This window comes from Arachis hypogaea, chromosome 13 (assembly GCF_003086295.3).
Source record: "Arachis hypogaea cultivar Tifrunner chromosome 13, arahy.Tifrunner.gnm2.J5K5, whole genome shotgun sequence".
Taxonomy (NCBI): domain Eukaryota; kingdom Viridiplantae; phylum Streptophyta; class Magnoliopsida; order Fabales; family Fabaceae; genus Arachis; species Arachis hypogaea.
In genome coordinates this window covers 31455823-31527911 of record NC_092048.1, presented here as the reverse complement: position 1 = coordinate 31527911, position 72089 = coordinate 31455823, and the positions used below count along the sequence as shown (strand labels likewise).

At 37.9% G+C, this 72089-nt stretch overlaps 2 protein-coding genes across 13 annotated transcripts; both read right to left on the bottom strand.

Moving 5' to 3' along the window:
• Nucleotides 1-43219: 43219 nt before the first annotated feature.
• Nucleotides 43220-44534, bottom strand: LOC140177536 (uncharacterized). Its single transcript, XM_072210657.1, has 2 exons — nucleotides 43567-44534; nucleotides 43220-43328 (listed from the first exon to the last, which is right to left on the bottom strand). The coding sequence occupies exons 1-2, from the start codon at nucleotides 44532-44534 to the stop codon at nucleotides 43220-43222; spliced, it is 1077 nt and encodes a 358-aa protein (XP_072066758.1).
• An 8889-nt stretch (nucleotides 44535-53423) lies between these two features.
• LOC112737944 (phosphatase IMPL1, chloroplastic) lies at nucleotides 53424-68602 on the bottom strand. Of its 12 annotated transcripts, XM_025788112.3 has the most exons (11): nucleotides 68186-68543; nucleotides 67895-67962; nucleotides 67501-67634; nucleotides 65505-65593; nucleotides 63533-63590; nucleotides 63377-63429; nucleotides 62089-62187; nucleotides 61894-62007; nucleotides 61123-61224; nucleotides 55748-55813; nucleotides 55496-55635 (listed from the first exon to the last, which is right to left on the bottom strand). In XM_025788112.3, the coding sequence occupies exons 1-11, from the start codon at nucleotides 68204-68206 to the stop codon at nucleotides 55612-55614; spliced, it is 828 nt and encodes a 275-aa protein (XP_025643897.1). In that variant the 5' UTR covers nucleotides 68207-68543; the 3' UTR covers nucleotides 55496-55611. The 12 variants fall into 12 exon arrangements, with proteins under 12 accessions (XP_072067677.1, XP_072067680.1, XP_072067679.1 ...); XM_072211576.1 differs by lacking the exons at nucleotides 55496-55635; nucleotides 55748-55813 and adding an exon at nucleotides 53424-53754 and having other exon boundaries at nucleotides 68349-68602; XM_072211579.1 differs by lacking the exons at nucleotides 55496-55635; nucleotides 55748-55813 and adding an exon at nucleotides 53424-53754 and having other exon boundaries at nucleotides 67890-67962; nucleotides 68349-68592.
• Between the last annotated feature and the right edge of the window lie 3487 nt (nucleotides 68603-72089).

Here is a 72089-nt window from a genome sequence, read left to right as displayed (position 1 = left end):
AAATGGAAGGAAAGCACAAAAATGGAGTTTTGAAGAAAAAGGCAGCGACGCGTTTTCGTGGACGACGCGGACGCGTGTCTAGCGCGAAATGGCAGTGACGCGTACGCATGAACGACGCGGACCCGTGCCTAGAGCAGAACACAACTGACGCGTACGCGTGACTGACGCGCACGCGTGACAAGGAAAAACTCCAAATGACGCGAACGTGTGACGGACGCCACGTGCAGAAAATTGCAGAAGTCGCCCCCAGCAATTTCTGAACCCTTTTTTGGCCCAAATCCAAGCCCAGAAACACAGAATAGAAGCCAGAGAATGGGAGAATCAATGAGGAGAACACATACAACATTCATAATACACAATTTTAGGTTTTTAGATGTAGTTTTAGAGAGAGAGAGAGAGGGGTTCTCTCCTCTCTCTTAGGTTTTAGAAGTAGGATTTCTCTTAGTTTATGGTTATTTCTTCAATTCCAGGTTCAATATTCCTTTAATCTATGTTTCTCTTTTACTTTTAGTTACTCTAATACTTTTACTTGTTAATTACTTATGTTGCCAAATTGGCTTATGAATCTTTCCATGTTAGATTTGAATATTCTATTTAATATAATTTGAGGTATTTCAGATTTATAATTGTTTTATTCAGTTTATGATGCTTTCAATTTAATTTAGATTTTTATCCTTTTGGTTTTGGTTAAGTAATTGGTAACACTTGAGTTATCAGACTCAGCAGTTGATTGAAAATTGAAATTCTCGCTGATTGATTTGGATCGCTCTAAAGTTAGTCTTTCCACAGGAGTTGACTAGGACTTGAGGATCAAATTGATTGGTCCACTTGACTTTCCTTTATTTAGTAAGGGTTAACTAAGTGGGAGCGATAAACAATTCTCATCACACCTGATAAGGATAACTAAGATGGGATTTCCAGTTCTTATACCTCGCCAAGAGTTTTCTTTTTAATTATTAATTTATTTTTCTTGTCATTTAAATTACTTGTTCTCTATTTCAAAAATCCAAAAACACACCTTTTTCCATAACCAATAATAAATCATACTTCCCTGCAATTCCTTGAGAAGACGAGCCGAGATTTAAATACTTCGGTTATAAATTTTATTGGGTTTTGTTACTTGTGACAACCAAACTTTTGTACAAAAGGATTATTGCTTGGTTTAGAAACTATACTTACAACGTTATTATTCTTATAAAATTCTTTACTAGCAAGAATCAGTTCGTCAGCCTCTGTCAGAGAGGAAGATCTCAGTTGCAAAAGCTCATTTCTGTTTTTGTTCATCAAAGAAAGAAGATAGTTTCTGGAGTTACGCATAGGAAGAAGCAAAAATGGAAAGCATGGAGCTATCCTGGGTTAGAGATTCATCAAGGGTTAGAATTCCTTCTTGGAGCCAAAGTCAAGATCAAGGGCTCAGAGTGAAGGAACTTGATGAGAAGGGTTGAGAGAGGTACATGCATGTTGGTTTGATTTTGGTTTTCCCTCTCTCTTTTCTCTGTCCGAACCACTGCTATTTATGGTTGGAGAAGAAGTTACGGTTTCAACCTTGGAAGCTTCCCCTTCTATATTAAGGGTGAACAACCAAGGGTTGAGATCAAAAAGAGAAAGTGAAAGCACCGAGTTCTCATAGCTACCAAGCTTATTGAGTTCTTCTCCTTCAAAGATGTTCATTTAGTTTTCTTTTTCTTAGTATTGTCTGTCTGAGTCTCATGGTAAAAGGCAAACATGGTGAGGTTTATAAGAAAAAGCCAGTAAGAGGAAAAAGATAGTGAGAAATATTAGAGAAAAAGACATAGATGTCTCAGAGTTTCTTTGTACATCTATATGTTGTGTTTCATGATCCTGTGGAGATTTTCTTCCAAGTTTGGTTAGCACTTTGCGGTTGAAAGCTTGGTAGGAGTCCAAGTCAGGTTCAGATAGGATTGGGTAGATCCTAGGGAAGACTTGATGTTTGTAATCTGATGATTATAGTGAAATTCCATCACTGTTGTAATGGAGACTAGATGTAGGCTGCATTGCACTTAGCAGCTGAATCAGGATACATCTGGGTGTGATTCTCTCTTTCTCTTCTACTCCTGTTCTGTTTCTATTGTGTTGGAGACAAAAACGAAAAATATCTCCTAACCCGTTACGAGACAAAAAGAAAATGTATCTTGACTTGTTATGAGACAAAAGCAGAAATATCTCCTGAAACTTCTTTGAAAAAACAGAAATTAACATTCAGCAAAAAAGGGGCTAAGATTCAACCTCCCCTTCTCTTAGCCACTGATTACCATCAATATATATATATATATATATATATATATATATATAATTAATTAATTAATTAAAAGGAATCATTAAACCAGAAGCCTGAAAAGGAGTAAAATAAAATTGCGATCGAAAACACACACGTGTCGATGAAAAAAAAATAATGCGCGTTCGGAAAGCGAAATTGAATAAAACATTAAGGAAGAATAGCATAAAGATAGGATATATATATATATATATATATATATATATATATATATATATATATATATATATATATATATATATAATAGCCACTAGTCGCGACCTGCGAAGTTTAGGCTGGCTAGGGTTACAGTAATGAAAGTAAGTTCACAGTAGTATTTCCTGACTCTCCCAAAATATATATATCAAGACCTCTATAGGTGAGTTTTCAAAATGAAATTACATACATATAAGTTTTTCAAAATAGAAAATGAGAGATCCTAAACAAAATATAAAACAGGAATCCAGTAAACTTCGCCATCTCCCAGATGAATCACAGCTATGCTAAGCACCAGGACTTGCATCTAAAAAATAAGAGATATATACGGAATGAGAACCCCCGACCCATGAGTTCTCAGTACGGTAAAAATACCAAATAGATACTGCATAAGACAATAGGACTTTACTAAGCAATCCTATACTCCGTAAATCATCACATCCATCCTAAGTTCTCTCTAATTCAACATTTTCCATCTTTTGACAACTCTCTAAATAGAATAAAACCGGAACCAGCCCTCAGTGTCAACCGAAACCAGCATGAGGGACCTCTCAGGTGAGAAAACATAAGTAATGCAATCAAGTAATACACAAGTAGATTCAAATAAAGTAATTAGCATATAATCATGTAACATATACAATTAGGCAAACCAGTTACAGTTAAGCAAACCCAAATAAATCAAACATATGCATACATATGGCTGATGAGTCTCATCTGTCGGTTATCAAGCCAAACCCGACATGTTTGGTAGCGAATCCAGGACTGTCCCTAAGTTCACATCCCAAGAGTCTATGCATATATATTCATAATCATTCATCAATCTATTTTCATCTCATTAGGAGAATCTGAAAAGTTAAAGTGTTCGGTCATAACTTGTGACGAAAGGTTGACAGAATCTCAAATCTCAACTTGGAGCAAGTGGAGCCGACCCACTGTATCTACCCATGAAAATTCGTGACTCAGATAAAGTTTTAAATCATATATCATTCTCAACCAGGAGCAAGTAGGGGCAAACTATTGCATCCATCCTGGGAGACTCAAACCATAACCTGGAGTAAGTAGAACAACGCCACTACATCTATCCAAGTAGATATATCTCAATCAAAATCAGTTTCAATATCAATCCCATTATCAATTTCCTTATCAATCTCATTAACAAGCTTTCCTTCAATCTTATTTCAATTTATATTCAATAGTAATTAAACTCATTCACCATCATCCTTCATCATCATAATTAATTATCACTCATCATCACATTCATTCTCATCATGCATCGCTTCACATCTTGTTTATTTTCCCTCAATCCGCTAACTCAACTCTTTATGTCTCGTCTCTAACTCCTCTATCCTTAATTACACTGGTTCTAGACTCTTATCAGGGTTTATAGAAGTTTAGAAGGCTAAAAGAATGGTTAAAAACTCAAAAATTCAAGTTTTGCAAAACTGGGTGGTCATGCGACGCTTGAGTGCAAAAAGGGGGCATAGTCGCATATGCAGACCACCCTCGCGTACGCAAGAAATTTGGGCAGTGGGGCACGCTCGCGTACGCATGACATGCATCGCATATGCATGAGCGTCAGCGTGACAAAGTCACGTACGCAGCCCATGTTCGCGTACGCATGGCATATCAGAACTTGAAAAATACTGATATGCTGCAGAAACCAGTTTTTCAGCCCAAATTTCAAACCTTCATATCTTTTTCCACAAAATTTATTTTCAACCATTCTTGAACCATTGGAAAGATCGATAAATAAATTTTTATGAAAATTTAGTTTCATAAAATTTTCAACTTCGAATACCGAGTTACAGCCCGGCGAAGTTGGTCAAAAATTAATTTTAACCAAAAATAGAATTTACTAATATTTTCAAAAGTTCACAAGGCAAAACAGTTTTAACTCAACAAAATGACTCCAAACCACTTCAATCCACACCTTCACAATCAACCAAACTCAAACCTACTCCATTCACACATTTTAACTCAAAATTTATCTAGTTTACATCTCAATTTCTTAATTCCACTACTCTAACAATCATTATCAATTCTCACACACTCAATACCAAATTTTTCATTCAAACTCATGCATCATCATAGAATACATTCACCAACTTACCATTCTTACCTTTTCCAGCCTCCGGCCCAAATTCACGGCCTCTGACCCAACATTTGTCAATTTAATACAATAACTCATAAATACACAATTCACCATACAAATCAATAACTTTAACATGTCAACTACACACATCAATCCCAACCAAACACATAATTCAAACTTATTCATAGGAGCATCTAGCCTAGGCTTTCATATTATATTACACGGTATTTAAATAAAACTTAACTGTACTTCTCGGAAGTAAAAATTAAGCCTTGTACTTTTGAATCTCCACCAAGCCTCAACTCCAAGCCTCACCAATGGTCAATCTAATACCTCTAACACCACTCTACACTATTTTCGCATAATACACACAATAATTAATATACTAGGGTTTCATAAAACATTATAAACACAAGTAAAGTGATTCTTACCTTTAACCCACTAAAATATATGATGAAACTCAGCTAGAACTCATTCTAGAGTACTCCTAAAGGATGAAAATCACAAGATTTTTCAATACCCAAAGCTCAAATTCGAATTTAGAAAGTACTACGAAAATGGGGTAAGAAAATTTGAAATTCTTACCAATTTATTTCGATAGAATCTTAGAGGATGAAATGGGTGACGCGTAGCGGCAAATGGTGCGGAAATTGGAGTTCCGGAGAGAAAGTTATGGTGGTTTGAATGCTTAGGGAGTTAGGGTTTCACTCTCATCTTCCCTATCCTCTCAATTCAGCATGAAACATAAGTGAATGGGACTTTAGTTGTTGAATAGCCTTAGTTAAGGACTTATATATGTTGGGTTTGGGCCCAACTTGGGCCAGGTTCACTTATATGGCCTGTTTGGTCCAATCTTACGCCAAAACCTTTAAAATTAGCGTTTTAATTTACGTTTTAAACATTTTTACTTTTCCAAATCATGAATTCTTATTTCTTAATCTTTTTAACTCATAATTAATTTTTTCAGTCGCAGTACCAGATAAATCTAAGCCAGTACTGCTGGTCAAATTTTCAATATGCGTTTTATGCAGAAAAATATGTTTTCCCACTCAAAAAAACTCTCTGAGTCCAAATATCATCGTTAAATTTTTAAATTATGATTGCTTAATTTTTCAACCCTTCTTGCTCATTTTTAATTATTTATTTATTTAATTATAGTTTGATCAGATTTTACCAACAAAATAGCTATGTGTATAAGTAGATTAGCCATCAAGGAAGCCTGCATGCACTGGGCAGAGGCGAACCAAGTAGAACTAATAGAAAATGATGAAGAAAATTCATTGGTAATGAATACTACCTATTAAACCCTAAGGAAGATGACAAGGATGATGAGTAGAACGTGTATGACCGTGATTCAAACAAATTTGCCTCTACTAGCTATGACTCCGTACCATATTCTACTATCTTCCAACCATGAATACTATCTATGGTGTTACTATTAATGCTTGGTTTATGCTATGAATACTACTCTTGGTTTTACTATTAATGCTTAATTTATGCTATTTTATCTGATGCTTAAGTTATCTGTATGTGGTACTCCATCATACTTGATTTATGTGCCACTAATGCTTAGTTTATCTGTATGTCTGAAGCAATAGTGTAAGTGTACCTGATACTTACGTGTATGGACCTTGATGCCTATGTTTCCTTTGTTTATCCATTGTAGCAATATTATTTAAGTAACGAATTCATATGCTCGAACCTCACGTGAACGATGATTACCAATCAACAAAAACCATTATGGATTGTCACATGGGTCATGGAGAGATCAACTGGATTAGATCAATCATGATCGTCACCCATGGTCTGCACTATTTGACCGGCCGTGCTTGTGGACATGCATAGGGCCAGGAGTATCCAGCCTGCCACGATAATGACACAGACGATCATAGGCAGTTATTATGTGGGTAACGGGATGTGGCTACTGAATTCTAAAAAGGGCATAAAACGTTTAAACCTATTACACAAAGTGAATGAAAATGTTACAAGAATGGTCAGCATATGGTTCTAGTTCTGCTTAAAATATTCATCATGCTGTCATGATATGTTTAAAATCCAGTGACTTTATTCTTCAGTTGGACACATATGGAATAGGATATATAATTATTCCAAGTTGATATCATTAACAAATTCAAAAACATGAGCACAGAATCATTTAGGTATAGCAATATGATTTTTTGAAGTAAGCTATAGGAATACTGCCAAAAGCACATGTCATTCTAAACTGATACTAAGCATAACAACTGCTAACACAACATGCGTGCTTAAGTTAAATGAAATGATCAAAAATCTCCAAATACACAAAACAATCGGCTATGCAAAAGACCAAGAACCCCAACACCACTATCACGAGCATAAATCAAGTCCACGACATGGGTTTAACAGGATGTGACTGTGTTGTGTCAACCATACAAAAAAAAAGGAACCATACAGACAGCACAACCTCCACTAACCCAGCGATTCACGACTTAAAATGAAACAAATCCAATGAGTCTAAAATTGAAACCGTTGATGCCCTTTGGATAGTCTCAACGGTTGAACTATGCAGACAAAAATCAATTGGATAAGAACTTGAAATGTCAGTTGACTAAAGCAATGGCACATAATTAGTTCTTGTAAAATTTGAGCCTGGCCACGCGTCTGCTACAGTTTGTCAGGTCCCCCTTGACTAAAGTTGCAAAACATACATGCATAATAAGAAAATAAGAAGAAGAGTAAATAAGTAGTCTAGCACAACAAGAATGAAAGATCATCGGAAATAAAAAGTTGCCACAACAATACCGGCGGCACGGGCAGCGCCTTATGTAAAGTTGAACGATGTTTATCGTCAACAAGTATTACACGCTTTTATCAAAACAATCTATTAAAGAGGTCTAACAATTAAAATACGTTACAGTGCCACAAATACCAACGAGTCACCGTAAGCGTATACATCTGCTTAGTAGCCCATCGAAATGTTCAGTTCTAAAAAACTCATCATACAATAATTGAGATTGATGCATTGAAGCGCACTATGATGGCTATGTTTCCCACTTCTTGGTCGGCTATAACCTCCGCAGACGACTCGAAACGACGCTGTTGTAGGGAGCACCGAATTCGCCTTGGTCAGGACCACACTGGAAAACAATTAAGTTATCGTTTAGTTACTATACTAGCCAAAACATGAAAACAATTGAGTCAGAAACCTCATTGATAACTTACCAGCTCAATGTCCATCACCGATATATTTTTTCGTCGCTTACTGACATTGTTACGCCTCTGATTGTCAGAATTAGAGTCCACACGCATCTTTAGTAAATGCTTCTTGCATTTTGCATATTCACATTTAAATGTCAAAATCTTTCTATTCTTCAAGGGGCGGCCTTTCCATTTAACCATCACGGGATTACGGATGCTGAGATTGATGTCGATTTCAACTCTTTCACACTCGTTTACTCCTTTTTCACCATGATTAAAGGATGCACCGCAGTTGCTACAAGAAATGTTTTGAGAAAGACTGGCACGGAACTCAATAAGCAAGTTGTGCAGGAGGTCGTTGTACTGCTCAAAGTGTACAACTGCTTCTGCAACCTTGCTGAAATGGTCCCGAAGGCGATCATAACGCTTCACGTGTAGCTGTCTATGGTCCACCATGTAATAACTCGTGATAGTGGAATGCCTACTGAAAATCTTCTTGCTCCACCACGAAAGCAAATATTGATTAGGGACAGCCAAAACTCTCTCCCATTGAAGCATAACCAGTGAATGACAAAACATAAATCCCTTGAACTCAAATAGCAGGCAAACCGTACATACCCCCGTCGGCCCGTCCCTCTCGAACTTAACTCAGGCCCTCACTTCTAGTCATCGGCTTACTATCTTCACATCATGGACCACTTCATGGACTTGGATATCATATTAATCCCGGATCAACGACACAATGCAGTTCATTTTCTCTCGAAAGTCACGATACACCTTCTGAAAGATGTCATTGGTGTATTCAAATTGAAATTGCACTTCAGTTTCATTGTTAGAGTAACATGGCACAACCTTGTTTAGAGAGTCAAAATCCTTGGCGGGCTTTTTTTTTCACCCTAGACATTAGAGCATTATTGTACCTGGTTAGGAATTCGGCCAAGATTGTCTACGGGTTCAGATACTTGTCGAACCAAAAATGGACATTCTCGCTTCTTTGAGTGGATGATATTTCAGTACAGAAGTCACCCTTCAGATACACTAGAACCCAGCATCTGCAATCATTCCATAGCCCTTGCAACCATTCGTTATCCTAGAGATAGTAGGCATTTATAAAACAAGTCTAATTATCTTCAAACTCTTCTATAATCAAACTTTAGAAGATGACTTCACTCATTGTAACCTGAATATCTTCGTATCAACCATATTCTTTTAACTTCTCATGAACCTTCTTCATTTTGTGTCACAAGCACCACCTATGCCTACTATGTGGCAGGGGCTTCCTAATAGCATCTCTCCTAAAGGGATATTAGTTAGTAACAATAGCTGCTTGCAGCCGTTTGGACATACAATTCACTCAGGAATTAAATAACCACACAAATGAAGCCTCCTCTTCGGAGTTAGGTAACCCACATACAAAAAGTACAAATTGCCCGTGAGGGTTAACTCTGACAAAGGTAGCAAACGACATGTTGTACTTGTCTATTAGGTATGTCGTATCAAATCTGACAACATCCCTAAAGTACTCGTACGAGGCAATGCTCCGAGGATCAGCAAAAAATATCCGAATAATTTGACATTCTTCATCGTAATCAACATTATAGTGAAAATGGTTATCTCGCTCCTTCATCAGTTTGAAATAGTCCATCACTGTTTTACCATCGCCTCCTTTCCCAATTGACCTTCTATCCAAATCAATAAAATTCCTCACATCTTTTTTTCCGAAAACTAAGGCTATCAGGCCCGCCGGCATGATTAACCAGCTTCTGAAATGTTTTACATACTCGAATGCCGGGTTGAGAATCAATTTGGCAAGTCCTTTTAACTGCATAGAAATAACCTTATTTTGTCTCAATAACCTCGAATTAGTGCAGTTTAGATCGTGACAGTGTTAGAGTTCAACTACCTAATAATCCAACTACCGCTAGACATCGGAAGAGGCAATCATCCTGGCTTTACACCCTGTAGGTCCTTTTGGATATGCCTTTCTCGTTTCATCAACCTTTGATTCGGCTCTGCCCTCCCGATTGCAGACAAGCATAACATAGTATACAACCCCTCGGCATTCTTTTTCAAACTCCTATTCCTCAAGTCAAAGCCAACTCTTCTTACGTAGGTGTTGTAAAATTAGATTACTGCATCTATAGACTCAAATTTCATGCCAACAACGGGAACATCATCACCAATTTCTTATTCCATGATGGCACCTCAGTTGAAAACACACTTCCAAAAGTTCTCTGGAAGAAAAATACCAAGGGGTCGACAAAGTTAACATCTATCCACAAATGCCTAAACCAACAACACAAACACAATCAAAGAAAATGCATGGAATCAAATAAATACACTTAAATGCAACCAGAAAAATTTACGTTGAAAACTGACTACTTTGCAAAACAACCATGTTCTGGTCTAGGTAATAATAAAAAAACTCTGCCTCCAAACTAACCAATGATTAATAACTACAAAAACATTTCAAAGCCACTATATTGGTTGCAACTACCCTAAGCAATTTTCACAAGCGGTTTCTTAATTTTGTTAATTGAATACTGAAACTAAAAAAACAACTCTAATCTCTCAACACGGGCCATGTGACATCAGTCTGATTTCTCACATGGGCCATGTCACAGTCCTCTCCCGTCTGATCTCTCGCACGGGGTGTGTAACAGCCCTCTAACCTATCACACGGGTCATGTGACAGGCATCTAATCTCTCACACGGTCTATGTTAAAGCGAGTTGCTTTATCACACAGGTCGTAAGATATCCATTTGATCTCTTGCACGGAACATGGCAAAGCAAGCCGCTTTCTCACACAAGTCGTGTGACAACCATCTTACCTCTCGCACTGGCCATGTCAAAGAGAACCACTTTCTCGCACGGGCAGTCTGAAAGCCCATGAAACCCTCTGGGTGTCCCGTCCAACGGAACTAACATCAAATATGAATTAAATTGATGTAACCTTGAATCAAATGCGAACTAAATAGATGAAAGTCAAAAATTGGCTGTGTAAAACTGCTCCGTGTTTTCCCTACCAAACTCCTTTAACAATTGAACTGAAACTCCAAAATCGTCAAAATCACAGGTATTGATATAATTATCTAATCAAATTTTGAAAATTGATTTCATCCAGGTAAAACAACAAGTAACATAAAATAGCAAAGTGTCAGAGACTACATACCTCAAAGGCAGTAACGTAATCGCCAGGAGAGTCAACTATTACACCTTGATTTTGTTGTGGCGCCACGATTTCGTTGTGGTGTTGAGGAGGATAAACAGTGTACATAGCTTTATATTTCGTAGAGAAAGAAAAAAAATATCTTTTCTGGGGACAGATCAAACAGACGGAATTTAAGTTTTAGGGAAACGAGTCGGGAAAGAGGTGAGAGAGATCATATGTGAATACGTCAAAATGAAAAAAATCCATCAGAATAATTCGATAAAACTGCAATCACGATCAACTATGTATTCGTAGTTCGCAGTTGCCAACTATGTTTTTTCGTTGGTGAAATAGCACAGCTCAAAAAAAATATGTGAAGTTACAATAATAAACTTGTTAGTCTCTAATAATTAATAAAAGGTAAATTATGTCTAGCACTGTAAATTTATAGAAAGGGTTAAGTATTGAAATCGTCCCTAAGGTAAGGAGCGAAAATCAAATTCGTCCCCGACCTTTTTTCGTTATTAAAATCATCCTCAACGTTCAAAAACGCTTTAAAATCATCCTTCCCCGAATTCTTGGACCAAAATATCCTCATCATCATCATTCTTCTCTTCACCTTTCTCACCCCACCACCTCCACTGCCACCAACATTACCACCACAACCACCATCAACACCACCACCACCACCACTACCACCACCACCACCAACACCAATCAACACCAATACCAAGAACATCAAGCAACAGCAACAACATAATACCATCAACACCACCACCACCACTACCACCACCACCACCACCACAAACACCACAAACACCACCAACCAACACCAACACCAAGAACCCCAAACAACAGCAACAACACAAAACAACACCAAACCAAAAAGCAGAAACAGAAAGCAAAAAAACAAGAAAGCAAGAAAGCAGATGCAGATGGCGGAGGCGGAGGCGGAGGCGGAGGCGGCGAGGAACGGCGACGAAGGCGTGGCGGTCTCCCTCCCCTGTGCGCACTCTGTTCCTGATGGCAATGTGGCGTGGTGCGGCGCGATGGACGGTGGCTGTGGCAAGGCGACGATCCTGAGTAACGCGGCGGTGACTGGCGCGATGGCGGCGACAGGACGCGGCTCCTCCAACGGCGGCGATCCCCTCCCCCCTTTCCCCTTCCCACTCCTCCTCCCCCACACCCCTTCCCGCACCCCCACCCCGCATCCTTTCCCCTTTCCCCCCTTCGCCGGCGCCGTCCCCCCTCCCCCCTTCCCATTTCCCTTCCCCTCTTCCTTTTCCCTTCTCCCCTACCCCCTCGCCTTTCCCCTTTTCCCTTCTCCCCTTTCCCCTGCCCCCTCCCCTCACAGAAGAAGAAAACAAATTCGCAGATCTGATGCCATCGAGCAACGACAACTCGTGGACAGCGGCGGAGCTTGAGGCCCTCCCTCCCCTCTCCCCCGGATTCTCTTTTTCCCCACCCCCTCTCTTTCTCGCCCCCCCTTTCCCCCTTCCCCCTTCCCCCGATTCTCTGTCTCCCTCAGCCTTTCTTTTCTTTTTTTTTTAATTTTATTTTATAATTTTTTATTAAAGGGTAATTTGGTAATAAAAAAAATATAATTGGTAAAAATGACGATTTTATAACATTTTATAACGTTGAGGATGATTTTAATAACAAAAAAAGGTCGATGACGATTTTGATTTTCACCTCAGACCTTAGGGACGATTTCAGTACTTAACCCTTATAGAAATTTATAAATCTAGTATTTCAAATTTTTAAAATTTGCTATTTTTTATTCTCAAAGACCTAATTTTTTTAATTTTTTTTTAATTTTACAAATTTTTTTAAAGACATGCTTGAGCAATTACGCTTAAATATTGTTATTAAAATTGGACAAAAAATTTGACCGAAAAATTAGTAAATGAATAATTTAGTCAATTTAATTTTAAAATCGATAAAAAACAATCAAACTTATTGAAATTGTCCGGTTCATAGGAATTACGTAAAAAAACCGAGTGTTCCTCTGTGCACTTGCACACTCATGGGAGGAGAGTTGCTGCGTCAGCACTCCACGCATGTGATGTACGACTTGGGACTTCAAAGAGATTTTTGGAATGGACTTGGAACATAAGAGTTTTTTGAATTAATTCCAAAACTTGGTTAAAAGTTGATTTGGTCCTATTATGTTAGAAAAGATTTAGTTTTTTTTTTTTTTTTGGTGACTAAAAAGATTTAGTTTTTGCCACCAAGCCATAGTATATTTGAGCTCATTTTTTTAGTTATGAAAATTTAAAATGTGTTATGCTTAATTAGAAAAAAGTGGTATATTTTTTATGGATATGAAGATATTTTTTTAATTAGAATTCATAAATTGGAGGCTCAGTTTTGCCTTGAAACAAAATTTAAGGTTGATTTGGAGTCATGCAAAAATTTGAGTCTCAGATTTTTGTGATCTGAAATATTTTTTAAATGATAAGCAAATTGGTGAATCTGTTTTGTGAAAAAAAATTATAAACCAAAAATCTAACTTTCAGATTTACATGTTAAACAAAAAAAAGTTTAAAAACTACAAATATCCACACACAAAAAATACCAAGTATCCACATTATTAAAAAATACTGCTTGGACCATAACACTAAAAATAAAAAACGCATTTATATGTCTTCATATGTTAGTTAATTTATATATTTATAATATTTTTAATTAAAATATTTTAGGTTTATTTTATTTATATTTGTTATTCATTCTCAAATTATTCTTTTTTTAATGGTATATAATTATTAAATAAATATTAAATTTTATTAAAAATTTGCAAAGTAAAAAAATAAAAATATCTTTTATTTATAGTATTTTTTATTGAAATCTTAAAATAATAATTAATTTAATACAAAATAAAATTTAAAATATACATATTATAAAAAATAAAAATATAATTTTTATATAATAAATTATTTAATTACAAAATTACAATCGAATCGAGTCATAGCTTGCGAAGTCTGAGGCAGAAATATCGAGAAACCCGGACCAAGGTTCCATGTGGTCTACAACTAAGTCATGATAACGAACCCCCGGAACACATGCTGGCTCTAACAATATAAACAGCACCTATACTTTATTTATTTAACGCCCTTTTGAAAATTTCATATTATTGTTATATTTTGGTTTTTTTTAATTAAAGAAAAAAAACAAAAAGTGGTCGGCGCAAACACGTTGTGATCACCAAACCGGCCCATTAATAGCAAGTTAAATAACGCATTAAGCGATAACAACCAAGGAAGGAAGCCAGTGCGAAAGGCAATATCTTTTTTTCCTTCCTGGTTTAGGTGCTGTTTGGCATGGCCTCCGGCGCCGCAGCAGATGGTCTTTTCCGCCCCATCTTCGAGGGGAGCATCTCTGGCTATGACCACTGCGTGGAGCGCCGGCCTTACCACCGCAATTGCAGCTGTGCGCTGCATAGCAAGTCCCGTAACGGAGGTGGCGCGTGCACCCACAAGCTGCCCAGGGGTAACAATATCTCGTATCCGATGAGGAGGGCGTGGAGTGAAGGGAGCTTGATCATGGTTGCTTCTTCTGTTCATTCATCTCCTTCTTCCTCTCCTGCTGCCGCTGCTTCCTCCTCCGTTGGACTCAGAAATTATCAACTGGGTTCCGTTTCCGTAGATCTAGAAACTGGGGAACAACATTACTAAGATTATTCTTATAGGTTTAATTTAATCTCAGGTTTCATTTGACAAGATACTATTCTTTTTGTGTCCTTTCTTGCTTTTAATTCTAACATTGTTGAATGCTAATAAAAAAAAAACTGTTATTTGTTTATTTATTTAATTATTTGGCATCTGATCGATCTGGTTGATTATGAAACAACTCAATTATTTGTGATATTACAATAATTTTAATTTATTTTTTTATGCATAATCATGTTCTATCTGGTAACTGGTTTCCATTTTTTAATTATATTCTATTTTTTTAACTTACGAATCGCTTGGGGCTGGATTTAGGGAAGATTGAATTTGAAGGATAACTGGATAGCTAACGATTCCGATTCCGATTCCGATTCCGATTCCTGTGGCAGTCATATTGTTCGATTGAATCTTATCATGGAGTTAAGAGTTTTGGTTTCAATTCTAGTTTAATAGTTAATTGAATTTGATGTTAAAAACTTAAAATAAGAATTTGGGAAAGCGGACATGAAAATTGTTCTCAATTCGATTTGAATTTTATCTACAACCGGGAAGCTGGAACTGTGCCTGAATTCGTAACCCTAATAATTCTAGAAGGCAAGCTATTATATCTTGATCTATTTTGTTCAATTAAGATAGCAAGTCTAGTAGTAGAAAGATATCTTTTTCCGATTGTTATAATTATTTGATTTTGAAAAAAAAAAAAAAAAAAAAAGACTCTTTCGTAACTTACAAAAAGGACGGTCTGTTGTTGGATGGAAGAGCAAAATCAAATCCAACTAAATTGTTATACCATCTTTTATTTTCATGCATCTTTTATATTTATGCGCCAGTTATACGTAAGTAATTTTTAATATAAATAACTTCTCATTTTTAACGTAACTTGCGAATAATTTTTTTTTCTTCTTTATTTTTATGCTCCATCTTTTTCTTTTTTTGTTATCCTTCTATTTCGTATTACCAACATCACCATTGTCTCACCTCCTTCTTTTCTCATTTAATTTTTTTTTTTCATTTTTTATACATATATTATCGTCGAATTTTTATCATATTTATCATATTGTTATGTTACATTACAAAAAAAAACATTGAATACTGTCGAATTCATAAATAATGAAAAATTTTTATTTAAAATAAATAATACAATGTTTAAATAAATTAAAAAATTCAGATAGTCGTCGTCGTCATCGTCGATCCCGTGACCCTGAGTCGACAGCACAGAAGACGATGATGATGTTCGTGTGATCCCATGGCCCTGAGTTGGCAGCACAGAAGGCGATGATGATGTTCGTGTGCCACCAGTAAGACCGCTATCACCAGCTGCAGTGTTCAGCTGCAGTGTTGCCACCAGCGGAGCTGCCGGCGACTCCCTAAATATGGGTGAGAATCTCATGATACCTCTTCTAATAGCAAATTAGACACTTATAGTGCTAATGCAACAACGACATCAATTAAAAAAGTACTTTAAAGATTTGTTAGAAACTAAACATGAAAGCCCTTCATTGGCTGAGCGGTGACTAGGATTGGATACACCACCAATTCAAGAACCTTAGACATCTTAATAAAATTTTTAGACAAGACTCAGATTGAATATTCCACCAATCTAAAAAATTTAAATATTCTTTCTTTATGTCTTTTTAGATTTAGAAGTCACTATTGGATAAATTTACAAAGATATATGTGAATTACAAAGAGTCATAATAATTACATAAGAGTCTTGAGAAGCTTGTAAACTTAACAACTCAATTTAAAAACTTTTTTGATTCTGATTAGTTCAAAGAAGTTATTAAGTGAACACAAACTACTTAAATTTACAAGTATGTAATATGGATTAAGATATTAAATATAAATTGACAAGAGTAAAAAGTAGATCCTCCTTCAGAAACAATATTGCTCTTATCTTCAAGTTTGAGCCTGTCCATATTTCTAAAGCTCTCAAGGAACAAGATTGGGTTAAAACAATGGAAGAAAAACTTGAGCTTTTTAAGAAGAATCAATTTTGGCACCAAGTTCCTAGACTGAAAGGAAAAACCATCATTAGAACGAGGTGGGTGTTCAAGAACAAGTTTGATGAAACTGGAAAAATTGTCCAAAATAAGGCAAGATAGTCCAATGATATATGAATTGGAAGAATTAAGTGATTGATTTTGACCAGTTTCAAGGTCTAAAGCAATCAGAATCTAGCTTGCTTTTGATACTTCTCAGAAGATCATATTGTACCAAATGGATGTAAAGTCGGCTTTCTTAAATGGCTTAATATTTAGAAAGTGTCTTATCACTTGATGATGCAGCAACCAAAATCTTGTGGCTCTATCAACTACTAAAGTAGAGTACTTAGCTGCCACCAACTGTTGTAAAAAGTTCCTTGGATCAGAACCTATATTTTGTGATAATACAAGTTCCACAAGCATTACTAAAAATCATGTTCATCATTATAGAACAAAACATATAGAGGCTAAGCATCACTATATTTAGAGACACTGCTCAAAAAGACAAAATAGAACTCAAATTTACCAAAACAAAACTTCAAATAGCTGATGTATTTACAAAACCTCTTACTGTGGATAGATTTGAGCTTTTTAGGCCTCTTATTAACACGAGGGAAGTTTAGGTCATGCATTTCTTTGCATATGTGCTCCTTGAGCACTTCAAGACTTGACTAGTAGTGCTTCTAAGATATTCGAGTGGGTCTGAGATTGGTGGAGATCTCAGAAAACATGTTTTCTATCTCAAGAGTCAAATAGTGTTAACCTTTCTTTTCTTGAAAAATCATGAAATAAACAAAAAGGACCGTTTTGAAATTGAAGATTTTAATCTAGGCGTATAGCAGGTATAGTTTGTATAATGCAGATGATAAGTGTGTGGATCTTCTATTCCTTTACTATAATTTTGCAAGGAAGGTATGTTGAGAATGGCTTAAGAAGCTACAAACTGATTGAGTGATCTATTATTAAAGACCGTTTCACTAGCTAGACAGGAATAAGAAGAAAAGAGTTGAGCTAAAGTGTTTCTTGCTATTTGAGCTCTAGAGTGTACCGTGAACAATTCAATCTTCTAACACACTAAGGTATTTCAGTGATATAATAATGGCAAAGAGTGAATATAATTTGTGCGATTGGACATAAAGGTAGATGTTCCTGTCTGGAATCGAACTCCGAGGTATAGGTCGGTCGCAGCTGGGGCCTGGGAGAGCACTCAAACTCAAGGGTTCTTCTCCTATCTACTGCGCCTTGACTTCTACCTCCGACGCTCAAGTCAGTTCACATTCAATAATAATATCTATTTTTAATATATAAAAGAAAAAATTTTACTCCCCTCTTATGCGAGATACTAAAATGACACTTTCCTTTCTTCTATTTTATAAATATACATTCTGTTCTCTTTTAACTTTTAAAAAATCCCCTCTTTAATCCATTTTAAATTTTTTGTGTTAATTAATATTAACTTTATCTATTTTTTAAGAAAAAATAAATTATTTTTTGAAAAAAATATATTAGCAAAAATTTTATTTTTTTATCATTAAATTTTACTTACCAAAATATCTTTTTAATAAATTATTTTTTATTAATTAAATTGTATTTTTATTAAAATTCTTTTAAAAAATTAATAATTAAATTATTTTTTTCTAAGCTACCTATCTTTCAATAATTTTTTAATTATTAAATTATAATTTTATCAAAATTTTTGTTAACAATTATTTATATATTTTACTATTAATTTTTTTATATTAATATATATTATTTTAACATTAAATAAAAAAATCTTATCACTGTTAATATATATAACAATTAATATATATTAATATTAAAAAATAATCTTACTAAAATTTTTTATTTAATGTTAAAAAAATATATATAGATATCGAAAAATTAATAGTAAAATATAAAAAATATTGTTAACGAAAATTTTGATAAAATTATAATTTAATAATTAAAAAATTATTGAAGGGTATTTTAAAAAAAATATAATTATTAAATTTTTAAAAAAAAAATATCATTTAATCAATAAAAGAATAATTTATTAAAAAATATTTCGTTAAGCAAAATTTAATGATAAAAAATAAAATTTTTACTAATGGATCTTTTTTAAAAAACTAATTTATTTTTTCTTAAAAATGGATAAAGTTAACATTAGTTAACACAAAAAGTTTAAAATGGATTAAAAAAAAAGGTTTTTTAAAAGTTAGAAGGGAGGGGAAGTACATTTATAAAATAGAGGGGATAGGAGTGTCATTTTAGGATCTCGCAGGGGAGGGGAGCGTAATTTTCTCTATATAAAAGTAGATGGATAAGTTTATCGACATTACTTTTAAAACATAATTCTCTTTCTACTAATGCCATGTTAACAACGTCCTTTAGTTGGCAAAATTTAAGAATCAACCACTCAATTTTTGCCAAATAATTTATTATTTCCAAATCAGCAAAAAAAAAAAACATCGATAATTAGAAATTAATAGTGTCTAATCAAATTTATAACTTACAAAACATTGAATCTATATCTCTATATTTATTATATCTTACCGTTATAAACAATACAATAAGTTTATAACCCCCAATAATTAATTTCTATAAATAACTCACTAAATATAATAAATATCTATATTATAAATATTATAATAATATTATTAATTATAATAAATTTTACATTACAAATATTCAAATTCTATATTATTTGACCTACTTATTATAAGTCTTTTATCACTATTCCTTCAAATAACATCAAATTTAGCATAATAAATTTATTTATTTTCGAATTATACAACATCTCAAACTTACTCGATAGAGCATAATTCTTTGGACAATATTACCAAACAAACAGACAATTGTAGGGGTGTCCATGCCGCAGATCCGCGGTAAATATCCGCATCCGATCCGATCCGCACCCTTTGCGAATCGGATTGCGGATATCTGCTCTACATCCGCGTATCTGATCCGCGGATCCGCAGAGCAGATCCGCACTATAATAATTAATAAATAAATAAATAAATAAATAAATATATATATATATATATATATATATATATGTTTGGTATTATATTTACTTGTTTGTATGTTTTAGTTAGTAATTATTATTCATATATTGTATTATTTTATTTTTGTTATTTAGAGAGAGTTTGATTAAAAATATTTTAGGAATAAATAAGTTTAAAAGTATGAAGGAATATTTTTATCGAATTCTTTTACATAGAAATATGATTAAAAAGAGAAGATTTAATTATGCGGATATATCCGATATCCGATCCGATTCGCAAATATGCGGATCGGATCGGATCCGGCACTAAAAAGTGCAGATACCATATCCAATCCGATCCGATGGAAATTGTGCGAATCGGATCGAATTTTCGGCCATATCCGATCCGATCCGATCCGCGGACACCCCTAGACAATTGGTTTATCAAAGTTTGCGTGGTTCGTCTATGGAAAACATTAACAACCACAAATGAAGAGGAACCTCTTTGCTTATAAATGATTATATTAGATGAAAAGGAGACAACTACATTTGTGGCACATGTAATCAAACACCACAATATCCAACAATAAGGTAACTCTATATATTTTTTATAATCCCATCTATCAAATTATTAGTTACTAACCCAATACTTATTTCAAATCAAAGTGCTTTTTGATGGCGAAGAAAAAAATTATTGGGCACAACTGTTTCAAATCTAATTACACTTCAGAAAAGTAATGACGCTTGAAGCACCACCCCAATTGAAAAATTTGTGTAATTTTACACTTATATTTGAATTCAAAGAAAATGATTTTAATCTCAAAAAAGGTTGTCAACAATATACTGTTATCAAGATATTTGTTCCAACAAAAAATACTGAACCTCAACACTCATTACAACAAATAACACAGGTAATACTAAAAAAAAAATCACTTATTCAAGACATTATTTTTATTTCTAATTTAAATTATTCATTGATTATAGAAACCAACTTCGCCAACACTAATATCATCATATAAAGATCACATACCCATCAAGAGATTAAAGAGAAAGAAAATCATTCAAGACACATATTCGGAAGAATAACATACATGCAAAGATGTAACAAACAACATAATAGAAAGTGTATACAACTCAACAATTCATGAAAAACATGTCTTTCCAAGAACCTACAACAGAAAGAAGAAAGCAACAACTCTAACAACAACCAATAAAAAAAAGAGGACGAGCACCATATAAGAAGACTAAGTCCATCAACTAAAATAAATGTAAAAATCAAACCACCAAATAAAAATATCATTTTGTACAACTCCAACATCCAAATCTTTTGTACTACAAATTATTTTAAATAAAACACTTTTCAAATTTAACTTTAGTTCACACATATTTAATTTAATTTTACAAAATATAACAATTTTTAATATTTATTATATATTATAATTGATTTACTGTTTTGTCCCGCGCTAGTATGGTTAAATTTCATAAATTGGTTTCTAAGTTTGGATTTTGGATAATTCAATGTTTCCTGCAATTTGATTATGGTCTTTGTTTATCTCCAAATTTTTTGCCTATCTCCAAATTTTTTGATTATGGTCTTTGATTATGGTCATTGAAATTTTTTTACCTATCTCCAAATTCAGCGTATGAAAGTTGAAAAAAAAAAAAAAACATGCATGCTGGTCCCACAACACCCTTCTTCATCTCTTTATTTCCTTTTTCCTTATTTCCGTGATCCCCCCCACTTACCCCCTCATTCATTCTCCATTCAAACCAAGTCTCCCCTTCTTTTATAGCCTCCTTTGTCCCCACCAGGGACGGATCCAAGTACAGTGATGTGGGGGCCCCACTACAATTTTGAAATTTTTTTTGAGTAATATATGATAATAATATTTATTTGTCCCTATTAGATTATTAAATTTGATCCTATAATAATTTTTTACTCAATTTTTGGTATTTAATCGTCAATTTAAAAATTTTATATTAGATATTTGTTAGAATGATCAATTCTCATATTTAAACGAAATTAGTGTTCTTTTTTACAAATCAACTCAAAAGAATATTATTTATCTTCTTTTTAAATTAGCTTTAATTTTTGCTTAGCAACTATATTAATTAAAGAAACTTTTTTAACTACGAATATCAATAAGACTCGACTTCAAATTGTGTTGGGAAGTGAATTTTTAAATAATTGTTTAGTAATATATATGGAAAGAGAGAAATTTTGATGGTAGTGTTAAGAAAAAAATTATTTAATTTTTTAAAAATATAAAACCTAAAAGAATAGAATTTTAAATTATATATTATTATTTAAATTACTATTTTAGTATTTTAATTTATATATTAGAAATTTTAAAGGCTAATCATATTTTACAATAACAAAATATAATTATAAAAATAATCATGCTATATGTACATAAAAAATAATTATCTGTATAAAATATATATTAAAATATAAAATACACATTAAAAATAAGTTAAATAATACATGTATTTATACATAAATATATAGTGATTAATAGATAATTTAATATTTAATTTTTTATATACACATATTATTTTTATTATAAAAATTATTATCATGTTATATAAATTTTGTCCCCACTACTAAAATTTTCTGTATCCATCACTGGTCCATATATATATATATATACACCCCACCCCCATTTTTCCCTACCTATATGTATATCCCCCCACCACCTAATATATATATATATCACCGTAACCCAACCCTTCCCATCTGTCAAACACCCCCCCCCCCCTTAATTCTATTTATATATAGGGAGTACTAAATTGGTCCCTAGGTTTGAGCGTAATTCTGTTTTAGTCCTTAAAGTTTAAAGTGTTCTATTTGAATCCAAAAAAGTTTCATTTAGCATCAATTTAGTCCCACAGTGAGGTCAAAATTAAATAATTAACAAAATATCCTACATAACAACAGTACAAGTACAAGAACAAAATCGATAATTTGGAGAACAAGTACAAGCTCCAGAGGTATAAAATCAACCATTGATACATCAATACATTTATTTATTATTTTTTTTATAATATAAATAAAATATTTTCTATAAAACTAAAGAAAATGATAAATAAATGTATTGATGCATCAATGGTTGATTTTGTGCCTCTGGAGCTTGTACTTGTTCTCCAGATTATTGATTTTGTTCTTGAACTGTTGTTATATAGGACATTTTGTTAATTATTTAATTTTGACCTCACTGTGGGACTAAATTGATGCTAAATGAAACTTTTTTGGATTCAAATAGAACACTTTAAACCTTAAGGACCAAAACAGGATTACGCCCAAACCTAGGGGAGCAATTTAGTACTTTACCCTTATATATATAATTCCATAAATAATAATAATAATAATAATAATAATAATAATAATAATAAATATATATATATTTTCACCTTTCTTATCTTTTTATCATTTTTTTCGTACTACTTTTTGTTTTTTCTTCTTCGTACACCTTTTATATCCCTCCTTGTTTATAGATTTTCTTTGCTTGAGGACAAGTAAATTTTTAAGTTTGGTTGACGCTTTGCTTATGAATTTTCTGTTTATTTTTATCATTTTTATTTTTAATTTAAATTATTCATTGATTATAGTAACCAATTTCGCCAACACTAATATCATCAGACAAAGATCACATACCCATCAAGAGATTAAGGAAAAAGAAAATCATTAAGACACATCTTCGGAAGAATAATATATATGCAAAGATGTAACAAACAACATAATAGAAAGTGTATACAATTTAACAATTCATGAAGAACATGTCTTTCCAAGAACCTACGACAAAAAGAAGAAAGCAACAACTCTAACAACAACCAATTAAAAAAAAAAAGGACGAGCGCCACATAAGAAGACTAAGTCCATCAACTAAAACAAATGCAAAAATCAAACCACCAAATAAAAATATCACTTTGTATAACTCCAAGTCTCCAACATCCAAATCTTTTGTACTACAAATTATTTTAAATAAAACACCTTTCAAATTTAACTTTAGTTTACACATATTTAATTTAATTTTACAAAATATAACAATTTTTAATATTTATTATACACTATCATTAATTTACCGTTCTGTCCGGCGCTATCTCATTCTAGTATAGTTAAATTTCATAAATTGGATTTAGTTTGGATTTTGGATAATTCAATGTTCCCTGCAATTTGATTATGGTCTTTTGTTTTAGATACACTCAAGTTATTTCTCTAGAATAATAAAAAATTATAGTCATTGATGAAATCCAAATTCTATCATTCTCAGTAGCAATTTCTTCCAGCCATCTAACTAGAATTGTTGAAAAATAACGCTTGATTAGTTACGCCCTTGATTGAATCCTCATTGAAATTCTCAAAATTCTATCAACATAAGGGCTAAATTTCATTAGACAACCCTCAAAGCTAGTCTCTGACTCTCTTCTTCTTCTATTTTTTTTTTATTTCTTTTTTTATTTTTAAAACAACGGCATGGAAGTGCTTCTTCTTCCTTTACTTTTATTATAAGAAAACTGATTTACAATAGTGATTTCAAACCACTATTAAGAAACTGTAACTTAAAGGTTTGAACGAAATGAACCATCGAAGTTGGCAATCATCGAACTTAGATAGCCTAACATATTTTAAGTTTTAAACTGGAACTTAATTCTGATGTTGTTGCATAAATAAGAGATAATTCAGATTAAAACAAAGCCAAAAGGTAGTTTTAACAATGAGATGCAATAACTTTCTCATTCATATAGCATTTTAACACTTTCAAAAGAATTATAGAATCTTCAAGGTATAAAGAAAAAAGAACCTTCTGTACAAAATCTCAACTAATCTATGTCAATCTCTATTAGTTTTTTTATTGGCCACCCAACTGAGAAGTGAGACTTAAGAACTCATCCTCACTGCATGGAATTGTGAGACCACCGGTTGGATGATCATATCCAAATTCTTCTTCTGCTTGGTTTAGTAATTCTTGAAATGAAGACTGGTTCAAGTAACATACAGGAATCACAAACCGCCTCATCTTATCTCCCACATAGACTGCAAGATAGCCTTTTGGAACATTAGTCCCTTTTGATGCAGAAAGTGATGCCTTTCTAATACCTGGAATGCGGAAAGCCATTGTTTCTTCTTCTTGAAGGATTTGATTGAGAGAAATATATGAGTACTGATACTTGAGGAGATGCAATTGATTTGTGTTGTTTGAGAACACAAGAAGTAGTGTATATATAGTTGCCATCCTGAAAAAATAATTCTGATGAAGCTGCAAAATGGGGTCTACATAGTGAAATGATCACAAGAGATCACATGGAATTGTCTTGGAGGTTTCTTTCAAGGACTTGAAAGTTAAGTGAGAGTTCATACATCATACCCCACCTTCTGACATAATTGCCAAGAGATTATGCATGTCAAATCAAAGACATCTACATTAATGCTTGTTCAAGCATTGTAGTTATAGACATATCTCATGTTCCTTCAGATAGACATTGCTATTGACAATGAAATCTGTAAACCTTGGCCACAACTCTGAACCAAACTTAGGCACATCCTCACAAACCAATGTGAACCTTATTTTTCAAGTACACCAGATTTTTAGAAACATATCCCTTGGAATCCGCAAACCATAGACAACGTGATCTAATTTGTGTTGGCCTCCTCTTCATAAGGTAGACTTTGAATTATGTACTTATTACAGGTTTGAGAAAATCCCCCAAGACAACACCATGTGACCTCTTAAAGGCCCTTGTCTCCTAATAGGTCCTATTCCATAGCCTTCCTCCACAACCAACCATTCAATTACCTATTTTACAACATATCCTTCATCTATATATATGTTCATGGCTGCAAGCATTTGGCAACAACACAAGTCATTCACATCCTAAAGCACAAGAAACTCAAATACTTGCATCTTATTTACAAGTCATTTGAAAAACTAGTCTTTCTTCAACACATACAAAAATGGGTTTTCGTTTACCTGGTATCGTAAGAAAGGCATCATTTACTTCATCTTCAAAAGCTATGGAAGTGCCAAAGGGTTATCTTGCAGTTTACGTTGGATATAAAATGAAGCGGTTTGTGATCCCTATATCATACTTGAATCAACCTTCGTTTCAAGACTTGCTAAGTCAAGCTGAGGAAGAATTCGGATATGATCATCCAATGGGTGGCCTCATAATTCCTTGTGAAGAAAATATGTTTTTAGATATCACTTCTCGCTTGAGTTGATGTTAGCACCATCAAGACTAGGCTGACTTAGAAATAGATTACTTAACACAATTTTTGTAGCAATTTCTTACCCAGAGAAACATTTTCTCCATTTTTTGTATCCTACTATTAAACTCAATGAGAATTTTATGCACATAAACAAATGTCTCCTATTTTCTCCTTAAATCTGAATGTACTGTTAAGTTCAAAGGCAATAATAAGGTGAAAGTGCGGTTCATAAAATCAATTTTCATGATGTGGTTTACAATAAAAGAAAAGGAAAGCAGCAGATAACTTTCATGATTTAAAAATGATGATGCTATACTCCTAAGTAAAAAAGTTATTATAAGAAAAGCAGTAACAAAGTATGAATTTGCATAATATTAGTTTTAATAATGAGAACGTTTTTGGTCAGTTCAATTATCCAATTATCATTATAGGATGATTAAACAGCTTCAAGGATCAGTCCCTGTATTTGCCATGTCCCACTTTGCTTTTATCTGTCTTTGAAATATCTGTGGACCCTTCCCAGTTTGTACATAGTGATCACTAAAATGTGGCCTCTGAAATTACAATTGAGATTGAAACACTAATCCAGTTGTATTCCATAATGTGATGTTAACATTGTATTATGAGTTACATTTGTTTGCTGCTATCAACTAATGACCCCATTTCTCCATGTGACTGAGGCCCCCTTTTCTCCATGACAGATGATTCCTCAATTTTGGGTCACGCAGCATCCTCACATGAACATGTTATTTGGTTTGAGGGCCAGAACAAAATTATATGCAAGTGACTGGTTCCTCACTGATCCATATTCACCACAAAAGCATCTGAAGATATCTTAATCCACTTATTCATTGCTATATTTCCTTCTTTCCAATAATGTCAGTTTAACAAATCAAATAAATTTTATATCCAAAATAACCAAATAGACTAAGGGCCAGTGACTTGTATAACAGCTGTCATGAGTATGAAGCTAAAACCATTATCAAACTTTCCACTTTTGGTCTTGTTCGGTAGGTCGGGTACCGGACGGATCGGGTTGGTATACTGGTTGGTGATGAGGGGTCTCGTCTCGTTGTGAACTGCCGATCTGGTGTAGGCAGGGTCCCGAGCACTTCTTGTAGAGGGGGGTGTCACCTGCAATAAAGACACTCCGACGCTCTAGTCAGTAATGTGCAGGCGAAAAGGGGGGAGAGTGATGTGTGACGTACCTTGGGACCTTTCCCCTTATATACTGTGTCAGAGGTGGGCCCTACAAGGACAGGCCCACTTTTTCCCAGACGTTCTCCCACAGCTATAAGTGAGCTGTTTGGGACGCGTGTCCGGGTCGGTTGCGGGGCGCCTCACCCTTGACCGTTCGGGTCGGGTGGCGCTCGGGTCGGGCCGACCCGTGGAGGGTTTGGGCCAGGCCGTAACAGTGCCCCCACGCGCCAGTGATAGTCGTGGGAGCTATTAGTGGCGTGTTATTTCACGTTCCATGCATCGTCGTCAGGTCGGCCGCTCGTGGAAGGGACATGCCCCCTGCGCGCGTGTCTCTTGGTTGTTGAGGCAACCGTTCGTCGCTTCGTTCTTCGCGCTGAGCATTAAATGCTCATAATGGGTTGCAAAACCCCATGCGCAAATACTATTTTGCCCCCAAGTCTTCGCGCTTCCTGAGTGGCGGTTTTAAACAGTTTGCCTCAACTTTTTTCCCCTTTACACTCCTGTTTCTTCCATCTACCTGCTATCTCCCTCTTCTTCTTTCAAAAATTTCAGAGCGTTGTTGCAGTATCCTCGTGCATCTTCCCTTCATCCTTCTCAGTTTTCGCAACAAATTCAAGTAATCCTTGGACCTCTCTCTTTTCTGCTTCGTTGTTGTATGTTTGTTGTTTGTATTTGCTTTGTGTTCTTGCTGTCTTGTTTGGTTTTTGTTGCTAGATGACCTTTTAGTGCTAAGTAGATGTGTTAGGGAAGGGATACCATTCCAGGGTAGGTTTTTAGGTGGCTTGCGTGATAGGTGTAGCTTTGGTCATGCTTGATCTTAACTGTTGAATAGGGTGGACATAGTTTCTGGGTTTTTTCCGGACTCCCGACCTCATAGACTAATGGAGTGGTACCCCCACTGTAGGTATGCCTCGCGTCGTCTCCCGGGCTTCTGTTTCCGCCGTGAACTATGACCCCTACGCCTGAGTGACCTCAGATGTGAAGGACTCGCCGAACCAGATGAATCTGGAGGAGTTGACGGAGTTCCGGCAAGCCGGGTATCTGTGCGGGGGGACAAATGAGGAGGCCAATTACGAGACATTCGTTCCTGCCCCCAACGAGCGATTTTATGAGATTAATTTTCATTCTCCCCGGGTCGCCGACTGGATTTGGTTTTACAAAGCCATGTTCACCAGGGTTGGCGTTCGCCTACCATTTTCCGATTTTCAGATGTCGCTTCTTAATCGGATATCCGTGTCGCCGTCGCAACTCCATCCGAACAGCTGGGCTTCTATCCGCTGTTTCGAGATGGTTTGTGAATATCTCGAGCTGTCGGTGTCAGTGGATGTCTTCCTCTTCTTCTTCAACCTTACTGATGAGCGGACAATTTATACGCTTTTTGACATTGTTTTTAGTATGTTTTTAGTAGGATCTAGTTACTTTTAGGGATGTTTTCATTAGTTTTTATGTTAAATTCATATTTCTGGACTTTACTATGAGTTTGTGTGTTTTTCTGTGATTTCAGGTATTTTCTGGCTGAAATTGAGGGACTTGAGCAAAAATCAGATTCAGAGGTTGAAGAAGGACTGCTGATGCTGTTGGATTCTGAACTCCCTGCACTCAAAGTGGATTTTCTGGAGCTACAGAACTCAAAATGGCGCGCTTCCAATTGCGTTGGAAAGTAGACATCCAGGGCTTTCCAGCAATATATAATAGTCCATACTTTGGCCAAGAATTGACGACGTAAACTGGCGTTCAACGCCAGCCTTCTGCCCAAATCTGGCGTCCAGCGCCAGAAAAGGATCCAAAACCAGAGTTGAACGCCCAAACTGGCACAGAAACTGGCGTTCAACTCCACAAATGGCCTCTGCACGTGCAACACTTAAAGCTCAGCCCAAACACACACCAAGTGGGCCCCGGAAGTGGATTTATGCATCAATTACTTACTCATGTAAACCCTAGTGACTAGTTTATTATAAATAGGACCTTTTACTATTGTATTAGGAATCTTTTGATCAGTTGTATGCTATCTTAGATCACAATAGGGGGCTGGCCATCTCGGCCATGCCTGGACCTTTCACTTATGTATTTTCAACGGTAGAGTTTCTACACTCCATAGATTAAGGTGTGGAGCTCTGCTGTTCCTTAAAGATTAATGCAAAGTACTACTATTTTCTATTCAATTCTTCTTATTTCACTTCTAAGATATCCATTCGCACCCAAGAACGTGATGAAGGTGATGATTATGTGTGACGCTCATCATCCTTCTCCCTTATGAACGCGTGCCTGACAAACACTTCTGTTCTACATGAATTAAGCTAGAATGAGTATCTCTTAGATCTCCTAACCAGAATCTTCGTGGCGTAAGCTAGAATGATGGCGGCATTCAAGAGAATCCGGAAGGTCTAAACCTTGTCTGTGGTATTCCGAGTAGGATTCAATGATTGAATGACTGTGACGAGCTCCTAACTCGCGATTGCAGGGCGTTAATGACAGACGCAAAAGGATAGTAAATCCTATTCCAGCATGATCGAGAACCGACAGATGAATAGCCGTGCCGTGACAGGGTGCGTGAGCATATTATTCACTGAGAGGATAAGATGAAGCCATTGGCAAGGGTGATGCCTCCAGACGATTAGCCGTGCCGTGACAGGGCATTGGATCATTTTCCCGTGAGATGACCGAAAGTAGCCATTGACAGTGGTGATGTATGACATAAAGCCAGCCATGGAAAGGAGTAAGACTGATTGAATGAAGACAGCAGGAAAGCAGAGGTTCAGAGGAACGAAAAGCATCTCCATTCGCTTATCTGAAATTCCTACCAATGAATTACATAAGTATCTCTATCCCTATTTTATTAATTAATATTCGAAAACACCATTATCACTTTATATCTGCCTGACTGAGATTTACAAGGTGACCATAGCTTGCTTCATACCAACAATCTCCGTGGGATTCGACCCTTACTCACGTAAGGTATTACTTGGACGACCCAGTGCACTTGCTGGTTAGTTGTATCGAAGTTGTGACAATTATGAATTAAGATCAAAGCACCAAGCTTTGGAGCCATTACCAGGGATTGTTCGAGCCTGGACATCACAATTTCGTGCACCAAGTTTTTGGCGCCGTTGCCGGGGATTGTTTGAGTTTGGACAACTGACGGTTCATCTTGTTGCTCAGATTAGGTAATTTTCTTTTTATTTTCTTTTCAAAAAAAAAAATTTTTCAAAAATAATTTCAAAAATCTCTCATCTGTTTTCGAAAAAAAAATAAAAATGTTTTCAAAAATTTTATTCAAAATTTTTAAGAATGAATTCTAGTGTTTCATGAAGCATGTAAAGCCTGGCTGGCTGTAAAGCCATGTCTAAATTCTTTTGGACTGAGGCTTGCAATTTGTTATCAAAGAGCAATATACTCTCGTGTTAAAGACTAAAGCCTGGCTGGCCATTGGCCATGTCTAGTGTTTTGGACTGGAGCTTTCTTTGAAAGCTTGGCTGGCTAGTGAGCCATGTCTAATTCCTGGACTGAAGCTTTAGACTAACATGGCAAGATTCCTGGAATTCATATTAAAAATTTTGGAATCCTTATTTTTTCTTTTTCATACTATTTTCGAAAAAAAATCCAAAAAAAAATTAGAAAATCATAAAAATCAAAAATATTTTCTGTTTCTTGTTTGAGTCTTGAGTCATATCATAAGTTTGGTGTCACTTGCATATGCATCTTGCATTTTTTCGAAAATATCATGCATTCATAGTGTTCTTCATGATCTTCAAGTTGTTCTTGGTAAGTCTTCTTGTTTGATCTTGATGATTTTTTGTTTTGTGTCTTTTCATGTTTATCATATGCATTCTTGAATTCTTGGTGCGTAAGCGTTAAAGAATTCTAAGTTTGGTGTCTTGCATGTTTTCTTTGCATTAAAAAAATTTTTCAAAAATATGTTCTTGATGTTCATCATGACATTCATAGTGTTCTTGGTGTTCATCTTGACATTCATAGCATTCTTGCATGCATTCATTCTTTTGATCTAAAAATTTCATGCATTGCATAATTTTCATGTTTTTCATAAAAATTCAAAAAAAAAAATATCTTTCCCTTTTTCTCTCATCAAATTCGAAAATTTGGATTGACTTTTTCAAAAATTTTTAAAATCAAATTGTTTCTCATGAGTCAAATCAAATTTTCAATTTGAAAATCTTATCTTTTTCAAAATCTTTTTCAAAAATCAAATCTTTTTCAAATTTCTTAGTTATTTTCGAAAATTCCAAAAATATTTTTCAAAAATCTTTTTCTTATTTTTAAATCAAATTTTCGAAAATAACATAATCAATTAATGTTTTGATTCAAAAATTTGAAGTTTGTTACTTACTTGTTAAGGAAGATTCAAACTTTAAGTTCTAAGAATCATATCTTGTGATTTCTTATGAATCAAGTCATTAATTGTGATTTTAAAAATCAAATCTTTTTCAAAAATAATTCTATCATATCTTTTCAAAAATATCTTCTTATCTTATCTTTTTCAAAAATATCTTTTCAAAATATCTTTCCTAACTTCCTAACTTCCTATCTTTTCAAAATTTGTTTCAACTAACTAACTAACTTTTTTGTTTGTTTCTTAACTTTTTCAAAACTACCTAACTAACTCTCTCTCTCTCTCTAATTTTCGAAAATATCTCCCCCTTTTCAAAAATTTCTTTTTAATTAACTAATTATTTTTATTTTTATTTTTATTTCAAAAAAAAAATTTTGAAAAAATACTAACAAATTTTCAAAAACCAATTTTCAAAAATCACTAACTCCTTTTCAAAATAATTTTCGAAAAATTATACCTCCCCCATCCTATTCTATTTATTCATTCATATCCTAACATCTCATCTCACATCTCTTCCATCGGTACAGTTGTGTTTCTTCCTTTACATCACATTCTTTGTCTCCCCCTCTTTTCTTCCACTCACAAAGGGATCCCTATACTGTGGTATAAAGGATCTCTATTATTATTATCATTTTTCTGTCCATTCTTCCTTGTCATATGAGCAGGAGCAAGGATAAGAACATTCTTGTGGAAGCAGATCCAGAACCTGAAAGGACTCTGAAGAGAAAATTAAGAGAAGCTAAAATACAACAATCTAGAGATAACCTTTCAAAAATTTTCGAACAGGAAGAGGAGATGGCAGCCGAAAATAATAATAATGAAAGGAGGATGCTTGGTGACTTTACTGCACCTAATTCCAATTTACATGGAAGAAGCATCTCCATTCCTGCCATTGGAGCAAACAACTTTGAGCTGAAACCTCAATTAGTTTCTCTGATGCAGCAGAACTGCAAGTTTCATGGACTTCCATCTGAAGATCCTTTTCAGTTCTTAACTGAATTCTTGCAGATATGTGATACTGTAAAGACTAATGGAATAGATCCTGAAGTCTACAGGCTCATGCTTTTCCCTTTTGCTGTAAGAGACAGAGCTAGATTATGGTTGGATTCTCAACCTAAAGACAGCCTGAACTCTTGGGATAAGCTGGTCACGGCTTTCTTAGCCAAGTACTTTCCTCCTCAAAAGCTGAGCAAGCTTAGAGCTGATGTTCAAACCTTCAGACAGAAAGAAGGTGAATCTCTCTACGAAGCTTGGGAAAGATACAAACAGTTGACCAAAAAGTGTCCTTCTGACATGCTTTCAGAATGGACCATCCTGGATATATTCTATGATGGTTTATCTGAGCTATCAAAGATGTCACTGGACACTTCTGCAGGTGGATCCATTCACCTAAAGAAAACGTCTGCAGAAGCTCAAGAACTCATTGACATGGTTGCTAACAACCAGTTCATGTACACTTCTGAAAGGAATCCTGTGAGTAATGGGACGCCTATGAAGAAGGGAGTTCTTGAGGTTGATACTCTGAATGCCATATTGGCTCAGAATAAAATATTGACTCAGCAAGTCAATATGATTTCTCAGAGTCTGCATGGAATGCAATCTGCATCCAACAGTACTCAAGAGGCATCTTCTGAAGAGGAAGCCTATGATCCTGAGAACCCTGCAATAGCAGAGGTAAATTATTTAGGTGAACCTTATGGAAACACCTATAACTCAACATGGAGAAATCATCCAAATTTCTCATGGAAGGATCAAAAGCCCCAACAAGGCTTTAATAATGGTGGAAGAAACAGGTTTAGCAATAGCAAGCCTTTTCCATCATCAACTCAGCAACAGACAGAGAACTCTGAACAAAATGCTTCTAATTTAGCAAATCTAGTCTCTGATCTATCTAAGGCCACTGTAAGTTTCATGAATGAAACAAGGTCTTCCATTAGAAATCTGGAAGCACAAGTGGGCCAGCTGAGTAAAAGGATCACTGAAATCCCTCCTAGTACTCTCCCAAGCAATACAGAAGAGAACCCAAAAGGAGAGTGCAAGGCCATTGACATAAGCGCCATGGCCGAACCTGTAAGGGAAGGAGAGGACGTGAATCCCAAGGAGGAAGACCTCCTGGGACGTCCAGTGATCAATAAGGAGCTTCCCTCTGAGGAACCAAAGGAATCTGAGACTCATCTAGAGACCATAGAGATTCCATTGAACCTCCTTATGCCCTTCATGAGCTCTGATGAGTATTCCTCTTCTGAAGAGAATGAGGATGTCACTGAAGAGCAAACTGCCAAGTTTCTTGGTGCAATCATGAAGCTGAATGCCAAATTATTTGGTATTGATACTTGGGAAGTTGAACCTCCCTTGTTCATCAATGAACTTAGTGATCTGGATCAACTGACATTGCCTCAGAAGAGACAGGATCCTGGAAAGTTCATAATACCCTGTACCATAGGCACCATGATCTTTAAGGCTCTGTGTGACCTTGGTTCAGGAATAAACCTCATGCCCCTCTCTATAATGGAGAAACTGGGAATCTATGAGGTGCAAGCTGCTAAAATCTCACTGGAGATGGCAGACAGCTCAAGAAAACAGGCTTATGAACAAGTAGAAGATGTATTAGTAATGGTTGAGGGCCTTTACATCCCTGCTGATTTCATAGTCCTGGATACTGGAAAGGAAGAGGATGAATCCATCATCTTAGGAAGACCTTTCCTGGCCACAGCAAGAGCTGTGATTGATGTTGACAGAGGTGAAATATTCCTTCAATGGAATGAGGACTCCTTTGTGTTTAAAACTCAAGGATCTCCCTCTGCAACCATGGAGAGGAAGCAGAAAAAGCTTCTCTCAAAGCAGAGTCAACCAGAGCCCCCACAGTCAAACTCTAAGTTTGGTGTTGGGAGGCCACAACCAAACTCTAAGTTTGGTGTTGAACTCCCATATCCAAACTCTAAGTTTGGTGTTGGAGAGTCTCAACAGAGCTCTGCACATCTGTGAGGCTCCATGAGAGCTCACTGTCAAGCTATTGACATTAAAGAAGCGCTTGTTGGGAGGCAACCCAATGTTTATCTAATTCTTATTTTTATTGTTTTTCATGTTTTCTTAGGTTCATGATCATGTGGAGTCACAAAATAAACAAAAAAATCAAAAACGGAATCAAAAAAACAGCAGAAGAAAAATCACACCCTGGAGGAGCATCTGCCTGGCGTTCAAACGCCAGAAAAGAGCATAGTTCTGGCGTTGAACGCCCAGAATGGGAGCATCCTGGCGCTGAACGCCCAGAACAAGCATGGTTCTGGCGTTCAACGCCAGAAATGGCACACAGATGGGCGTTGAACGCCCAAAATGGCCACCAACCTGGCGCTGAACGCCCAGAGTTGGGTACAAAGGCATTTTTACATGCCTAATGGGTGCAGGGATGTAATTCCTTGAACACCTCAGGATCTGTGGACCCCACAGGATCCACTCAGGATCTGTGGACCCCACAGGATCCACTCAGGATCTGTGGACCCCACAGGATCCCCAACTACCTCCACTCACTTCTTCTCACCACTCTCTTTCACACAACCCCATAAACACTCTTCCCTAAAAACCCCTCACCAATCACCTCAATCTCTCTTCCCCACTAAACCTTCACCACTCACATCCACCCACTCTTCCCAATAAACCTACCTCATAAACTCCACCTACCTTCAAAATTCAAAACCAATTTTCCACCCAAACCCACCCATATGGCCGAACCAATACCCCCCTCCCTTCCCTATTTAAAGACCTCCATTCTTCATCAAATTCACACAACACACCCCTCTACACTCCTCTTGGCCGAAACCACATCTCCCTCTCCCTCTCCTCCATTTCTTCTTCTTCTTCATCTATTCTTTTGTTTATTGCTCGAGGGCGAGCAATATTCTAAGTTTGGTGTGGTAAAAGCATAGCTTTTTTGTTTTTCCATTACCATTGATGGCACCTAAGACCGGAGAATCCTCTAGAAGAGGGAAAGGGAAGACAAAAGCTTCCACATCCGAGTCATGGGAGATGGAAAGATTCATCTCCAAAGCCCATCAAGACCACTTCTATGATGTTGTGGCCAAGAAGAAGGTGATCCCTGAGGTCCCTTTTAAACTCAAAAGAAATGAGTATCCGGAGATTCGACATGAAATTCAAAGAAGAGGTTGGGAAGTTCTAACAAACCCCATCCAACAAGTCGGCATCCTAATGGTTCAAGAGTTCTATGCCAATGCATGGATCACCAAGAACCATGATCAAAGTAAGAACCCGGATCCAAAGAACTATGTTACAATGGTTCGGGGGAAATACTTAGATTTTAGTCCGGAAAATGTGAGGTTGGCGTTCAACTTGCCATACATGGAAGAGAACGCACGCCCCTACACAAGGAGAGTCAACTTTGATCAAAGGTTGGACCAAGTCCTTATGGACATATGTGTAGAAGGAGCTCAATGGAAGATTGACTCCAAAGGCAAGCCGGTTCAACTAAGAAGATTGGACCTCAAGCCTATAGCTAGAGGATGGTTGGAGTTTATTCAATGCTCAATCATTCCCACTAGCAACCGGTCTGAAGTTACTATAGACCGGGCCATCATGATCCATAGCATCATGATTGGAGAAGAGGTGGAAGTTCATGAGATTATACCTCAAGAACTCTACAAGGTGGCTGACAAGTCCTCCACCATGGCAAGGTTAGCCTTCCCTCACCTCATTTGCCACCTATGCAATTCAGCTGGAATTGACATAGAGGGAGATATCCTCATTAAAGAGGAAAAGCCCATCACTAAGAAAAAGATGGAGCAAGCAAGAGAGCCCAATCATGGAGCTCAAGAGGCGCAAGAAGCTCATCACCATGAGATTCCGAAAATGCCTCAAATGCACTTTCCTCCACATAACTATTGGGAGCACATCAACACCTCCCTAGAAGAATTGAGTTCCAATATGGGACAACTAAGGGTAGAACATCAAGAGCACTCCATCATGCTTCATGAAATAAGAGAAGATCAAAAAGCAATGAGGGAGGAGCAACAAAGACAAGGAAGAGACATAGAAGAGCTCAAGGACATCATTGGTTCCTCGAGAAGGAAACGTCACCATCACTAAGGTGGATTCATTCCTTGTTCTTATTTCTTCTGTTTTTCGTTTTCTATGCTATGTGCTTATATATGTTTGTGTCTTCATTACATGATCATTAGTAGTAGTAACTTTGTCTTAAAGTTATGAATGTCCTATGAATCCATCACCTCTCTTAAATGAAAAATGTTTTAATTCAAAAGAACAAGAAGTACATGAGTTTCGAATTTATCCTTGAACTTAGCTTAATTATATTGATGTGGTGACAATGCTTCTTGTTTTCTGAATGTATGCTTGAACAGTGCATATGTCTTTTGAAGTTGTTGTTTAAGAATGTTAAATATGTTGGCTCTTGAAAGAATGATGACTAAGAGACATGTTATTTGATAATCTGAAAAATCATAAAAATGATTCTTGAAGCAAGAAAAAGCAGCAAAAAACAAAGCTTGCAGAAAAAAAAAAAAAGAAAAAAATAGGCAAAAAAAAAAATAGAAAGAAAAAGAAAAAGCAAGCAGAAAAAGCCAATAACCCTTAAAACCAAAAGGCAAGGGCAAATAAAAAGGATCCCAAGGCTTTGAGCATCAGTGGATAGGAGGGCCTAAAGGAATAAAATCCTGGTCTAAGCGGCTAAACCAAGCTGTCCCTAACCATGTGCTTGTGGCGTGAAGGTGTCAAGTGAAAACTTGAGACTGAGCGGTTAAAGTCAAGGTCCAAAGCAAAAACAAAGAGTGTGCTTAAGAACCCTGGACACCTCTAATTGGGGACTTTAGCAAAGCTGAGTCACAATCTGAAAAGGTTCACCCAATTATGTGTCTGTGGCATTTATGTATCCGGTGGTAATACTGGAAAACAAAGTGCTTAGGGCCACGGCCAAGACTCATAAAGAAGCTGTGTTCAAGAATCATCATACTGAACTAGGAGAGTCAATAACACTATTCGAAATCTGAAGTTCCTATAAATGCCAATCATTCTGAACCTCATATGATTGAAGCTCTGTTTCATTGATAGTTTGGAATTTATAGTATATTCTCTTCTTTTTATCCTAATTGATTTACAGTTGCTTGGGGACAAGCAACAATTTAAGTTTGGTGTTGTGATGAGCGGACAATTTATACGCTTTTTGACATTGTTTTTAGTATGTTTTTAGTAGGATCTAGTTACTTTTAGGGATGTTTTCATTAGTTTTTATGTTAAATTCACATTTCTGGACTTTACTATGAGTTTGTGTGTTTTTCTGTGATTTCAGGTATTTTCTGGCTGAAATTGAGGGATTTGAGCAAAAATCAGATTCAGAGGTTGAAGAAGGACTGCTGATGCTGTTGGATTCTGAACTCCCTGCACTCAAAGTGGATTTTCTGGAGCTACAGAACTCAAAATGGCGCGCTTCCAATTGCGTTGGAAAGTAGACATCCAGGGCTTTCCAGCAATATATAATAGTCCATACTTTGGCCAAGAATTGACGACGTAAACTGGCGTTCAACGCCAGCCTTCTGCCCAAATCTGGCGTCCAGCGCCAGAAAAGGATCCAAAACCAGAGTTGAACGCCCAAACTTGCACAGAAACTGGCGTTCAACTCTACAAATGGCCTCTGCACGTGCAACACTTAAAGCTCAGCCCAAACACATACCAAGTGGGCCCCAGAAGTGGATTTATGCATCAATTACTTACTCATGTAAACCCTAGTGACTAGTTTATTATAAATAGGACCTTTTACTATTGTATTAGGAATCTTTTGATCAGTTGTATGCTATCTTAGATCACAATAGGGGGCTGGCCATCTCGGCCATGCCTGGACCTTTCACTTATGTATTTTCAACGGTAGAGTTTCTACACTCCATAGATTAAGGTGTGGAGCTCTGCTGTTCCTCAAAGATTAATGCAAAGTACTACTGTTTTCTATTCAATTCTTCTTATTTCACTTCTAAGATATCCATTCGCACCCAAGAACGTGATGATTATGTGTGACGCTCATCATCCTTCTCCCTTATGAACGCGTGCCTGACAAACACTTCTGTTCTACATGAATTAAGCTAGAATGAGTATCTCTTAGATCTCCTAACCAGAATCTTCGTGGCGTAAGCTAGAATGATGGCGGCATTCAAGAGAATCCGGAAGGTCTAAACCTTGTCTGTGGTATTCCGAGTAGGATTCAATGATTGAATGACTGTGACGAGCTCCTAACTCGCGATTGCAGGGCGTTAGTGACAGACGCAAAAGGATAGTAAATCCTATTCCAGCATGATCGAGAACCGACAGATGAATAGTCGTGCCGTGACAGGGTGCGTGAGCATATTATTCACTGAGAGGATAAGATGAAGCCATTGGCAAGGGTGATGCCTCCAGACGATTAGCCGTGCCGTGACAGGGCATTGGATCATTTTCCCGTGAGATGACCGAAAGTAGCCATTGACAGTGGTGATGTATCACATAAAGCCAGCCATGGAAAGGAGTAAGACTGATTGAATGAAGACAGCAGGAAAGCAGAGGTTCAGAGGAACGAAAAGCATCTCCATTCGCTTATCTGAAATTCCTACCAATGAATTACATAAGTATCTCTATCCCTATTTTATTAATTAATATTCGAAAACACCATTATCACTTTATATCTGCCTGACTGAGATTTACAAGGTGACCATAGCTTGCTTCATACCAACAATCTCCGTGGGATTCGACCCTTACTCACGTAAGGTATTACTTGGACGACCCAGTGCACTTGCTGGTTAGTTGTATCGAAGTTGTGACAATTATGAATTAAGATCAAAGCACCAAGCTTTGGAGCCATTACCAGGGATTGCTCGAGCCTGGACATCACAATTTCGTGCACCACTTACCAACCCTTCCAAACAAGGGAAGGCGAGGAAAGGGTTCCTGTCCTTCCGGTCTGCCCAAGGCCAGAGGATATTTGGCCTGTTCGAGGACTCTTATCATGGGTTCAAGGACAAATTCTTCAAAGTTCACCCCGTTAAAGGTCGTCATCCCTTTTGGTTATCGTTAGAGGGGGAACGCCTCATCCCGACTTATTGGAGCTTTGGGGCAGGGTCTAATTCTTTCATTAAGGTGACCTACAAGGGAATGTCCCTTGTAAATAAGAGGATTGCCGATGTGCTGTTTGCTCTTTTTGGGAAGAACCCCGTGAACCCCCACCTCCTTATGGGTGAACGGGAGTCCGCCAGAAATTATATTTGTGAGCTGTTCTGTCTTGTGCTTTTGCATTGTTTGTTGTTTGATTTCTTCTTCCGACTTCACGACTAACGTATTTGTTTTTCTGTTGTAGTGGAGATGTCTGCTTCGGTGACCGGGCTCGAAAATCTAGTCAAGACCTTCTTGGAGGACAGCGATGAGGAGAATGCTGACGAGAAGGAGGCCGGGAAGTCGGAAGGCCCTTCCTGGGAGAAGGAGGATCAGGCCGTGCCGTCTCCCCAGGACACCGCCATGACCGAAAAGAATTCGGCCGGGGCGCAGGCTTCCCCTATTCCCGAAGAGGCAGCCGTTGTTGGTCATTCGCCCTCTACCCGCCAAGAAGATGACGATGTGGAAACTGTTCATACTCCTAAGAGGCTGAGGGCCTCCGCCAGCCCGGAAGGAACCCTCACCGTGATGGAAAAAATTTTTGATGCTGGGACTTTCATCGACTCCCAGCTGATTCCTGGCACGGAGGAGCACTTCCTTGGCACCGACTTGACGGGGCAGGCGAGGTGGATGTATCGAACACTTCTTCGCGGAGCTGTGATAGCCCGGAAGGCCGAGTTCGAGTTGTCGGGTATGCAGGCGTTGCGAAGGAAACTTGATACCGCTGCCAAAGCCAACAACGAGTTTAAGGTCCAGGTCGAAAAGTTTCAGGAACAACTGGCCGCGGCGGAGAGGGGGTGGAAGGATGCCGAGGAGAGGGCTGCGTCATTTGAGGAAAAAATGAATGCCTCCGACGCCACCGTCTCTCGTCTAACCGAGCGGGAGATGACTCTAGAGAGCCAGCTTAACGCCGCGCAAGGTCGGGTGGTCGCTGTGGAGAAGGAGCGCGACGCGGCCGTCTCGTCGGCTGAGGCTGCGTGAGCCGAGGCGGGAGAGTTGAAAAGGAAATATAAGACGGTCAGGGAACAGGGGAAGAACGCAATCTTTATGACCGAAGAAGCCCTCAAGGCCCAAGTGAAGATCGTGGCCCCGGAATTCGATACGTCGGCTATTGGAGTCGTCGAAACAATCCAGGACGGCAAGATTGTTGATATGCCTCGAAAATGATCTCTTGTAACTTTGTGTTTTTGTGTGGCTTTGTAAGATACTTGTTATAACTGTTGAGACCTTTGCTACTTTTTAGTGGTCGCCTGGTCGGCCTTTTATTATCGCCTTTATTCTGTTTGTTTAGTAGCACCTATGTTTTGTTACCGTTTTTCTGGTGTGGACTTATTGTTTGTGTCCGTTTTGCCGTTTATGTTGGTAACGGTTGGAACCGTCTTGGTCATGTTATCGCGGCCGTTAGTCATGGCTATGATTCGACTGGCTCCCGGGGTGATCAGTCCCAGGTTGCCGTTGAAGAACGCGATTGTGTAGAATAGGTATTGGAGAATAGTAGATAAAAGAATTTAGACAAGTAAAAATTAGTCGTTAGCCAGACAAATTTGTGAACATGGCAGGTACTTGATAAAGATAAATAGCTAAGAATTAACACGTGAATAGAGTAAGCATCTATTGGCTCGTCAGGCCGCTTGGCCGGTGTGCCCAAGCTACGAATAGAATCTCCTTAGGTTACCTGCATTCCACGTTCTTGGGATTTCTTTACTGTCGAGTCTCTCCAGCTTGTAGGCGCCCTTGTCGAGCACTTCTTTGATTCTGTAGGGACCTTCCCAGTTTGCCGCCAGCTTTCTTTCTCCTGGGGTTGGTAAATCGACGTCGTTGTGTCGCAGGACGAGGTCTCTTTCCTCAAATTTCCTCCTAAGGACTTTAGTGTTGTAGCGCAGAGCTATTCTTTGTTTCAGTGCTGTTTCTGACAAGTGGGCCATCTCTCTGGTCTCGTCCACCAGGTCCTTTTCCACTGCTTCGTCTACTCCTGCGAGAAGTAGTCGTGGACTCGGTTCGCCAATTTCCACAGGTATCACCACGTCGACCCCGTATGTTAGGCGAAAGGGGGTTTCCCCCGTGGAGCTTTGCTCGGTTGTCCGGTAGGACCAGAGGACCGAAGCGAGCTCGTCGGGCCATGCGCCTTTCTTGTTGTCTAAGCGCTTCTTGAGGCCTAGTAGGATGACTTTGTTTGCGGACTCCACTTGTCCATTCGTCTGGGGATGTTCAACTGAGGAAAACTTTTGTTTTATCCCCAGGCCGGTGAAGAATTCCGTGAACTTCTTGTCAGTGAATTGTGTCTCATTATCCGAAATGACGACCTCCGGGATGCCGAAACGGGTTATCACCTGTCTCCACATGAACTTCCTGCAATTGGATGAGGATATGCTGGCTAGTGGTTCAGCCTCTATCCATTTGGTGTAATAGTCGATGGCAACTATGAGATACTTAACTTGTCCTGGGCCAACCGGGAAGGGCCCCAAGAGGTCGACTCCCCATTGAGCGAAAGGTCGGGTAGACGTTAGTAGGCTCAGCTCGGAAGCCGGCGCTTTGTGGAAGTTGGCGTTTTCTTGACACTTGACGCATTTTCTGACAAATTCCCTGGAGTCTTTCATCATTGATGGCCAGTAATACCCAGCTCGGATGAGCTTCCTTACTAGGGCTTTGCCCCCGATGTGGTGGCCGTAGCATCCCTCGTGGACTTCTCTAAGTACGTAGTCCGTCTGGTCGGGGTGCAAGCACTTCAATAGGGGTTGGCTGAGTCCCTTTCTGAACAGTTGTCCTTGTATGATTGCATATTTGGCTGCCTCCCTTCTCAACGTTTTGGTTGTCTTCTCATCATCAGGTAGTTTGCCATGTTCCAGGAAGTTTGTGATGGGGTCCAACCAGGAGGGGCTTGATTCCGTCAAATGGAAAGCAGCCGTTGGCTCCTTTACCATGCCCTGGATGAGGGACCGGTTGTCCGCTCCCGGTTTTGTGCTTGCTAGTTTAGATAGGAGGTCTGCCCGTGTGTTCTTCTCCCTTGGAACGTGTTGGACCGTGACTTCCTGAAATTGCCTGGTCAATTCTCTAACCTTTTCCAAATACCTTTGCAGCAACGGGTCTCTTGCTTGATAGCTTCCGTTCACTTGCGAGGTGACGACCTGTGAGTTGCTGCACGCTTCCAGCCTTGTCGCCCCGACTTCCCAGGCTAGGGTCAGTCCTCCCAAGAGGGCTTCATATTCTGCTTGGTTGTTCGATACGGAGAATTCGAACTTGGTCGATTGCTTGTATACGACCCCGGCTGGGCTTTCTAAGATGACCCCGGCTCCCCCGGACGTCTGGTTGGAGGCCCCGTCCACATGGAGCCTCCACCGTGTGCCCGTTTCCTCTGGGGATCGCTTGTTACCTCCACTAGGAAATCTGTCATTGCCTGGGCCTTGATTGCATGTCGGGGCTCGTACTGTAAATCATATTGGGAGAGCTCGATGACCCAAGTCATCATCCTTCCTGCCAAATCAGGCTTTTGGAGTACTTGGCGAATTGCTTGGTCCGTTCTCACGACAACACGGTGGCTCTGGAAGTATTGCCTCAGCCTTCGGGAGGAGGTTAGGAGTGCCAGCGCCAGCTTCTCCAATTTGCTATACCTCAACTCTACTCCTTGTAACGCCCTGCTTACAAAGTAAATTGGTTGCTGAGCCTTCCCTTCCTCCCGTACCAGCACTGCTGCAAGCGCTTCCTCCATTACGGCCAGGTAGAGGTAGAGTGGTTCTTCGGCCATTGGTTTCCCGAGCACCGGAGGTGATGCCAGGATCTATTTGAAGTGGTTGAACGCTTTCTCACACACAGGGGTCCATTCGAACACTATCCCCTATTTCATCAGATTGAAAAAGGGCAGGACTTTTGCTGCCGATGCGCCGAGAAAATGGGATAACGCCGTCAGCCTCCCTGCCAATCGCTGTACTTTTTTGATACAACCTGGGCTTTTCATCTGGAGAATCGCTTGGCATTTCTCTGGGTTGGCTTCTACCCCTCTCTGGGTTATCATCCAGCGTTTTTCAAGCCAAACGGCATCACCTTGTAGCAATAGATCCCTCCAGGCGTTATAAACGCCGTTTTGTCTTCGTCGGGCTGGTGCATCGGTATCTGATTGTATCCAGAGTAAGCGTCCATGAAGCTCAGATACCGGTATCCCGCCGCCGCGTCGACGAGTGCGTCGATGTTGGGAAGGGGATAGCAGTCCTTGGGGCATGCCTTGTTGAGGTCGGAGTAGTCCACGCACATTCTCCACCTCCCGTTGTGATTTTTCACCAAGACCGTGTTCGATAGCCAAGTCGAGTAGTCCAGCTCTCGGATGAACCCCGCTTCGAGGAGGCTGGCCGTCTGCCTGGCCACCTCCTCTGCCCTTTCCTGCGACATCTTCCTCCTCCTTTGGGCCACTGGTTGGGCTTCCGGCTTGACGGCCAGATAGTGCGACATGAGTCGGGGATCTATCCCCGGCATGTCGGCCGGTGTCCAAGCGAACAGGTCGGCATTGGCTCTGATCATCTCCATTAAAGGTCCCTTCAATCCATGGGGGAGATTTCTGTTTATGAACGTGAACTTCTCCTCCGTGTCTCCGACCTTAAATTTTTCCAGGTCCCCCTCAGGTTCGGGTCTGGGTTTGTTATCTATTCTGGCGTCCAGGTCGGCTAGAAAAACCCCTGATGCTTCTTTAGACTTTTTCTTCAAGGAGAGGCTGGTGTGGTCGCAGGCAACTGCCGTTTTCAGGTCTCCTTTGATGGATCTTATAGATCCGTCATCAGGTACAAACTTCATTACAAGCAGTTTCGTGCTGATCGCCGCGCCAAGGTCGTTGATGATTTTTCTCCCTAAAATGTTGTTGTAAGCTGTGGAATCTCGCAAGACCACAAATTCTGCCATTACTGTCCTCCGCCCCTGTCCTTGTCCCACTGAGGTCGGGAGGGAGATGATCCCGTCCGGCTTGATGAAGTGGTCGCCTAACCCTACCACATCGTGCTGGTGGGTCGCTAGGTCGGTGTCACGCAGCCCCAAGACGTCAAATACGTTGCGGAACATGATGTTCGAGTCCGCTCCCGTATTCACGAGGATCCGCTTGACGAGGCTGGTTCTGACTCTGGCCGTAATGACCATAGGGGGACTTTCCAGTATCTCGTCAAACCACTGGTCTTCGGGACCAAAGGAGATGGATGGGAGCCTCCAAGAATTTCTCGCAGATGAGGAGGAGACGGCCAGGATCCTAGCGTCTTTCTTCTGTGCCGCTTTCGACCTCGGGGCCGAATTCCTGGCAGTTACCACGTTCACCACCGTGAGGCCGTGGTCGTCTCCCTCCGGTTCTTGGCGTCGCCTTATTGCCGGGGCCTGTCTTCGCCTTCGTGGTCGCGATTCCGTCTCCTTGGTTCTCTAATGAGGTGGGAGAATTCGGCGAGCTTCCCATCCCTGATTGCTTGCTCTAGCGCATCCTTCAGGTCGAAGTAATCTTGGGTCTTGTGTCCGTACCCCTTGTGATATTCGCAATAAAGGCTCTTGTTTCCTCCTGTTCGGTCCTTCAGAGGTCGGGATTTCGACAGTATTCCTTTCACGGCTATCTGTTGGTAAACTTCCACGATTGGTGCCGCCAGGAGGGTGTAGTTGGTGAACTTCCCGACTCGGGGAAACGGCCTTGGTGTTTTGCTCGGACCGCCGTCCCTGGCGTGTTCCTTTCGCCTTTCTCCGCCCTCTTGGTGTTGGGTTTGGGTGTAGGGGGGTTGCCGTTTATTGGCAGCCACGATCCGGCTGACTTCTTCGTCATTAATGTACTCCTTAGCCACACATTGGATCTCCTGCATTGTCCATACTGGCTTCGTAGTGAGGTGCTTTCTGAAATCCTCGTTCAGGAGTCCGTTCGTCAAACACAGGATTGCCACTAAGTCTGTCAGCCCGTCAATTTCCAGGCACTCGTCGTTGAATCTGTCTAGGTATTTCCTGGTCGACTCGTCGGGTCGTTGGGTCACCCCAAGTAGGTTGATTGGGTGCTTCGCCTTTACAATTCTGGTCGTGAATTGGGCTAAGAAGGCATGGCTGATGTCCGCGAAGCCGGTCACCGAGCCCTGCGGGAGGTTATTGAACCACCGTATTACAGGTCCTGCCAGGGTGACCGGAAAAGCGCGGCATCTTACCTCGTCCCCCACTCTCTCCAGGTTCATCCTGGCCTCGAAGGCCGTGAGGTGCTCCAGAGGGTCTTGCGTTCCGTCATACCTCATGTCCGTGGGCTTGTCAAAATGTTTTGGCAGCCGGACTTCGAGTGTGGAACGATGAAATGGGGTCGCTCCCATTATCACGGGTCCTCGTGTTCTCGTCGTTCTCCCTTCATCGTTCTCCCCACGGGCGTCTTCGGTTCCGCGATCTATAGTACGTCGCCTCTCATGCCTGGCATAAATGACGGGGTCATGGCGTCTTCTCGCGCGTCCCCTTTCTCCAGCGCTCTCGGACTCAGCTTGCGGGCTGGGCGTGCGTCTGGAGTGGCTCCTTGAGTGGGAGCGGGAGTGGCTTTGTTCTGGGGTGTGCTGATCGTGTTCTCTTTCCGCCAGCCGACGTTCAAATTCTTGCATTCTGTGGCGTAGCTCTTGCATTATTCTGGCGTGGTTGTCGCCAGTTCCCCCGAAGGGACGTCTCTCGTGAGGTTGTGGTGTGTGTCTCGGAGGGGATCCTGTGCGCTGCCGGGGAGCAGTCGCGGCGGGGTCCCCTACGGGCTCGGCCTCGCGGGCTGTCTCACCTTGGACCACTACGAAGTTCATGGACGAGTTTCCCACAGACGGCGCCAATGTTCGGTAGGTCGGGTACCGGACGGATCGGGTTGGTATACTGGTTGGTGATGAGGGGTCTCGTCTCGTTGTGAACTGCCGATCTGGTGTAGGCGGGGTCACGAGCACTTCTTGTAAAGGGAGGTGTCACCTGCAAAGACACTCCGACGCTCTAGTCAGTAATGTGCAGGCGAAAAAGGGGGAGAGTGATGTGTGACGTACCTTGGGGGAAGGGTAAAACCTTCCCCTTATATGCTGTGTCAGAGGTGGGCCCTACAAGGACAGACCCACTTTTTCCGAGACGTTCTCCCACAGCTGTAAGTGAGCTGTCTGGGACGCGTGTCCGGGTCGGTTGCGGGACGCCTCACCCTTGACCGTTCGGGTCGGGTGGTGCTCGGGTCGGGTGACGCTCGGATCGGGCCGACCCGTGGAGGATTTGGGCCCGGCCGTAACAGGTCTTTCTTGGTATGATACAATGGTTCTTACAAAAATTCAGAATAATAAAAAGGAATCTAACTGTTGTATGATCTTTATCCAGAAAAAAGAAAGAATTCAGTGCATATATAAATCAAAATCTATAGTCTGATTGGAGGATGCTTTGAACTTTATGAACATATACACTCGCATGTTATCATGTTATCATGTATGCTATGTTGGTTCTCTTTGTAACACTATTTTTCAAAGTCAATCTGGTATAAGTTGGCACCTCGCAGATGCATGTCAACATCAATGTCAATCTAAGGGAGAGAAAAAAAGAAAGAAGAAAAAGAGAATGTGTGATGTCTAAAGCATATCTATTAATAGATTATGTATGGTTTAATGCATGGACATATTTTTGGTGTCACCTATGCTATGCATATGTCTTTGCTTTCAAGAGGGTAATTTGTTAGTCACTGTATCAGAAAGTGGGGTATGCAATCCTTTTCAACTTAGCAAATCCATAGAAACACCTCCAAGACAATGCCATGTGATCCCATATCACTCATCAAAAATAATTTCAGTTGGAAATTGATTTGAAGGTTCCCTACTTCCCTTAGCATCTATATCTATATATACCAAATTTCTTGAGGTTCTAAAGCAACACAAGTCATTTGCATCCTCAAGTATCCTAACTCAAACACTTATTTCTCATACAAGTTCTTTGAAAAAACCACTATACAACATGGGTTTCCGCATTCCAAGTATTAAAAGGGCAACAAAAACAATTTCCAAGGGGATTGATGTACCAAAAGGCTACCTTGCAGTCTACGTTGGAGACAACATGAGGCGGTTCGTGATTCCGATATCATACTTGAACCAACCTTTATTTCAAGAATTGTTGAGTCAAGTTGAAGAAGAATATGGATATGATCATCCAATGGGTGGTCTCACAATTCCATGCAGTCACGATGAGTTTCTAAACATCGATTCTCACTTGAATGGGATGTAGATCATGCTATTGGGATGTAGATAAATTAGTTGAGAGACATTTATCCATAAGGCACTTCATTCTTTTTCTTATGGACACTTTCCATTTTGCTTTCATTCCTATGGAATTGTAAAAAGGATTTTCTGAATGAGAAAGTTGTTATGGCAAGATAGTTTTGCAACTTAAAACATTTGTTGCTATTGTTATATCTCAATTCTCTAATGAACAAGTGAATATAGATGATCAGTCTAACAAAATGAATGGTTCTTGCAAAAATTAAGTTCCAAAGGGAAATTTATTATATATCTGTTTTAGCGAATGCCGGTATGCTCTTCTCCCTTCCACTCTTTCTGAATGTAGTGTTGTCTTCTAATTAAAATAATTCACTCCTAGACTCTAATTGTTTTGATCAATTAATCATACAATTTGTTAATGTCCTACCCACAGCTAGCCATTTAGGCCATTGTCTTGGCTTGGAACCTATAAGACACCTTAAGTAGGTTTCCAAGCATTTATTGACAACCCACGTTGACCTTCCATTTGTGGATGATAAGTTGAACTCATCTTAAGGGTGGTCCCAACTTCCTTGAACTCACCCCAAAATTTTCTCTTGAATAATTTATCTCGAACAATTGAATTTAGAAAACCATGAAATTGCACCACTTCTTTGACAACAAATCAACTACTTCCTTGACTGTGTAAAGGTATGCTGCTAAACTAAAAAAATGAGCATATTTAGTCATCTTATCCACAACCACCAAAATATCAAAATAGTGTCTATTTCCAAAACCAATATAGTCCCCCAATGTAGTCCATAGATACATCAGACCAAACATTTATGGGAATTGGTAATGGTTATAACAGGCTAGCAAGTAACAATGTCTGGTGCTTATTCCTTTAGCAGACCTCACATTCTTTGATGTATTGCAGAATTTGTCTTTTCATCCCTTCCAAATACATCACTCCAGAAATTCTCTTGTAGGTCCGAAAGTATCCAAAATGTTCACCCACATTTGTATCATGAAATTCTTTGAAATAATTAGAAGACAACGGAAGAATCTTTCCATTCCTAATGATGAGACCATTTGCTCTCTCTCTTTTATCTTCTATTTCTTTTTTTACATTAGTTTTCTCAGGGCATTCAACAGTTTGGATATGACCATCTCAAGGGAGGTCTGAACAATTCCTTGCAGTGAAGATGTATTCCACCAACTCACATCTCCCTTGAGTTGGGATTAATGAAGAATCTCAGACTCTATGAGACTAATTGACATAGATTAGCATACATGTTGTCATAATAGATCAGTAAAGAGAATTAGAATGACAAATTCAAAGAGTGTGTACTGTTTTTTTTTTCTCTTTTTTTTGTATAAACAAATTGACAATGAATTCAATCACTCAATTGTTTTTTGTTTATCTATAACATCTTTCAATTATCTCGAAGCAATTAGCAGCCTATATATGCAAATTTACTTGTACATGAGAAAAACCAGATTTGGCTATCTAATAAATTTCAGGCATGAGCAGAACACATCAAAGAAAGAAAACTCTATTTTGGAACCAAGTGATCCTTCACCATTTCAACTTCATATAGTCAAATATACCATCAAACTTCAATATTTGAGAGGAAAAGTCCCTCAATTATTTTTCTGATAACATCTTTCAATTCTTGAGCAGCAGCTTATATATCCAAACGTTACTTGTAGTGAGAAAAGCCAGATTTCACTGTTCAATGTTTTAATAAATCTCAAAACATGAACAATAACACATCAGAGAAAGAAAACTCTATTTTGGAGCCAAAAACTCTATTTCAGCGTCACAAGGTAAATTATACCATCAAACTTCAATATTCATAGGTCCAAAAAGCCAAATATCATCATTTCGCAACATAAGGGTCAAGCATATCATCATATTCGATTTTTTCAGGTCATATGGATCCTTCATCACAATTCAATTTCGTAGAGCCACACATCATTGTATCCAATTTTATCGGGTCATAGGGCCTAAGATCCTTCATCACAATCCAATTTTGCAGAGCCACATATATCATCATTACAATTACTGATCCTTCATCACAAATTCACAATCCATAAGGCCACATATGTCATTACATTTCAATATGATTGGACAGAAAAAGCCAACTAAATAACTCTTCCACACTATACAGTTTTCTAGGATCATATGTATCATGAACATTATTGCACAATTTTACCATCAACAAATCATTACACAACTTTTTCAAGGGAAAAAATCTTATTTGATCCACAAAGTAAAAAAAATGCTATCACAAAAGAATTGAAACAATTCTGCAACAAATTCTTTTCCCAAATGGCTCAAGCATACAAGGTGCAAGGTAGAATTGAAATAAATTCAAACTCTAGAGTCCCATCCAAATCATAAAAATGGAAGAGAAAATTGTGCATCCCAGAACTTCCAAATCCAAATGGCAAAACTGAGTTGTCCGTAATTCAATAACAGAAAAATAGTTGGGGAAATAAAGAAAAACCAACCTTTCCAAAACCAACTCATCCCCAAGATAATAAAAAGATAGCACCAATAATCAAAAGCAAACCTTTTTTCTTTTTAAAGACATGAATATATTCCATAAGAGCAATGATTTACACAAAGTTTTGTAAAACACAAATTGACAATGAATTCAGTCACTCAATTATTTTCTGTTTATCCATAACATATTTCAACAAAATAATTATCTATAACACCTTTAAGTTCTTGAGAGCTTATATATGCAAAGCTACTTGCAATAAGAAAAACCATATTTAACTGTTATCTTTTCTGATAAATTTCAAAGCATGAACAAAAGCACATTAGAGAAAGGAAATACTATTTTGGAGCCAAGAGATCCTTTACCACATTCCAACCACATTGGAGACAAGAAACCCTTCACCAAATTTTAAGGTCATAGGATCAACTATACCATCAAACTTCAATATTCATGGGTCAAAAAAAGCAAAATAACATCATTTTGCAATATAAGGGTCAAGCATATTATCATATCCGATATATTCAGGTTATAGGGGATAAGATCCTTCGCCACAATTCGATTTCATAGGGCCACGTATCATTGTATCCGATATTTTAGGGTCATAGGGACTATGATCCTTCATCACAATTCAATTCCATAGGACCACACATTATTGTATCCGATTTTCTTGAGTCATAAGGACTAAGATACTTTGCCACAGTTCAATTTCGTAGGGCCACATATATCATCTTATCCAATTTTAGCGGGTCATAGGGACTAAAATCTTTCATAAAAAATTCATAGGGTCAGGTCATTCGGACTAAAATCCTTCTTCACAATTCATAATTTCATAGGGCCACATATATTGTTACATTTCAATATCATTGGACAGAAAAAGCTAAGTATATTACCCTTCCACACATTTCAGTTTTCAAAAGTCACAAAAATCATGAAAATTATCGCACAATTTTACCATCAACAAATCATTACACTACTTTTTCAAGGGACAACATCTTATTTGATCCACATAGTAAAAAATTCATTGCAAAAGAATTGAAACAATTCTGCAACTAAGTTTGTCCTGCTGTAAAAGACAATCATATATTATTCTGCAACAAATTCTTTTCCCAAACGGCTCAAACATACATTGTGCAAGGTAGAATTGAAATAAATTCAAAGTCCAGAGTCACATCCAAATCATAAAAAGAAGAGAGAAAAAATAGGGCATCCCAAAACTATCAAAATGGCAAAACTCAATTGCCCGTAATTCAATAGCAGAAAAATAGTTTGGGAAATAAAGAAAAAACAACTTTTCCAAAACCAATTCATTCCCAAGATAATCAAAAACTAACATCACAATAAAAAAGCAAACCTTTTTTCTTTTCTCGGACTTGAATATATTCCATAACAGCAATGATTTGCATAAAAAAAAAACATCTTTACAATGGACCCCGACGTTAAGTAGCAAAATGCAAAAGATTTGAACATAAAAACATCTTTATAAAGAGAACCAACAAAGAAAGGGGGGGGGGGGTCCATCCCCATTACCGAAACGTGCAGATAATAGAGTTTCTCCTCCCACCATTGTTGAATCATACATTCTTTATAACCCTAATCAAGCAGATTTTGCAAAAGCACCAATTCCCCTCGTATTCACCGTTGAAATTTTGTTGAACCGAGCCACCGAATTCACCCACAGTAGAGTGTTGATCCCATTATTCAAAGTAATAGCAGAGAGAAAGAACCCAACAATTGAGAAAGAAGGGAAAATAAAGAACAATAATACCACAGAAAACCAAATTTAAGAGGAACAAGAACCGCTTACTGAAAAATTACAGCCAGCGTAGGAAGTATTCAGAAGAGAGTTTCGCATTCTTATATAGGCTGCCAATGGCGGTGTTTTACGCTTAGCGGACCCTATGCATGTTGTAGACATTTAATAATTATAATTATAACTTTTTAATTCTGTGTAATACTGTAATCTTTTTTTTTTCTTTTGTCGGTCAATGACTAGTTAATATTAATGATGCTTAATCCGAGCTTTTGTGTATCTTTTGTGTGCCTACCTTTAGGTCGTTTAAGCAAGGCTATTTATGTTTGAAAAATACGTCCGTTACTGATCCGAGATTCTCGCTACCTAATCTGAGGTGCGTCGCGGAGTTTTCTTTTAGTGCATTGTTATCTGATTTTGACCTAGTAGTTGGTTTACTTATATGGATATGGGCTAGCAAAGGCGTAACGTCGGTTCGATTATAACGGGTACGGATCAGTAGATAAGGTTATCTAATATGGTGCTTGATATAGGAAAATTATGTCTGCTACAAGGATGGAAAATGTCAACTATGAATTAGAATGAAAATTGCAAATGATAAATAGGTGAAGTAGGAAGAGATGAATTTGGTGATGAAGGAATACCAGGAAAACAAACGTGTTATAAGAATGGAAAGATGAAGTAGGTGCAAAGAACCAACACAAAATATGAATAGATTTTCTGGATTGGTGTTTGCTTGGTTTTTACCTAAAATTTGCAGTTTATTTAAGCCTAAGCCTAGACATGGTTTACCAGTATCGTGTTTGTGCTTTTGTTTTTCTTATTTTATTCATGTGTGTTTATTTCAAATACTGAGATGGTCTTCAGCAGCTGCTGTACTATGTTCAAGCTTCAGACCGGACCAACAATTGACCCAGTCAAAAAACCGGGTCACTATGTCAATAATTCAACCTGTAGATTATTAGGTTCAAATAAAAAATATATATTTAAAAATATAATTGAGTATCACTTATATATATACCACTATATCTAATAAGAATCAATATATTCTCGAGGTCCCGTGTTCAAATTTAAGGAGTCAATTTTTTAAAAAATTGGCATGCACCTATGTGCTGACATCATCATGACATAAATCGATACACATGTCAATTGGTTCAGTCGCTACACGGTTCGGTCACTGCACAGTTCACACCAATTCTAACCGGTTTTACTGGATTTAACCAATTTAAATGCATTAATTAGAACATCAAACCAGATTTGTTCATCAATTTTTCATTCAAACCGGATGATTTTGTCCGTATTTGATAACTATGCTGCTGATAACCATAAAATATGAAAAAGAAAAAGTAATGATATATATCCAAGTTTTTTTATGAACCACAAGTCTAACTAAGTTAAATAATAAGACTTAGAATAATACTACGTATAATTGATTTGCGTTGATAATTGATTTGTGTTGATATTAGACAAACTTAATTAAATTTGGTTAACAAAAATACTTGGATCTATAGCATTATTCTAAAAGAAAAAAAAGACTCATGGCATGAAAAGATAAATAGTGATAGATCAGGTCACATGATAATTCAATTTCAGAAGATAAATTCCCCAATAAATATCACGTGGGTGTAGCCGTGTAGATATAACAATTTTTAAACACATTTTTGAAAATTCAGCTGGCGTAAAAGTTATCTTTGCAGTTTAATGTCCAAAATGTTTGGCTTTCATAAATATCGAACTATGAGCAGAAACTAATATAACAATGGAACTTAATATTTGTATTAGTGTCCATGAAAGGAAACAATCATCCGACCTTAGACGTCAGCCGCGTAATTCTCTGGTTTATACCACAATGAGAAATCAATTCCCTTGCTTTTCAATTTCTCTGTTGCAGGTCCAATTCGATCTAGAAGCTGTAAAGATAAATATAAATATAAATATAAAAAAGGTTAAGAGATTGTTCCATTGAGGTCAGGTTCAGTGAACCACCAAAAAACTCCATTAGTTATATTAAATACCAGCAGAATCAAGGAAATTGCTTAAGTTACAATAGTAAGCCTCAAGTTCTTAGAGCGAAATAGTAGTGTTTAGAAGAACACAATTTATGGAAATGAACTGATTTACAATTGAAATAGGATTCCCCGTTCATTAAGTTTTCCCGCATTTCCATCACATTCAAAAAATTATATCAAGCAAGTAATAAACCAAAGTTCCGAAAACATGCTATTCCCTTGATGGAAATGAGATCAAGAACTGGGACTTTGTTAAACCAAAGGTAGTATTTAGGTACAACAGTTCAGTGAGTGATTGATTCATAACAATGAGTTGGCAATTATTAAACACAAGGCCAAATTTAAATTTGGGAGGGTACCATGGAAACCACCTAATTTGTAATTCTAGTTTTCTGTAAGGGGAAAGAAATAGAATAAGGAAAGAATTATTAGAGGAAAATTAGAGAAGAATCAATTCAAATTAGAGGAAGGGATGGAGAAGATAATTCCATTGAAGGATTCCAAAGAAGGAAATATATCAATTCACTAATTTCATGCTTCTTTCATTCATCACAACTATCCATATTTATAGTAAATCCGACTACTAATGAGAAATACCTAATTGGACTATTGGGTCCACTTTTATTCATTACATTTTATTTTAATTTTCCTCTGCAAAGTCAAAACTATCAAAAGAAACTACGATCATGCTCCTTGACTGGGGTGGGGGTATAGAAAATAGTAATAACTCATTAATATCATGCAAAGTGCCGTGAACCTTACCCAATAAGCAAACATAGGATTATCAAACATCTAGGGGGCAGCAACACAAGACTTGACAAATCCTGTCTGGAACACAAAGGCTTGGAATGGAATTGATTTGGATTGAACTCTTCCCTTTTTTATCTTTGTTCCTCCTTCACTTACTCAATCTCTCTTATACATCATTACTAATTAGTAATTACTAATTTGACAACCAAAATGTATCATATGATATTTTTTCATTGCAATTGAAATTAATATCTATTAAATATTTGAGAATCAAAATATGTCACATAACACTCTACATCATTGCAATTAAAATAAATTTTTTTCCTCCAAAATTAAGAAATTCTCTTCCTTCTCCACTCACTCTATTTCTCTTGGCTTTTTAACCCATGTGCCACAATTTCTAAAACTTTTTATCAAAATGCTATTCTTTTCATATTATTTATTCACATGATACCGTTTTGCTCCAGTGACATTTTTTTTTTGTTCATTTGATAAAATCTTTAATATTTACTACAAAAATGTTGGATATTATTTATTTTTAAAATTTTATAATAAAAATTAAATATTTAGATATTCCGCAGAAATAACTGCTAATATTCTACTAATATACAAGAAGATATTCCGTCAATATTCTGCCATAATATCCAATAAATAAATAGATGGGGGGTCATGGAACAACATGCCATGTTTGATTTTCTTCCAATACAAGTAGTTCGGTTTCAATAGCTTGTTGCCAAGATTCATGTTCCATAGCCTGTTCATAGGATGAAAATATAGAAACAGAAGCTAAAGTTGCTGTCAAGGATAAAGAGGAAGGAAAACCTTACTTTGGGGTTTAAAAATGCATGAACTGCATCGTACAAGAACTCGTTATGGATCAAATATTGGATCAGCAGCTGGTGAGTGATCGAGCAGGGGCCTGGATGTCCAGATGCCTGATTTGGAGTGTTAGCTGGATGTCTTTGGTGTACAAAGAGAGGTATTGGTGGTTCTAGTTTTGCAGATTTATTAGAAAACAGTGCCAAAACTGATCTAGGGGATGCAAAGAGAGGATCATGGTTATTTGCAAAACAATATGCATTTCGTGTAATATCACATCTCTAGAGACGAATCTGATGTAGATTAGGATCATAGCATAGAAAACCTTTTTGGTGGGGAGACTATCCAAGAAAAGCATATTTAATAGATTGATCCGTATGTTTGGTGCAATCTGTGGGAGAAGATGTACATACAAACACATCCAAAGGTTCAGCGATTAGAATAAGTGGGTGAGTGATCAAACAACATTAAGGAAGGAAAATCATTTTTTAGTGAAGGAGAGAGCTCGCAGTAAATAAGAAAGACTCCAAAAACGAGGTGCCACAAAAGATTCCAACATAAGGCACAACATCAAAAAGATTTTTTTTTTTTTTTTCTTTCAGCTACTCCATTTTGTTGGGATGTGGCAGAGACATGATTTTTTAAATAAAATCTCATTGGTTTGCAAGAAATCTTGGAAGAAATAAGATGTGCACTCCACTGTAACAACTGGTACCCCAGAAAATAGAAAGAAAACAATAGAACTAGAAGAGCTGAGGTAGTAATGAATTACTGTGAAATCACCCCTTCTTCAATTATGGATTATATGGGAAATGGAGGAAATTATAGAACAGAAAAAAATACTATGAAAATATGTCGCATAATTCCATAATTCTATCAAACACTACCATAATTCTATCTTAATTCCTACCTTCTCATTATTCCTTTTTTCCTCTATATAACAGAATCTCTCTCTCTTCCCTAACAGAATCACCCTAGGATCACACGCCCATCCAGGCATCCACTAACTCTGCCACGTGGCCTAATTAGTTACACAAGTGATTCCCCGCCATTTTCTCTTTTCACTCTCCTATTCCCCCTACTGTAAATGAAGGGCAAAAGAGGAATTCTCTTGGACCCTATTGCAGCCTCAGAAAAATATTTTTTGCTCCCACCCTTCTCCGGGTGCGTAACATCCACCCATTGACAGAGCCACGAACTTTTATTTTTGACGAAAATTGGATTTGGACATAAGCATGAAAAGTTTTGAAAGCAGAGAACACTTTTTATAATTAAATGGGCCTAACTCACCCCAGAAGCTAACACAAGAGGTAACAGAAGTATCATACGTGTAAACACTGTCATGCCCAATAATGAAAATCTGTGGGTGGCCCAACATTAAGATCATATAAGCTCTGATATCATATTAGAATTGAGTAGGCCTGGCACATTCCAAAAGCTAGCCCAAGAGGTGAGCCTCTCACATTTAGGGTATAGTTATGATAATCAGACTAGACCCACCGATTCGACTAGAAAACCGGTGACCCAGCAAACCATCAAATTGATTATGCAATCAACCTAGTCAAAACCAACGAAAACTGATTGCTTTGTATTTTATTATTAGAACAACAACAACAACAAAGCCTTGCCCCACTAGGTGGGGTCGGCTACATGGATCAAACGATGCCATTGAGCTCTATCATGTATCATGTCTACAGAGAGACTGTTTACATGTAGATCTCGTTTGACCACCTCATGGATGGTCTTCTTAGGTCTTCCTCTGCCTTTCACCCCTTGTCCATCTTCCATCTCATCCACCCTCCTAACTCGGTGTTCTGTCGGTCTTCTTCTCACAAGTCCAAACCACCTGAGACGCGATTCTACCATCTTTTCCACAATAGGTGTTACTCCAACTCTCCTTTATATCTTCGTTCCTTATTTTATCCAATCGCATATGACCACTCATCTATCTCAACAGCTTCATCTCTGCCTCACTTAGCTTATGTTTGTACTCTTCTTTGGCCGCCCAACACTCTATACCATAAAGCATAGTCGGTCTTATAGCAGTGCGATAGAATTTACCTTTAAGTTTTAAAGGCACTTTTTTGTCACATATAAAACCAGATGCACTCCGCCATTTTGACTAACCTGCTTGGATCCTATGATTTAAATCATGTTCAATTTCTCTATTATCTTGTATGATACATTCAAGATACTTAAAACTTTTAACGTTTCGTAGGATGTTTTCTCCAATCTTCACCTCTATATTAAGATTTTCCCTTCGCAGACCGAACTTACATACCATACACTTCTAGAGCTTCTCTCTATAAGTCCAACTTTTTATTTAGGTCTTCCCTTGACTCTCCTCGGCAAAAAGCATGCACCATAGAACAGGCTCTTAGATGTGCTCTGTGAGTACTTCCAACACTAATGTGAAAATGTATGGACTTAAGGATGATCCCTGGTGTAATCCTATACCAATAGGAAATTTCTCTGTCACACCACCTTAAGTCTTCACACTAGTTGTAGCTCCATCATACATGTCTATATGCGATTATTACTCTCTTCTTTTCTAAAACTTTCCATTCTAAAACCTTCCATAAGACCTCCCTTGGCATCATATCATACGCTTTTTCCAAATCAATAAACACCATGTATAGATCCATTTTATTACTACGATACCTCTTCATCATCCTTCTTAACAGGTATATTGCTTCGGTGACGGATCTCCTTGGCATAAAACCAAAACGGTTCTTTGTTACTTATGTCTCTTTTCTCAACCTCCGTTCTATCACCATTTTCCATAACTTCATGATATGACTCATGAGCTTTATCCACATCTTCTTTGACCTTAAAATCTCATTAAAAAGCTTGGTTAACTAACTTATTTTATTATTAGAAGAAAGCAATTAAAATATATCTTTGTGGAACACTAATTTCCAACTATGTTATGTATGTATTTATTATTCTATTTGTTCTAAATTTGTTCATTAAGATTTTGGACAATTTTATTTTGCAAGTTATCATTTGCATTTCTTTATTTTTAATATTTAAATTTAGATTTTTATTACAATTTTATATAGTTATTTAATTTTATTATTATTAGGTCAAACGGTTTATTTAACCAATGACCCACCGATTGAACCACTAACTTGGTGACCAATACCTAGATTGGCAGTTCAAGTTTGATAATTATGCTATAAAGACCTTATCCTTGAGAGATGTCGAACTTGTAATATTACTTCAGCTTTTGGTCACAAAAAATAAATCCATGTGAAACGACTATAATCGTCAATAAATTACTTATAGTGAGCATGAGACACCATAGGTGACGTCCCCCATAAATCACTGAATATTTGTTTTTATTAAAAAAAGAATTTCATTAAAATGAGAAGGATAATACAAATTGGGGATAAGCAAGCAAAACAAAACAAAAGATTTATTTATCTATAAAGCATAGCTTTCCGATTTCTCAAAGCGTAGATTTACGAGCCTTTCCGATGAGAATTTAGATTCACCTATAGCAGTTCTCATAGCAGTTCTCAAAGGTACACGCTCTCCCAAAAATCCTCATCCTATTTATAACTTTTTGAGTTATCATCGATTATCTGTCTTACTCCACCTTTGTACCTTCTATCTCTCCTATTTCAATACACAAAAGAGTTCAAGTCATGATTGATGAAATACAAGCTTCAGAGCATAGTGGTACTTGGGAGCTGGTTCCTCTTCCTTTGGGCAAAACCACACTTGGATGTTGTTGGGTGTACGCAATCAAAGTCGGTCCAAATGGACAATTGATCGCCTAAGCAAGGCTTGTTGCAAAAGGATACACTCAAATTTATGGTCTTGACTATGGGGATACCTTATCTCATGTAGCCGAAATCACTTAGGTTTGTGTTTTCTCAGCTATGATTGCTATTCGTCATTGGTAATCACATCAATTGGATATCAAGAATGCCTGCCTTCATGGTGATCTAGAGGAAGAGGTTTTACATGAAGCAACTGCCTAGCTTTGTTGCTTGAGGGGGCTCTGGATTGGTTTGCAAGCTATGACATTCAATCTATGGATTGAAACAATCCCCCATAACGTGGTTAAATTCAGCTCCGTTGTTGATTGGGATAAAACGGAGTGAGGCAGATCATTCAGTTTTCTACTATCATGATTCCCAAGGGAAAAGTGTTTACTTGATATTGTACGTGGATGATATTGTTATCACAGATGATAAGCATCAAGGGATTAATTGTTTGAAAGAAAATCTCTTCAGTTACTTTCAAACCAAGGATTTGGGAAAGCTAAAATACTTTCTTGGAATTGAAGTTGCCCAATCAATTAATCGTGTTGTTATCTCTCAAAAGAAGTATGCTCTGGATATATTCAGGGGAATGATGAATTATAGATCAACTAATAGTCCGATGGATCCAAATCTTGAGTTACTACCTAACCAGAGGGAGCCAATTTCAGATCTTGAAAGGTATAGAAGATTAGTAGGAAAACTTCTCTATCTCACCATTACTAGACCTAACATTTGTCTTGCAGTTGGGGTAGTAAGTCAATTTCTGCAATCTCCTTGCTTGGATCCTTGGAATGCAATAATGTAAATATGAGATATATTAAAGGATCTCCTGAGATGAGATACTTTATGATGATAAAGGGAATTCTCAGATTATTGGTTTCAGTGATGCAGATAGAGCAGATTGTTCCACTGATAGACAATCTGCTACAGGTTATTGTCTTTCTTGGAGGAAATCGTGTCTCTTGGAAAAGTAAAAAAGAAAAAAGAAAAATGTTGTATCTCGCTCCAATGTTGAAGCAGACTTTCGTGCTGTGGCCAACTTACTTTTTAACTCATTTAGACTTCAAAGAAATGAAATTATTTTGTGATAATTAGGCAGCCCTTCATATAGCTTCTAATCTAATATTTCATGAAAGAACAAAATATATTGAAGTTGAGTAGTTGACTGTCATGTTCGAGAAAACATTCTCTCAGAGGAAATAATCATTGAATCAATAAGCTCTAGTGAACAGCTAGCAGATATTTTCAGTGTCTCAGAGGACCTCAGATTCAATATCTGTGTAGCAAGCTTGGATCATTTAACATATATGCTCCAGCTTGAGGGAGGATGTTGGAAAGAAACATTGACAACATAGAAACTAGGCAGATCTAGGAATTTAGTTGTATAGAAACTAAGCACGCCTAGAAAATTCTCTCTCATATTCCTTGTAATATCTGACAATAGTCTTTTAGGATATATATATATATATATATATATATATATATATATATATATATATATTTGCGCTAATTTCTGACCATAGTCTCAGTCTTTTCAACTGACACCAAACACACTCTTAATGTAGCCAAGTATGAATACTTAATTACTGAGAGAGCTTTAGGCTTGCTCTAAGATAAGTGCAAAAAATTCTCATGAGCGCAAAGATTATCTTCGACAACAAACAAATTTTGCTTTTAATCTGCACATGAACTTGCTCCCTGATTGATTTTGTGTTAATATGCTACAGACTGACAAAGACTAGTGGTACTGTGGTAGATATAGCAAACTAAAACTACATCATAGGAAATATCCGCATTAAAAAGCATATAGAAAGCCTAAACAATTGTCAAAATTAAATGAGCTGAAAAGCTATTGACCCAATTTTACGATTCACATGACAACTAAAATTATTTCCAGATATTTGAAGCAAAATCAGAAAAGGCTAACCTTTTCATGGAGCACACCATTTGAAACCAAAACCGATCTATCAAAAACACAAAATTTCCCGCCATCCATCCGAGAAACAGCGCCCCCTGCTTCTTCCACCATCTACAAGTAAATAGAAATAAAAAATCTATAAAAATTATTTTCATAATGAATCGACCTGCAAAAGAAAAGAGATAGGTTTCTTAGAGTACTTAGGACTATTTTCATTCCTATTTCTTTTTCTAGTTTCAGTTTGGATTACAAAGATGTCTGACACATTTTCTAACTATTTTCCTGTTCCTAAAATTCATGATAAAAATATTTCAAACAGAAAACATTAGGGCTTCCCTAGTTTCTATACTTTCAAAATTAAGTGAAAAAAGGTGAAAACAATAAGTAGGATTTTCTGTTTTCACTGTTTCCTTCAAGACATACTACAAATCGAAAACACAAACGACAATGAGAAGCATACAGACCTTGAATCTCAGGGAGGGCCTGTCATGACCACATTGTGTTTATTGATATGTTCTGACACTTTACATGGGTTTATTCCATCAAAACTAAATCAGATGTGTTTTCTGCTTCTTCTATTTACCTTTAAAATTAATGTTGGACTTCAAATACTTCTACCACTTAAAACTATTCAATTTGACCAGTAGGTGAGTTTAGGTTCACTTTGAAATTCTTTCAATCTCATGGCATTACACATCTCTCACTCGCCTTTACACATAAAGCATATCAATGATACTGTTAGAGCAAAAGTGACAATGATATAGAACTCATAAAATATACCAAAACACCTGCAGCCATATCCCATGGCTTTAGACGATATTCCCAATAAGCTTCTACAATTCCCAAAGCTACATGACACATGTCCACTGCAGCCGCACCAAGTCGTCTTACACCCTAATAATCAAAGTCGGGCAAATGAAAAGTGGAAGGCAAATAAATGAGACAAGGTTTAAATAGACTTTAGTAGATGATTACCCTGCTGACATCTGTAAACTCTCTAAATAAGTCAATGTTAGTGGCCCATGCATCATCATGATCATACCCGAAGCCAGTCACTAGAAGAGATCGTTCCACCTAAAAATGCAGATCACATACAACATACATCAGTCATCAAGTGCCATATAAATCAGATAGTTCCGTAAAATAATAATGATGAAAACCAAAAAAATAAACAGAATTATAGGTTGCATTTGAAAGAGAGACCGAGATTGAGAGACAGAGATTGGGGGAGAGACTAAATTAAGTCTCCGTATTGTGTTTGGTGTAAGTGTATAGAACTGAGTTATGTCTCAGTATCCTGTTTGGTTTAAGATAAAAATGGAGAATTAAATAAGTGAAAGTACTAAACTGCCCTTACTAATTAAAACCCTAACCCTACCCATTAAGCCATCCCCCTAACCCTTTCCCCTTTACCTTTTCCCCTCCTCTCTGTTTTCTTGCTCTCTCTCTCTCATCTTTGTCCTCTTCTCTCTCCGGAAAACCAGCGGCAGCGACAGTTTCCCTCCATGGCGACGCAGCAGAGACGACAGCACCCACCACCGTCGTGTCTGCCATCGTGTTCGTTTCGTCTTGTGTCCCTGTTTGTTGCCGTCGTGTCTGCACTTAGTCGCATCACTGCTAGTCCGTTGCGCTGCCTCTGTTCCCTGTGCTCACCGTATCGCCTCTGTTCCAGTTCTGGGCTGAAGACAGTTCAAGTTCTGGGTCTCTGCTCCCTCCGATTCGGAATCTCAAATATCCAATTCTGCCCCCTGTTCTCTTCTCCTTTTTGATTTTGAAATCCTCTTGTTTATGAGATTGTTGAATCTGATTTTGACATATGTTCACGAGATTGTAGTTGTTCTCGGGATTATTGTTGTTGGTGGTGTTGGAATTCGGTGATGGTAGAGGTGTGGTGGTGGGGTTGGGTTGGGGGTGAGAGGTGGGCGCTATGAAGTGTTGGCAGTGGGGTGGCAGTAGACCGACAGTGAGGGGTAGACTTGGAATATAAAATTTTGAATGAGGGCATTTTAGGAAAGAAATATTAGTACAGTTTCAGTCTATGTATCCAAAAATTTCAATTCCCTGTGTCCTCACTTTCTAGAGGTATTTAAGGGACTGAAATTTTAGTTTTAGTCTCTGATCACCAAACATGACACTGAGTTTCAATCCCCAGTCTCAGTCTCAGTACCTCAAGAAACACAGCCTAAATGAAGAAAAAACAAATTGTGATCCAAGATCACTATTCTTTAACTTTATGTTGAGGTATTGTTTTGTTGTAAATCACCTGATTAGTTTCACTGACTTGAATCCTCTCCCCATTGCAGAAAGCTCCACCACCTAGAAGGTCAGAGAGTATATTTATTGTAAAGCCACAAATTTATTTAAGTCAGTTTTATTTCTTCAAGACACAGATGGAAGACAAGATAGTATTTTCTTTCACCAGTAGTTGCAGAGAAAGTGCGAGTATTCCAACACATAGGACCTCCAACAAATTCAACCTGAAATATATAAAAGGCCCAGTTCATTAAGATTCTAGGAGAAGCAAAATCAGAAATAGAAGCAAAATCAGAAATAGAAACAAAAGTAGAAAATATTTCTTCTTATAAAATAACAAGAAAGGGATAGTGAGAACATAAGTGGAAAGAGAAATAAATTCTTTAAAATGGTATATGCATAAAGAGCTGGGAAAAGTAGTGGTTGCAGTTTTCTATGAGCCAGATTAGGCTTATTACCATTAAAGCTGATAATATTTGAGCCAATAAGCTGACACTAAAAACTTTTAACCCATGGACACTCCGAAAGATTTGCTCAAAGGTCATTGCTGAACTGCAGATGTACACGTAGGTTCCGGAGGCTATAATGAGAGATGATGCAAATAGCACTTGCCACATAGTAAAAAAGCATTGAAAAATAAACCAGCAAAAGGAAACATAGTGGTCTGAAGGGGAAAACACTGCCAAAAAATGAGATGCTAGTGATGTACATGATTCACGAGTTAGAAAAGAAGTGAATAGGAAAGATGAAGCTGATCGAATAAATGTAGGATTTTGACAGAAATCTGTGCCTTACAAATCGAATCAAGTTCAAATTTCAGGAAGTTAGTGGCAGAATATTGATGTAGCAGGTCATAGAGAATATACTCCTCTCTAATCTCATGCTGAATTTTCAAATAATACTGGAGAAGGTTAAGTGAGAAAATCCTGAGCAATAAATAATTTTTTTCAAAAAATAAATAAATAAATAAAAATTCATTAAGATGATCCTCTATACAAAAGAAAAAATAGAAAAACAAAAGATTTATCTATAAAGCATAGCTTTCTAAACTCTCAACATGTTCAATAGGGAAAGTCTTTGGTAAAGATGATAAGCTTTACACCAAGTGTTGGGCATCTAATTCTATTCCATAAAACATGATTATCAAAATATATGTCATTAAAGGTGCTTGCATTACGCTCCAATCAAATAGTCCAAATAGTGGCAAAAACTGCACATTGCTACAAAAATGTTACCTCTTTTCTACTGCCAAACCCAACAAACCTAGTCAATAGTAATTGGTCTAGGATTACAGCGTACACCAAACATTCATCAAAGATGCTAAACAAATTGTTCCATAAGAAAACAGTCATTGGGCAATGCATAAACAGATGTGAATTTGACTCTAAATTTGCCCCACACGTAACACACAGATCATGGGAGATAGCCTTATCTTATCTAGCCTTCAAACCTGCATAAGTCATTGGTATTAATTCTGTTAACCACAACTGTCCATAAAAAAGAGTTGACTTTAGAGGGAGCTTTGGACTTCCAATGGGTTTGTCTAGATGAAAGGATGTTGTGTTAGAGGAGTGAGTAAGGAATTGGAAGAAGGATTTACAGCTAAAACTACCAGAGGAGTCAAGAGACCATATCCATTTATCAGGGTTTGAAGACAGAAAAATCATCAACGAGAAGTTTAGAGAACCAAAAGTTCAAAGGATTCTCTATCATGAAGGTTATGAAAGAAAAGGAAGTCCCAAGAGAAAGAGGAACCTTGTGTAATTTAAAAGGACCAAAAGATGAGAAATGGCTGGGTTTAATTTAGATTCAATAATTCAATAGTTTTAGTTCTTAGATGCTATGGTATAAAAACATAACTATATGTACAAAATAGGAAATAATGCAGCATATTCTTTCGGTAACAAGAAGAAAGATTATTCATATTGGTCCAATTCAGTAACTTCATTTATTTAAAATGTCATAATCCCTCATCATTCCAATTACCATACTAATTACATGGCAAAACACATTAATCTCATGCATCAATTGTACTAGGTATATATCCTTATATAGAATTGATTAGGACTGACATACTTATTTATCATAAAAAGCTATGCAAACAGTAGGAAATAGAACAAAAAGATATGGCTATTCACCACTGCAGCAGCAGCTGGCCTCCCCCGATATAGAACTCCAACAGAAACAGCAAAACTGGGATAGCCATGTGCAAAGTTTGTCGTCCCATCTACACAAATATCCAAGATTTGTAATTAAGTCATCCAAATAACACCCCAGCATAAAGGGGAGTTTTAGAATATGTAATTACTAATTAGAGAAATAATATATTTGTATTTACAAGAATTTAATTCATATTCGTCTATACTCTGTAGTTGAAACACAAGAAATTCCATGTCTCTCTCCTTTATTTTCTCTCAATAGTGTCAAACTAAAAGCACGTGCAGTTTCCAAGTGTATCAAGCACAGTATACAGGCCATGGAGTGCCAACAGAAAACATTTTCACTGATCCTAGAAATATTGAGGCAGTGTTGATTGGCCCCAACCAAAGACCTAAAAGCTTCAAATGGATTTCTTGGTCTCTCTGGGGTTTATAGGTTTCAACCTGGTCTGAAGTTGAAGAGAAGCTTCTAACAAACTTATAAAAGATGAACTCTTTTTTTTTAAATCTCCAAGTGCAATTGGCATTTGAGAAATTGAGTTAAGCCATTACTGCACTTCTTGCAAGGGCATTGAAGCAGTTTTATTTTAAGAAACGAAATTAGTGGCTTTCCATGCCCAAGTCTCACAACCTTGGGGCATAGGCTAAATCACGTTATAAAGGAGATCTCAGTGACATTGTCTTGGTGATGGAAAAGTGAAGACTTTACCGTGGTAACATTAATCGTTTCATAATGATCAATAAACCAAGTCTGAGAACAAGTAGATAAGAGGTTCAGCAAGATTCAAGAATCAAGATTGAAAAGGATCAACAAGAAAATAGTATCATGATGATTCAACCCACCTATGTATTTGATTCACAAGAACATGGTGTACAAAAGGTGTAGAATTTGTAGTGCTAAGAAACACACTTTTGAACCTTATATTGCCAGCAGAATTCATGATTCAACTTTGAAGACATTATAAGTCCCTCAGAACTTGTAAAAGTGTTGCTAGTGTGGCATATTGGAAACATAAGAAAAAGGCCGTCAAGGATTATATGACCACTTATAAAGTATTTCAAAAGGACAGATATGCCTTGGCGCCAAGGGGTTATTGCAGTTTACTCGTCCTCCAAAATGGATGTAGTTTGCCGACTGACCAAATAAGCTCATTTTGTAGCTCTCGGCCACACATTTACAGCTAAGGATTTTATTGCTAATGTTGTGCCTTGCATGGTTTCCCCACAACAATTGTTCAAAATATAGATCAAATCTTTTTGAGCCAATTCACATCTTATCTCTTCAAATATTGTACAAACTACCATCCATAAGAAAATGATCAAATAATAGAAGTGAACATGTGTGGAGACATATTTGTGATGCTTTTTGAGTCCCAAGCCAGAATATTGGGTGGTTGGGGAAAAAAGGCACACTTATGAGAGAAGAAAAACACTAATAATAGTGGACAAGCAACTAGAGAACATATCAAAATAGCTTGAAAGAAGGGTGTAATGAAAGATAAACAGTACCAGATATTTATCAGGAACTAAGCAGTTTGGTAGTGAGAGCATAGTGCCCTCTAATGCCATTTCGAAATAACGGGATTATGAATAGTAATATTGAAAAGAGAAAATAAGATGCAATGTTTTGATGTGATGAAATTTCATACAAAATACAACGCACTCATCCCTGTTTATAATGATCATAAACTAGTCATCTTAATCAAAAATAAGATAACAATCATGAAATATAATGAAATATAGCAACCACTTATAAAAGAACATCTAAGATACTTGATCATATTAAGATAAAAAGGACAACAGCAGCTTTTCAACTGATATCTACCAAATTCTGTGCCTTTCTTTAAAAGAAGATGCAAATTACAAAAACAGTATTTCTTGAAGGCCATGAACTGGTATAGCCTTTCCTGATTCTGATTTATAAAAAGGTTAATGTGCTTAAATTGAGAAAATAAGATTGACGGAGATCCCAAACCTAACGGATCAATGTACCAAAGATAATCTGATGCTGCATCCCCTATAATTCCTCCTTCTTCCCCGAGAATAAGATGGTCTTCAAAATTCTTATTCACGATCTCTAATATGGCAGCTTCGCTCATTTTATCTGTCCTGTAAATAGTTTGAAAATTAAGTGCAACCTAAAGTTAGTTCCCTAGTTAAGCAAACAAAAAGGAAACCTTTAGTACAATATGTTGAAGAAGAAGAATAATACAAGCTATGAACCCAATGACTACTGTAGGTCAAAGACAGCATGTAATTGAACTGGATGAGATCAACGAAGGCAACAGAGGAAAGGCCCTATAATCTGTGTCAATTATTTAATTTGAACATTGAATAAGATAAGCATCAGAGATTCAATAAGACCTTACTCAGTCACCAAGTCAGTTAATCCTTTATATGTAATATTTCGTGGCTTATTTACAGCATCCATTACAACCTGTAAATAACAGAAAGAAGTAATCATCCATCTTTTGATAATATATGCCAAAACCTTATTTAACTGGAAAAAAGACCAAATTTAAAATGCTATAACAGGAAAAATATAGTGGGTTCACAACAATAGTAAAAGTTCCTACCTTAAAATATCACCCTGATCAACAGAAAAAGTGCAGATGACTAAGCAGAGATAAAGAATTCGTTGAAGTATAATCACTAATTACCGTATTATAAGCCCATGTCATTCAGATCTAACGTGAAATGGAACTTAAAAAGATATTACATATTAGATCCTTCTGAATTCAATTTCCCCTTTTTTTTGGGTTGCGGTGAACATTTTTGCTTTCTATACTTGGTTTGAAGCAATGATTCGGATTCGAACGGTACCCGAAGTGATGAAGCCTCTGAATACGTTCAGGGAAGGTGGGAGAAAACTTATGTCTGGGAACCACAGAAAACACTGGAGAAAGGTTTGCGGCCGCGGCTGAGAAGACCATCAAGGACATGCTTGATTGTCAGCTGGATAATGTGTCGTTTAATCTTTGCTCTAACTCTTCTGGCTCTCTATTCAGTGTCAACGGTGTCCATTGAGCAAGGGAGAATATTTTTATGAGGAATCTGACATGACACCAAAATTTATTATTTTTTTCATCACTTATTAATATTTAAAAGCGTTGATTAAAAATAGGGTAAAAAACGCATATAAGTCAAGGGGAGATTTTTATTACGCAATTCAGTCAAATCAGGTTCTCATTCATCAATCAACCAAAGCACACTATAATGTAATTCGAAACAACAAAATTCGAATTATATTTCTTTATAATTCGAATCTATCTAGTTCGAATTATGCCAACGATTGCGTACAAGTAGTTCGAATCAAGTTGCAACGAATTACACAAGCATAATTCGAATTTAGTCAATTCGAATTACTTGCATCTCGTGACCTAGTGGAAGTTCGAATCATATCGATTCGAATTACTCATTTTTCGCTACAAATGGTAATTCGAAATATGTTGATTCGAATTTTATATAATAGTGCGAATGAGGATAATTCGAATTACTGTGAACCAGACCTGTATATATATGATGTGAACGTGAGTTGCTCTCATTAGAAGGGTCAGATGGCTAGTGAGGACAGTTTTCTAGTATTGGTTCACCACAGAGGATCGATCAAGAGGAAAACTCGGTCCGGTGTGAAGTTCACCGATAAGGATCCTCTCTGTATTATCGTGAGGCTTACGACGAGCTATGATGACATTGTTAACTCTGTACTGCTGAAACTTGGTCTGGAAGGTGTGAAAAGGGTTAAGAAGTTTTTCTATCGCATTCCAATCATGGTGCTCCAAGATACCGTGAAGTATGATTGTTTCACGATCGGGAGTGATGAGGACTTGCAGGTCATGTTTCATTGTCGCTGGCAGTTTCCCGAGGTGAGGACACCAGAGCTGTTGGCAAAGTTGGTTGATGTGGTATCCAGCTCGGGGGGTTCGAACCGGAATACCAACACTTTAGCCACGGTGGCCGGTTCTAGCTCTAGACCTGCCGTTGCTTCTTCCTCCGTCCCTGCGTACGAGCCACCCATCTAGCATGTCGCCTCTCCTTCGTTCACTGTTGATCTCAACGGAAGTGTTGGCAACGAGGTTGGAACAGGGGAATTTCTTCCGACCTCAGTACAATGTGCTGCACCGGCTGGGGTTGGAGACGGATTGTTTGATGATCTAGAGGACGATGATGTTGAGCCGGATATGATTGCTGATGACAGTGGCGATGATATTGGAGCGAGTGACCCGGCAGGGGCTGGATGTGGTTCTAGCTCTGGCACACAGCAGTACCCTCCACATTTTTCATCATTGGACCTGGATGCCATGAGGCAGGAGGGGGTTCCTGGGCAGCCTGCTGGATTTGGCGCTAGAGATGCGGAAGGGTCTGCTGGTCTGACAGAGTTCCAGGTTGGTCAGCAATTTCAGGATAAAGATGAGGCCCTGTTGAGTGTGAAGACTTACAGCATCCGCAGAGGGGTACAGTACAAGGTAGTTGAGTCTGACTATCGCTGGTATGTGGGCAAGTGTTCTGAGTTTGGGAATGGTTGCACATGGTTGATTCGGCTGAGTCTCCGGCAGCGCAAGGGCATTTGGGAGGTCAAACGGTACAATGGACCGCATACGTGTCTCGCAACCTCCATCTCTAGCGACCACAAGAGTTTGGATTATCATGTGATAGCGACATTCAATATGCCAATGGTTAGGGTTGATGCATCCGTCAACATCAAGGTGCTCCTAAATGCCACGGCCGCACACTTTGGGTTCAGGCGGACGTACAGGAGGGTCTGGTTGGCGAAGCAGAAGGCTGTTGCCGTCATCTATGGTGACTGGGATGAGTCGTACAACGAGCTCCCTAGGTGGGTGTTAGGAGTCCAGTTGACCATGCCTGGTACTGTTACAGTCCTTAGGACTAGCCCTGTTCGAGTTGGAGGACAGCTGGACGAGTCTCAGGCTTATTTTCACAGGCTGTTCTGGACGTTTCCACCGTGTATCGAGGCATTCCGTCATTGCAAGCCGTTGGTGAGTATTGATGGCACCCATCTATATGGCAAGTATGGGGGAACGTTGCTTGTCGCGATTGCACAGGACGGGAACTCCAACATACTCCCTGTTGCATTCGCACTAGTCGAGAGTGAGAATGCTGAGTCGTGGTCCTTCTTTCTCTCCCACCTGCGTCAGCACGTGACACCGCAGCCGGGTCTGCTGGTTATTTCGGACAGGCATAACGGCATCAAGGCCGCGCTTGAGGCTCCCGACGGGGGATGGCTACCTCCAGCTGCATACCGGGCATTCTGCATTCGACACGTAGCAGCAAATTTCGCCCTTACCCTGTATGTATACGTGGAAGTCTGTTAGGCAACCACTGACGTAATGTCCGTCCACTGGCAACCCCAACTGGTACGCGACGTCCTGAAGTGTGATCGTGCACTCTCCGAACGGCATGTGGAACGTGTGCGTCTCCGGACGCCACCGCTCCACGAATGCACTCACAAGGGGCTCGTCTAATCGGAACCATCTGTCGTTCAGTCTCGCAAGATGGTATAATCCGGCCATCTGCAAGTACGGAACGTACCTCTCATCAAGTCGCATCCCCTGCTGCCGCCGCATGCTCGATATACAACGCCGGGGCTGCGCATTACATGGACCGCATAATTAGAACGAATTACAATACCACAAACATATACAATTCACGACGTAAAGAACTAACAAATACCACATGCAATAGAAGATATAGTAAACCACTACCAAAATTGCATACGTAAACCGCAAACATAGACCGCTTCTAAAAACCACATGCAAAAGCAAAATGTAGTAAACCGCTAGCAAAACCGCATCATAAAACCGCATCCAAAAAACCACTAACATAAACCACATGCAAATCCACTTGAGAAAACCACATGCAAAACCACTCAGTTAACCACCTCCAATACCACCAACCTAAACCGCTGACATAAACCGCTAAAATAAACCATCGACAAAACCGCAAACAAAACCTATAGAATAAACCGCATGCAATACCACTAACCCAAACCACTAACATAAACCGCCAATAATTCTGCATGCAAAACTACTAAAATAAACCACTTGCAATACCGCTTTCATAAACCACTAACAAAAATCACTATCATAAACCACTATCAAAAACCACTAACCTCTTCGTTGATCACCCCGGCGATATGAGCAACTCCATCCAAACAATACAGCCTCCCCGGATCGTCCCCCATCGCCTGAATATGCCGCTCGAGTCTTTGTCGGCCCGATTCTAGGTCGTTTTCTCTGGAATTTGGTGGGGTATGAGAATAGAAAACTGATTCGAATGACATTGGTTCGAACTCCTTATATAGGCGACTCCCTTGTAATTCGAATCAACATATTTCGAATTACCATTTGTAACGAAAAATGAGTAATTCGAATCGATATGATTCGAACTTCCTCTAGGTCACGAGATGCAAGTAATTCGAATTGACTAAATTCAAATTATGCTTGTGTAATTCATAGCAACTTGATTCGAACTACTTGTACGCAATCGTTGGGAATAATTCGAGCTAGATCGATTCGAATTATGAAGAAATATAATTCGAATTTT

Excerpts from the sequence above, each read along its gene's own strand:
- LOC140177536 (XM_072210657.1), bottom strand. The coding sequence starts at position 44,534 with ATGGTCATTACGGCCAGAGTCAGAACCAGCCTCGTCAAGCGGATCCTC. Across the intron at positions 43,329-43,566 it reads GACGCGGCGGCGGGATACCG|GGAGGCTGACGGCGTTATCC; the intron begins GTATCTGAGCTT and ends AGCGATTGGCAG.
- LOC112737944 (XM_025788107.3), bottom strand. The coding sequence starts at position 68,206 with ATGACATGGGCTTATAATACG. Across the intron at positions 63,591-65,504 it reads GGCCAGCTGCTGCTGCAGTG|GTTGAATTTGTTGGAGGTCC; the intron begins GTGAATAGCCAT and ends TATATATTTCAG. Across the intron at positions 55,814-61,122 it reads ATGGTGTGCTCCATGAAAAG|ATTGCACCAAACATACGGAT; the intron begins GTTAGCCTTTTC and ends CTTCTCCCACAG.